Source organism: Gracilinanus agilis, chromosome 1 (genome assembly GCF_016433145.1).
Source record: "Gracilinanus agilis isolate LMUSP501 chromosome 1, AgileGrace, whole genome shotgun sequence".
Taxonomy (NCBI): Eukaryota; Metazoa; Chordata; class Mammalia; order Didelphimorphia; family Didelphidae; genus Gracilinanus; species Gracilinanus agilis.
In genome coordinates this window covers 796,825,994-796,894,368 of record NC_058130.1, presented here as the reverse complement: position 1 = coordinate 796,894,368, position 68,375 = coordinate 796,825,994, and the positions used below count along the sequence as shown (strand labels likewise).

Here is a 68,375-nt window from a genome sequence, read left to right as displayed (position 1 = left end):
GCCCTTAAAAAGGCAAATTTAAAAATTATAAGTTTTCTTTCTTTTCCCTCTGTAACTTATTTACTTTTTCAGGTTTCTCTCGATTTTTGTGGTTGGATATCAAACTTTCCATTTAGCCCTGGTCTTTTCTGTGCAAATACCTGGAATTCTTCAATTTTGTTGAATGCCCATACTTTCCCCTGGAAATATATAGTCAATTTTGATGGGTAGTTGATCCGTGGTTGCAGGCCCAGCTCTCTTGCCTTTCTGAATATTGTATTCCAAGCCTTACGGTCTTTTAGTGTGGAGGCTGCCAGATCCTGTGTGATCCTGATTGGTGCTCCTTGATATTTGAATTGTCTCTTTCTGGCTTCTTGTAAGATTTTTTCTTTTGCTTGAAAGCTTTTGAATTTGGCAATAATATTTCTAACCGATTTCTTCTCTGGGTCGAATATGGTGGGTGTTCTATGAATCCTTTCGATGTCTATATTGCCCTCTTGTTGTAGGACTTCAGGGCAATTTTGCTGAATAATTTCTTTTAGTACGGAGTCCAGGTTTTTATTAATTTCTGGTTTTTCTGGAAGACCAATTATTCTCAAATTGTCTCTTCTAGACCGGTTTTCTTGGTCTGTCACTCTCTCATTGAGATATTTCATATTTCCTTCTATTTTTTCAGTCTTTTGACTTTGTTTTATTTGTTCTTGTTGTCTTGAGAGATCGTTAGCTTCTAATTGCTCGATTCTAGCCTTTAGGGACTGGTTTTCCTTTTCAATCTGGTCATTTCTAGTGTTCAATTTGCTTATCAGTTCATTTGATTTCTGAGCCTCACTTTCCAATTGCAAGATTCTACCTTTTAAACTGTTATTTTCTTGCCAGATCTCTTCCACTTTCCTCAGAATCTCAGTTTTGAACTCTTCCATAGCTTGTGAGGAGTTTTCCTTATTTGAGGAGGGTCCGGATGCTTGTTTGTTCTCCTCCTCTGTTTGCTCGGTTGTCTGGATTTTCTCTGTGTAAAAGCTGTCGAGTGTTAAAGACTTCTTCTTTTTGTTATTATTCTTTCTCTTCTGAACTTCCTGATGCTGAGTAGCCATCATTAGCCCAGCAGCTTCTCAGCTTTATCCTCGCGCTCAGTGTCTGTTCGCAATCTATTGGCTCCTGAGGTCTGAGTTCTGGTTTTTTCCAAGGTCAAGCCCCCTGGTGGGCCCTCTTGCTTGATCCTCTGCTGGAGGTTTCTTTACAAGTCTCAGGGCGCTGCTTCCACAGTCGTATACCTGTCTGCACTGGTTCCCCACTTAGGCTTTAGTTCCTGGCTGTGTCTGCCTCCACCCACACCTCTGCTCAGCCGGCACTCTCTGCGCCCAGCGTCCTGCTCCGGCGCGCGCGCTCAGATTTCACGTGCTTTTTTTGACTTAATGGGGTCCTAAGTCTAGCTGCTCTCAGGAACAGGTCCCAGAGCTGCTGATGACTCGATGGGTGCCCCAAACTTGCCCTATTTCTTTTTAGCTGGGTTCGGAGCTATAGATGAGTGTGGAGGGGGTGGGGGTGGGGCGGTTGCTCAGCCCGCGATTGAGTAAGAGCCCTTTATAGCCTGGAAATGTCTCGATTCCACGTACCTTCCACACTGTGCCCTGTTGTGGGGTTCCTCCGTTCGTCTGGACTTGTTTTTATGTCCCCTTGAGGAGTTTTGTATGTTTTGGTCAGGAGAGGTTAAGAGCTGCTTCTTACTCTGCCGCCATCTTAACCCGGAAGCCCTGTAGCTCTCCACTAACTTTTTACTTGATTCTCTAGGATTTTTTTCCCTTGCCATTTATCTATTTATTTATTTATTTGTTCGTTCGTTCATTCATTCATCCATTTATTTATTTGTTTACCCGCCCATCCATCCACCCATCCATTTATTTATTTATTTATTTGTTTGTTTATTTGGCTGTCCATTTATTTATTTTTGAGGAAATTTTCTGTGGTTACATGTTCTTTCTTTCCCCTTCACCTCCCCCCATAGGCAACACACATTTCTACTGGTTTTAACATGTGTCATCAATTAAGACTTATTTACATATTATTGATAGTTTCATTGGTGTAGTCGTTTCAAGTCTATATCCCCAATCATGTCCACATCAACCCATATGTTCAAGCAGTTGTTTTTCTACTTCTGTAGTTCTTTCTCTGAAAGTGAATACCGTTCTTTTCCATAAATCCCTCAGAATTGTCCTACATCATTTCATTGCTACTAGTACAGAAGTCCATTATGTTCGATTTTACCACAGTGTATCAGTCTCTATGCATAATATCCTTCTGGCTCTGCTCCTTTCACTCTGCATCAATTCCTAGAAGTCTTTCCAGTTCACATGGAATTCCTCCAATTTATTATTCCTTTGGGCACAATAGTATTCCATCACCAGCATATGCCACAATTTGTTCAGCCATTCCCCAATTGAAGGGCATATCCTCGTTTTCCAGTTTTTTGCTACCACAAAGAGTGTGGCTATAAATATTTTTGTACAAGTCTTTTTATATATGATCTCTTTGGGGTACAAACACAGCAATGTTATGGCTGGATCGAAAGGCATATAGTCTTTTAAAGCCCTTTGGGCATAATTCCAAATTGCCATCCAGAATGTTTGGATCAGTTCACAACTCTACCAGCAATGCATTAATGTCCCAGTTTTGCCACATCCCCTCCAGCATTCATTACTCTCTCCTGCTATCATTTTAGCCAATCTGCTAGGTGTGAGGTGATACCTCAGAGTTGTTTTGATTTGCATTTCTCTAATTATTAGAGATTTAGAACACCTTCTCATGTGCTGTACCAATCCAGGTATATATTAATCTTGATATTATTTTAAGAGTGCTCAAAAAATGACTCTTGTATTGCTTATGATTGATTTCTGTAACCTTGAGTTGAATTGAACCTCAACCTTGCCAAATTTCTAGCCCTTCCCTAAGGCTACACTCTGGAAGACTAGTCAGTTATCTCAGTCTCCTTGCCTTACCTTCAACAATCAATCAGCATTTGTATCAAGACCTTAGGCCTCATGGATTCCTGATCTAGATGTTTGCTCTACCTGTTATTTCAGGCTCCAACAGTTTGTATCTCCTGATGATTACGTATGTATCAGACCACTTGGTTCTCCCTTCCCCCCATATACAGTTGTAACCCCAATAAAAGTAGCTATATGACAGTTGAGAAAGAAGCTCTTGACCAAAAGAGCTCTGAACCATCTAAACTCTTGACCACCTGAGCTTACTCGCTGTCTGTCTACCTTATCCTGAAACTTTCTATGTCTGCGTGGCTTTATTCTTGCCTTATGTTCTCTTTCCATTAGTCCTTAACCCGTGACCCATTTTCACTCAGTCCTTTGTTCCCCTTTCTGAGTGTCCAACCCACTAGGAATCTTCGTGGAGTTGGTGGACGGCTTCATGATCTTATTGGGAAGGCTTCTAATTTATCCCCTTTGTAGATGATGGGTGTTGATGGTTTTAGATATATACTGTTTATTATTTTTAGAAAAGGCCCTTCTATTCCTATACTTTCTAGTGTTTTCAGTAGAAATGAGTGTTGTATTTTTGTCAAAGACTTTTTCAGCATCTATTGAGATAATCATGTGGTTTTTTTTGGTTTGCTTTTTGATATGGTCAATTATGTGAATGGCTTTCCTAATAATGAACCATCCTTGCACTCCTGGAATAAATCCCACCTGATCATAATGAATAACCCTTGAGATCACTTGCTAGACTTTTTTTGCTAGTATTCTGTTTGAGATTTTTACATCTATGTTCATTAAGGAGATTGGTCTGTAGTTTTCTTTCTCTGTTTTTCTTCTACCTGGCTTTGGGATCAGTACTATATTTGTGTCATAAAAGGAATTTGGTAAGACTCCTTCTTTGCTTATTATATCAAATACTTTGTATAGTATTGGGATTAGTTGTCCTTTGAAGGTTTGATAGAATTCACTTGTGAATCCATCTGGTCCTGGGGATTTTTTCTTAGGGTGTTCTTTGATGGCTTGTTCAATTTCTTTTTCTGATATGGGATTATTTAAGTATTCTATATCTTCTATTAATATAGGCAATTTATATTTTTGTAAATATTCATCCATAATTGCTATGTTTATTGCCATATAATTTGGCAAAATAGTTTATAATGATTGCCTTGATTTTCTGTTCATTAGAGGTGAGGTCTCCCTTTTCATTTTTGATACTGTTAATTTGGTTTTCTTCTTTCCTTTTTTAAATTAAATTGACCAGTACTTTATCAATTTTATTTGTATTTTTTCAAAGAACCAGTTTCTAGTCCTTGTTGTGAGGAAGATAAGATTAGTTATTGATTAGGTATTAAGATGTATCTAGCAGGAAGGAGCTGGAGCTGGGAATTCCAGAATGGAATGAGGGAGCAGGAAGAAGTGACTTGTGCTCTGGGAAGGACTCCATTGGGGGTTAACACAAACTGTGGTTAGCCCTGGGAGCACTCAGAGTAAAAGGACAGCCTGTATCCTGATTTTCCCCTGGGATCCTGAGTGGTGGCATCTAGCAGAGAGAGATCAACAGTCCTGTGCCAAGGAAGAGGAGAAAAGTTTGAGATCTGGTGGACAGCGTTTCAAGCAAAACCCTCCCTACTTGGTACCTGAGACTACCTTGGCTCTTGGCATCCAGAGATCATCAGTGGATTGCAGTGAGAATCCCAAAGCCACAAAGCCCATAGCTGAGCTGCTCAAGCCTGGCAGGTTCCAGGTCTGAGGCAGTCACCCAGAGACTCCACTACTCCTTGGGCCCTGTCAGTTTAGATTACTAAATTAGTGTAGAAATAAGTCTTTCCTTTCCCTGTGGATTATGTCATTAGATTTAAAGTTTTAGAGTAGATATCCCTATCCCACCTTTTAGTTGTTCATAATTAAACCCAGTTATATCCTGTTACCTTGTCTGTTGGTTTCAAAGCCTCTGGCCCAGGGTGACAGTGGGACAACTGTTCCTTTTTCAGTTAGGAGCAGCTTGGCTGTTCTGATCCCCATGTCCAGGTCTAGTCTCTCATAAACCCCAGTGTGTGTACTCACAATCACCTAGTTTTATTTAATATCCTTGGTGACCCCATTATCTTTACTTATATTTCCTACATCTTATTTATTAATTCAATAGTTCTTTTACTTTCAGTTTTATTGATTTCTCCTTTAATTTTTATAATCTCTAATATACTTTTTAACTGGGGATTTTTAATTTGTTCCCTTTCTAGTTTTTTGATTTGCGTGCCCAGTTAATTGATCTTTACCCTCCCTAATTTGTTAATATATGCACACAAGGATATAAATTTCCCCTTGAGTACTGATTTAGCTGCATCCCACAGATTTTGGTATGATGTCTCATCATTGTCATTCTCTTCAATGAAATTATTAATTGTTTCTATGATTTGTTCTTTAACTGACTTTGGAGAATCATTATTTAATTTCCAATTAATTTTTTATTTGGCTGGCCATGTGCCCTTACTAATTATTATTTTTATTGCATTATGATCTGAAAAGGTTACATTTATTATTTCTGCTCTTTTTCATTTGTTTGCCATGTTTCTATGCCCTAGTACACAGTCAATCTTTGTGAATATACCATGTGCAGTTGAAAAGAAGGTGTATTCCTTTTTGTCCCAATTTATTTTTCTCCACATATCTATTAACTCTAATTTTTTAGGATTTCATTTACCTCTTATCTCTTTCTTATTTATTTTTTGGTTTGATTTATCTAGATCTAGAGGAAGATTTAGGTCTCCCACTAGTATAGATAGATATCTATTTCCTCCTTGAGCTCTGCCAGTTTCTCCTTTAGAAATAAAGATGCTATACCATTTGGTGCATACATGTTGAGTACTGTTATTTCCTCATTGTTTATACTGCCTTTTATCAGGATGTAATTACCTTCCCTATCTCTCTCTATTTTTTTAATCTTTTATTTCTAAGAGAGAGAAATGCTGATTTTATTTTATTTTTTTAACATTTAATAATACTTATTTTTTTTAGAAAAGTTAACATGGTTACATGGTTCAAGCTCTTACTTTCCCCTTCACCCCCCAACATCCCCCTCCACATAGCCAATGCACGTTTCTACTGGTTTTAACATGTGTCATTGATCAAGACCTATTTCCAAATTGTTGATAGTTGCATTGGTGTGGTAGTTTTGAGTCTACATCCCCAGTCATGTCTTCCTCAACCCATGTGTTCAAGTAGTTGTTTTTCTTCTGTGTTTCCACTCCTGCAGTTCTTCCTCTGAATGTGGGTAGCATTCTTTACCATAAGTTGCTCAGAATTGTCCTGGGTCATTGCATTGCTGCTAGTACAGAAGTCTATTACATTCTATTTTACCACAGTGTATTGGTCTCTGTGTATAATGTTCTTTTGGCTCTGCTCCTTTCACTCAGCATCAATTCCTGGAGGTCTTTTCAATTCACATGGAATTCTTCCAGTTTAGTATTCCTTTGAGCACAATAGTATTCCATCACCAGCATATACCACAATTTGTTCAGCCATTCCCCAATTGAAGGGCATACCCCCTATCTCTTTTAATCAGATGTATTTTTATTTTGGCTTTGTCAGAAATTATGATTGCAACTCCTGCTTTCTTTTTCTCAGTTGAAGCCCAATAGATTTTGCTCTGGCCTTTTATTTATTTATTTATTTATTTATTAATTATTATTATTATTATTATTATTTTACATTTTTAAACCCTTAGCTTCTGTGTATTGGCTCCTTGGTGGAAGAGTGGTAAGGGTGGGCAATGGGGGTCAAGTGACTTGCCCAGGGTCACACAGCTGGGAAATGCGGCCTTTTATTTTTACTCTATATATGTCTACTTGCCTCATGTGTTTCTTATAGATAATATATGGTAGGATTTTAGTGTCTAATCCACTCTGCTATTTGCTTCCGTTTTATGGATGAGTTCATGCAATTCACATTCAGAGTTAGAATTATCCACTGTGTATTCCTCAACATTTTGGTATCCTCTCCTAGTTCTGCCCATTTTTCTTATGGTATTTCCTTTTAAACAGTGGTTTGTTTTAAATCAGGCTCCCTTATACGTTCCCTTAGTTTATTTCCCTTTCCACCCCCTCCCTTTTTGTTCCTCTCTTATTATTTTTTAAGGCTTAATGTTTTCCCTTCCCTCTTCCCCTCCTTTTTTGAACTCCCCACTCCACTGCCCTCCTTGGTTTGCCCCTTCTGACTTTCTCTGTAGGATAAGATAGAATTCGATATCCCAATGGATATACCTACTCTTCCCTCTCAGGAGTAATTCCACTGAGGGTCACGTTCAAGTATTTCCTATTTACGTTCTCTTCTTCTTCTTATAATAGTATTCATAACCTCCCCATCTCATGCCCTTTTTGTGTGGTATAGATTATCTTATTTTTCTTATTCCTTCAAGTTTCTCTTGATGACATCTTTTATCCCCCTCACTCTTTTTTTCCCCATATCATCTTAGACCATTTAGTACCCCAACCTTTCCCTATGAATAATTCTTCTAATTACTATAATAATGAATACAATTTTTGAGAATTCCACAAAACATTTCTCCATATAGGAATACAAATAGTTTGATCTTATTGAAGTACTTAAAGAAACAAATTTAAAAATAAGAGTTTTCTTTCTTTCCCCTCTCTTATTTACCTTTTCATGTTTTTCTTGATTTTTGTGATTGGATATTGAACTTTCCATTTAGTTCTGGTCTCTTCTTTGCAAATACTTAGAAATCTTTTATCTTGTTCAATGCCCATTCTTTCCCCTGGAAGTATATAGTCAGTTTTGATGGGTAGGTGATCCTTGGTTTTAGACCCAAATCTCTTGCCTTTCTGAATATCATATCCCATGCTTTGCAGTCTTTTTGCAGTGTGGAGGCTGCCAAGTCCTGTGTAATCCTGATTGGTGTTCTTGATATCTGAATTGTCTCTTTCTGATTTATTTTAATATTTTTTTCCTTAACTTGGAAACTTGAATTTGGCAATTATATTCCTGGGGATTGACTTTTGAAGGTTTAGTGTAGAGGGTGATCTATGGATCCTTTCAATGTCTATTTTGCCTTCTTGTAGAACATCTGGACAGTTTTCTTGGATAATTTCTTGTAATATGGTGTCCAAATTTCTATTAATTTCTGATTTTTCAGGAAGACCAGTGATTCTCAAATTGTTTGTTCTAGACCTATTTTCTTTATCTGTCATTCTCTCAGTGAGTTATTTCATGTTTCCTTCTATTTTGTCATTCTTTTGACTTTGCTTTATTAGTTCTTGCTGTCTTGCAAGATCATTGGCTTCTGCTTGCCCAATTCTAGTCTTTAGAGACTGGTTTTCTGCTATAATCTTGATTTTCCTTTTCAATTTGGTCTATCTTGGTTTCCTGCTATTTAATTTGGGAATTTGCTTATCATTTGATTTGATTTGGGGGCATCTTTCTCCAATTGCTATTTCACCCCTCACCCCCCTTATAGCGTGGAAATGCCCAAATCCTATGTACCTTTAATACTGCGCCCTACTGTGAGGTCTCTTTGTTCATCTGGATTTGGTTTTTGTGTCCTTTTGAGGTATCATGTATCAGTCAGTTAGGAGAGTTAAGAGCCTTGCTTCTACTCTGCAGACATCTTTACCTGGGAGTCTCCATTACATTTTTAGTAAATGCAGAGTTGGGGAAATACAACAGTGCCATTGCACTTCACTTCATGTTAAATGGACTCTTACCTCTTATTACAAATAACTCAAAGACTGGAAAATGATCAGTCAGAGGTAGGGATGCTACTAGACATCTGAAAATCACCTCTGAATACCCCTTAAAGCCAATTTGAGGTATTTATTAGCGCATTGAATTCTCCAGAGTTTGTATATAGGTTGTAACTAGTTTGATGGAGCCCATCCATCATCATGTATATGACAATTAACAAAGGTAAAAAGGAACAAAAGACTTTTTATGGCAACATGTGACCTCAATGGATCTGGTGACAAACCTAGCATCCATAAGGACCTATGGTTTTGCCACTGAAAAGGGTTTGTGCAAGTAGACTATGGGATTTTACATTTGTATTTTCACCGGTACAATAATAGGGGAGTATAAATGTAACAGAACATATAGTTGATGGCCAAAATGCAGTAGATGAAAATGACTTAGTGAAATGGAATATTATAGATTAGATTAATATGTCAACTTAACAAACAATAAGGCCTAAAACAATGAGCAAATACAATACATGTGACAGGATACAGTCATTGAATTCAAGAGTCCTTTTCTCCAATTCCAATAAAGAGATGTTCACTATTTGGAGAGGTCCAAAACTGAAGGAATTAATATCAGTAAAACAATGGAGTCTGAAAAGGCTTAAAATTCACCTAGAGATCTCTTTAAGGTTCCTTCTCTCTAGTATCATCGTCCATTTAGATTTCTTTGGACACGCCTTGCCCGTTAACTAGACCCTGCAGCATCCTTAGTTATGTGTCGTCCCCCGACCTCTAGAACATGAGTTCCCTGAGGGTTGCACATGTCCCCAGTGCTTTGCAAAAGACCTGCTTTCGTAGGACAGGACTCTTGGGGGCACAATGGTGTCGGTATGGTTGAATGAGGACTACCAGAGATTCAGATGGTATTCACAGAAGCTGTCATATTGCCATCTGCTGACTTCTTTTATTTCTTAAGATCACATACATGGTTGGTATGGATATTCCATAATCAACATACATCTTTTCTTGGAGATGGTGAACAAGTCATACACCAACCTTGTTACCAACAACCATGTTACTAACAACTTTGTTACTAAAAACTTTTCAAGGTGTGTTTACTTGTCTCCTTGGCTATGGGGTGGAGAAAGCAGTCCAGTCAGTGGAATGGGAATGTACCAGCCTTTGAGGACAATTTCTCGATTTATCATCCATTGTAAACTACCAAATCAGGGATCAGGAGGGGGAAATTTGGCCTGTTTTTGCAGGCACCTGTGTATCTAAGTCAGTGTTTTAAAATCTTTAGCATTAACTATTTGTTGGTTTGTTATAAGGAAACTCTAGGGGAATTTCTGTATTATTATAAATAAAGATTGGGCTTTTCCTAGGAGTTGTAGGGCGCTTGTAAGGGTTCTAATAATAGCCTATAGTTCTTCTGTATATCCCTGGGGCTTAGTGGGGATACTAATCACTAATTAGGGAATATTGGTAAGAAAAGAGCCCTGGGTGGGAATCCGTCCTCCTGTAAATCTTGCCTTGCAGATTTCAGAGTCCACACATGACCTTGTCATCTGATGTGAACTCAATGGCCCTCAGCAGTGCTTGGCACAGTCCTTGGCACACAGGGAGCACTTAATAAATGTTTGTTGACTGAGTGCTCTTCCATACCCATGGTTGGATAGACACAGCCTGGCCAAAGCTGGTCCCCATGTTAGACTGCCCGTGCGTCTAATGCATTTGGACTGTAGATGTGCCTCCAGCAGGCCTAGATGGATCGGGGGCTGACAAGGCTTGGAGGTTCCTGAGCATTTGGGGGCTCATGTCCCAGACTGAGCGAGGCCCGGCCCGGCATGGAAGCAGGGTGGAATGCCTCTCCAGGCATGGGAGCTCAGCACAACCTCCCCAGCCTTCTGGCCCCCAGGATCAGTGCCCAAATGGTAGCAGACAGGGTTAGGTGCTCGTGAAGCACTGGTTCCATTTTCCTCCCCTGAACCCTTTTTGGAAGAGATAGAGCTGGTCATCATGTTCTCAACCTGAGAAAATCTCGGTCCTTCCTTTGGTTCTCCAAGAAGACCCAGGGTTTGCCAGCCTGCACTCACACCCCAGATGGAAGCCATGGCAGGAAGGCCAAGGTTCCACGTAGCCTTCCATGACCCAGTTGTGGCAGGAGGGGAAGGTCTGCCAGAGCCAAGGGGTACCAGCTTAGGTGAGGCATGCCTTGACTCAAACCCATAGTAGTTTCTGCTCTTTGGTCACTGCCTGTGGAATGCCAGCTTCTTGGTCTGGGCTCGAGCCACAGACTCAGCTGTGGGGCTGGCAGGGTGGCAGAGAAGCTCAGCTCAGGATGAGGTGAGAGCAGAGGCTGGTAATGGCTCATTGTTGGCTTTCTTGCAGAGAAGTGAGCCACCAGAAGGTGGAAAAGATGCCTTGGTCCTGGAGGCTCCACCAGGACCGGCACACTTGTGGCCTACCCTGCCGCCTGGGGCATGGCCAGCATGTGTGGATTTGTGGTTGAGACCTTGTACCTCCTCAGCCCTGGACTTGTGGCCTTTGGGAATTTCAGGCTGGCCATCAATGGCCAACAGCTCATGCCCTCAACCAGGGACCAGCATGGGGGCCTAGAAGAAGCCAGCTTGGCCTGCGATCCAGCCATGGGAGGCCAGAGTCATAGCTTGAGCCAGCTTCTAGGTGTCTGGCCAGTCAATAATACAGTCACAACCCAATTTTCCCTGGGGTTCAAAGTCTAGCCTTGGTTCCTCATCCCTGAGAGGCTGCTTTTCTGGATTGGCGGAGGCTGGGGCCTTGTATTTATAGACTCTTGACATGTCTCACCCTCCTGTACCCACCCTAGGCTACGTGCTCTTGTCCTAGAGAGCCTGGGAGACTGGGATCTGGGCATCGGGTACGTGCAGCCCCTTTTCTCAGATGCCTGGAAGCCCAGGGAAGTGTGGAGATGACAGCAATGGGCCTCAGTGTAGCCCAAAGGCAAAATCCTGATCCACAGGGATCTCAACCCTCAGGGCTCTGGCCATGACGGTCTAGATGACACCCAATTCCAGGCCATTGGTCAGTGCTCACTGGAGGTGAAGTTTAGTGGCTGGAGTAAACTGCCATCTCATCCCTCGGGCCCAAAGGCAGGGAGTCCACCAAGACCTTAGGCTCATGGCTTTGGCTGAAATCTAGTGTTAGCCCCTTTATCTGGGCCCGAAGCTGCTTCTCATTTTTGGTTCTTCTCTGGATGCTGCCCATATGACGATGACAATTTTGGCCCCAAAGGGGCATAGATTAGCAGGAACTCTCCCCACCGGCCGGGCCCACACCTGGGACTGGAGTCCCTTGTCTCCAGCTGTGGCTTGATCAATGGAGGGCATGCTTGGGCTCCTCTCCAGGGATCCCTGGAGGCCAAGTCCAGTGATGGTAGGATGATGGTATTACAGGTGTGGCCTTGGCCCCAGCATTAGCCAGAGCATGGAGAACCCACCACTTCCAGGGCAGGAGCAGCCGTGGGGCCCACTTGTTGTTCCTCCTCAGAACAGGGGCCCCATCTTTGGCATTCCAGAAGCCTGTGCTTCCTGAAGAGGAGTTGTGATGGCTTCACTGTTTTTCCTCCTGGTCAGACCATTTATGGAGTTCAGAGATTCTGTGAGACAAAGTCAGACTGAGTACCATGGTCATGTTGCCAAGGAACAGCGATGAACAGCACAGGATTTTAAGATAGCATTAACTTCCAAGGATGAAGTACCTAATTATCTCCAGCATTTTGAGATGCTATTTCTGATTTCATCAAGAACCTTCCATGAAAAGCCCAAGCCACAGCACACACAGTATTGTAGATGGTGTAACTGAGGCCAGACATGGTCATGTCTAAAGGGAATATAGGCAAAGCTTTCAAGGTAGCGTTTGGTGCACACTGCTCTAGTTCCAGCTTTTCAGATTTATCCTGGCACTGGAAAGCCATCAGCCAGAACTATACAATGTCATCAGGGGGTTTATTAGTGTTTAAGAAAAGACTTAAAACAAGGTAGGTAGGTCATACAAAAGATGTGAAAATGTAAAAGCCCCATGGAAATTGTAACTCTCAACATGGTTTGGTCCCATGATGATGTCCCAGTGAGATGTGTGAGGGAAATTGTGAATATCTCATACTCATCAATGGATCTGTATCACCATAAAGGGCAATCACCTTGGTTGAAGATTCCATATCCTGGGCATGAATTTAACTTGTGATTCTGTGTGTCATCTCTCACTGACAGGGATCTTCTCTGTGAAAGGGTACACACACACACACATCATGCCTCGCCATGCCCCTTTCATGCACCAGGAACTCTTTACCCCTGAGATCTTCAGTGGCCACCAGACCTACCCAGATACACTTAAAATGTACCATTAAGCAGACCATACCACAGTGCAAGGAGGAATCCTTGGGAGCCAACTGGTAGAGAGAAGGAAACTTGGCTTTTTCACTCAGAATTGGTTCAAATGGTCTAGAGGTAATCTGGATCATTAGGAAATATGGGAAACACTGAGTTCTATGAATTTGGTACCATGAGAGAATTATGGAAAAGTTCAAACTCTCATTAAGTCACTTTTCTTTGTGAGAATCAATGCTTTAGAGTTTATAATACATTCTCTGTGTATTCTGTATAATTCTTTGATAGAGGAGAAATGCAATCAATTCAAATTTCTATGTTTATTTCCCTTTCAGTCTCTTTATTTCTCAAGAAAGAGTTCTATGATTCTTCTGTTGATTTCTGATTCTGCCAAAGTATCTCACTCCTTCCCAAGCACATTTTTATTCTTGCCTCAGGTTCAGTTGTTAGATCACTCTTGTTATATTTTGTTATCAGTTTTATATTTTGATGGTGGATATTTCTATGAGGTCAAAAGCACTTGAATCATCTCTGTGTATGCTCATGTACATGCTTAAACATGTGTCACATCTTTAGTTAAATAGCAGGAGGAGATGGGTGTTCTATCTGGGTGCACTTCTCCAGATTCAGACACTAGAGAGTCTGCATGAACATGGTTCTTCAAAACATTCTTCCTTTTGTTCCACAGGCTACACACAAGATGGGGTCCAAGTCTCTTGGGAATACACTTGATAGTTTTCCTAGCTCCTACTACACCGCCTTCTTTGAGGTGAGCAATAAGAGGAAGATTTGGATGCCATGAATACTGATGAAAGTGTGAAGGGAGATAGAGACAGGTGTCTGGTGATACAGTGGAATGTATATTGGCCCTGGAGTAAAAAGCCTCGGTTCAAATCCTACTTCTGATTTTTAAAACCTGGCTCTCAATTTCTACATCTTTAAAATGAGAAGTAGGAACTGTCAGCCCTTGGGAAAATCTGGGACCCTCCCCTGCTCTGACCAACAGTTTCTAACTACCTCTCAATAAAAGGACCCCAAATGTCCTGGCAGTTTCTAAGCAGACCAACCATCCCTGCTCCTGGGCAGAAATAGTTTCAAGGATATCTCTGCAACCTTATACTTGTAATCCCTCAACAACTTTGACACTACCTTCCTACAGTTTGGCTATTCTGTGTAACCAGACTATATGTCCTCCTTTTATTTCCCAAGACTTTGCCCTATTCTCCCTTTTCTTCCCAGGCATTCTGACCTGAATAAGGCAGTGAATTGTCTCGAGTTGCAATTCTTTGACCTTGAATAAGCACCCCCCTTATTTATTGATCCATCACCCAGTTGCTATGAATTGTTTTACACATTGACATTATTGGCATCAGAAGTAGGATTAAAAGAAGGCCATTTAGACTCCATGTAGGGAGATGGATAAGCCATCCTCCAGTGTGAGGAGCAGGTCCTGACAAGATGGTGGACTCCTCTGGTGAGCCTGTAGAATGGAGTGAGAAGAAATTCTTGGCAATGCTGTGTTCAAGATTATTTTGAGTGTGTGGTTGTTCCTCTCATCCAAGATGGCCAAAAGTCAGATGAGGCCACCAGTTCTATGGGGGTTAAGTTGTGTAGCCACAGCTGCAGGAATCGAAATTATGTATATATCCCAGAATTTGGCCCAAAAGAGCACTTTAATTTATGCACCCAAAATTATTTTTTTAAGCTTCATTCTTTCACCTGTGTTTGGGAAGTGCTATTTGTGTAATGTGATGAGTTACTTTAAGTACTTCCTTGAAGAATCTTCTTTGTTCCACAGAGAGAGCCCCCCAGTTTCCCTAGTGGAAGGTCTTAGATTGTGTTTGAAAGCCTTAGAGGATCTTCATACTCCAAGGATAGCCAGTGGAGTATTTCCAGGAGAAGGTTCTTTCCTTAAGAAGAGTCCTGGTTAACTTTTGGGGAAGGTGAAAATGGGGAATAATTTCTTAGGCTGTGTGTGTGTGTGTGTGTGTGTGTGTGTGTGTGTGTGTGTATGTGTGTCTCTGTCTCTGTGCATGTGTCTGTCTGTGATGTGTGTTAGCACAGCCTTTGGAGACATCTAGTAAGGACCAAACTGAGAATAGAAGGATGTTTGTACAAAAAGTTACTAACTGAAAACCTCTCTAATAAAGGAATTTTGGACTCACTATCTCACAGATGCTGAATTCTGAGTATTTTTCTATGCTTGTGTTTGGGTATTTCTCAAGATCTGTGTGTCTACAACTGAGCACACAGAGCACAATTAAATTGATGTGTATTTTGAACTTAGAAATTTTACTGTAAATGATGAGATTCGTACCCAGTTTTGTAATAGAGTATGCATGTGAATCTCCCCAACTGTTTTGCTTCTTGCACATACAAGAGAATCTGATTTCAGAAATTTGAAATATGCATGAAATATATTTGGATAAATCCTTTATGTTTCTTCCATTAATAATATACCAGAACTGAATGATCATTTGAATAGATGAAGTTTCAGAAACTGTTTGAAAATTATTATGAGTTCTGAAGCACATCTCGTAAGGGAGAAAACGGTTTTTGGGTTCAAATATATTAAAGATTGGTCACTCTGGATTGAACAATTATCAATCCTCAATTAAGAATAATCTCAAGACAAAATGGACTTTTATGGAAGTTTATTTACATTTAAGAAGAGGTAAAAGAAATAAGGAAATAAGAATCTAACACAGTAGGTAAATTGCTATGATCCCCTAGTTAATCCAGGTAGATCTAATTAACCCAAGCCAAGTCAGAGGGCCGGAGAGGCTGGGGGTGCCCAGAGGTGAATGAAGCAAATGCTGACAGTTTAACCATTTTCCTGTGACAGTTATTCTCTCTGGGTATGGCAGGTTCACATTTGGTTTCACAGTTGGTCTTTGGCAGTTGACAGAGTCACACACAGGGACTTTCTCGGCTGGAGGAGGTACCAACTTTGTCCGTCTGTCCGTCTGTCTGTCTGTCTGTCTGTCTGTCTCTCTCTCTGAGGGAAAGACCAGAAGGAGCTTAGTGTTTTCTTTTTCCAACTTGGGAAACACTATTGATTATCTATTACTGTTTATAGATTGATTAAACTCTGAGAAGACCAAAGAAAATCCTGATGTTTTGTTGGACTCTTGAGTCTGTTAAGGCTCAGAGTCCTAACTTGATTCTTGTTGAGACTCAACCAGCTAGCCTTTGTTATTTTTATCACTTAAAGGCAAAGTTAAGATTTACAAGGATAATAGTGGTTAGATTTATTTAGAATAGTATAAATTTGAGTTAGATCAGGGAATATTAGTGTAGCCTGTGAAACACAGGAGAAGTGGTTCCTTGTAGAACCAGGGAGCTTTATTTGGGTGGAGTTAGAATCCCTTAGAATTAGAAATCCTTTTATCCTTATATATATTTTAAATAAATAGCTTATTTTTCTATAACAAGAGTCTCTTTAGCATTCCTCATGCCTGGCCCTGAAGGGAAGTTCATCTATGAGCTTGACTTCACTTTACCACTGAAGATAATTTTGATAATATCCATCAAAAGTATCTGTAACAGTTTGAACCTTTATTTCCATAGTTTTTGCCCTTTATTTTTGAGGCTCGCCCATAATTATTTTTATAGTTTAGCAAGCCACAAAGGACAAAGAACCAAAAACTCTGATTTTAAGGGTCAAATTTGGGCAGCTGGAACCATTATCTCAGCAGGGGCTCTGTAGAAGCAACTGGAGCTGAAATTTTCACTGTGAACACTGTAACAGTGAGCTGAACTTTAGGTGTCTAGAAAACCCATCTCCCAATCAACTTGATTCAAAGACCCTATGCTCTCCAAAAACCTGGTGAATTAGCTACATAATACCACCGAGGAATTTTTTCTGTTAGATATGAACTTCTCTCATTTTCACTATTATACTAGAATATATATAGAATTTACTTGTCTATGACTTTCTAATGCCACTACTCTCATTGACACTCCTACACTTAATCTCTTATGTCCCTGTGTTACTATTGTTTTTCATGTGTTTTTACATGATGATCAAATATTTGGCAGTTATGTTTAAACATTTAAAAGCAAGCATCAAACAATCTACTACAAAGAGTGATCTAATGTTAAAAGTGAACTATCTAGAGCAGGGATCAGCAACCTTTTTGGCCACTAGAGTCATAAACGCCACATTTTTAAAAATGTAATTTCGTGAGAGCCGTACAGTGCTCACAGCGCGCGCTCCTGTAACAGTGCCTGAAAAAAAATTGACTTTATGGCTCCTGCAGAAAGAGCCATATGTTGCCGACCCCTGATCTAGAGACTAAACTAGATAGAAGGCAAACTCAATAACAGGAATTACTCAAGGCTAAAAGGACAATGGCAGAAACTAAAGAACATGAAGCAACTAAATTAGGGGGTGCAACTAAATCAGATAAATCAATTAAATTAGCAATGGAAACTGAAGTATTAGAAAGCAAACCAGCTCATATGTTCCCTCTAAGAGAGGTACCCATAGTGTCCTCAGAGCATGGTATAATGAGACTCTTGTTCCACAAAAGGTTTTCACAAGCTGATATTGACAGTTTTAAGAAAAATACTCCAAAATATGAAGAAGAGCAAATGGGAGTTGTAAAGTAGTTCATGCGCTTAGTTAAGCTTTACAATCCTTTTCATTTGAACTTTGGCATCCTTATGGATGAATTATTGACAAAGAGGGGAAAATAGCAGATTACAGAAGACACTAATAATAACCTCCGAATTGCTGATTGGCCAGCTGAGTATCCTGGTTGGGAAGTTAACTCTGTTGTGGAGTACAGAGACTTATCTACAGCCAGGGTATAAGGGTATAATAATTGAAACTATGAGGCAAAATTCCAGACATCCAGGAACCTGGTCTAAATTTGAGCACCTAAAGCAGGAAGTGAGAGAGAGATTCCCTCCACTTTCCTCAATAGAATTATTGACTATGCAGAAAAATGGATTGAATTGAATATTTTAACAGTAAATTGTATTCACAGGCAGTTTGTGAAAAATGCATGCCCTGTGCTCTGAAATTATTTTCAGAGTAACTGTCCAAATTGGTTTGATATGGTCTTGATGAAATTCAGAGAATTGCTAACTATGTTTTCCAAGATGAGAAAGCTAGGCAGTCATAAGAGAAAATGATATAATTGATAACAACCAAAGAAATCAGAGAGCTTAAACAAAAACTGAAATCCAATGAAGTGCAGGAAAAAACAGTAGCTGCACTTAGAACTTATAGACAACCCAGAAATAACTACAACCCCAAACAAAACAGACAAACCCCAAAATGTTTTCTTTGTAAAAGACCTGGTCATCTCATGAGAGACTGCAGATTTAGGGGACAATTCTTTAGACAAAACCTCAGGGGAAACCAAGGCAATAGATTCAGTTGCTTTAATGAATTTAGGTAAAATGGATATGGAAATTATGGGTTTAACAACAGATTTAATAAAGGATTTAATAATGCATTTCAGTATGAGAGACAAAACTACCCAACTTATTTTGATACTGGATGATACCAAAACCCCAGACCTGAATACCGTGTAATAATACATCAAAGCAGATGCTCATCCAAAATATTCCCAAGTAGCTGGTTAAAATCCCCAAAAACATGATATGCAAAAAGGTGCAACTTCATTATGAAGGTGTGCCAAGAACTGTGCAGTTAAAGATCTAGTATATGGAGAAAATGGACTAGGAAGTATGATCAATAAAAGAATAACTAATGAAAATGATAAAGAGATTTTAAAAACATGGGAAGTTAATACAGGAGAAATCAGTGAAGAATTAGAGAATGAGGAACAGGAACAAATGTTGAGTTTTCCTGAGTCTAGTGTATTAGCTCTTATAATACCTGTCCATTCTCCAGAAAATAGCACAGAACACCATGTAACCCTAAAAATAGGAACACAGGTATATGATTGTCTCTCGGACACAGGTGCTACCAAATCTGTGTTGCAAAAAACCCCTGAAGAGTGCAAAGCAGTGGATTCAGTGGAAGTTGTGGGTGTGGTAGGAAAACCACAAATAGTAAAGAAATTAGAACCAAGAAAGGTTTCTTAATGCCAAATTCCCCAGTGAATCTAGTGGGTAGGGATCTTCTTTGTAAATTGAAAGCAACTATAGTGTGTACACCAACCGAGGATATTTCTTTGAAAACTCCCAGAAGAATCCCTTAACCTTTTCCCTATATTATTCCTGAATACAGTGGAATCAGAGGGGGAAGGAAATAAAATCTACCAAATACCAAATGATATTCCAAACGGTTTATGGGCTCCAGATTCTACAGATTTAGGTTTATTAAAATCAGCAACCCCTGTTAAAGTGCTGACTAAAGGAGGTACACCACCATGCATTCCACAATAACCACATAGTAAAAAGGCTATTGATGGGATCCCCCCGATAATAAATTCATTATTGCAGCAAGCATAATAATACCATGCATCTCTGAATATAACATCCCAATTTTTACTGGTTAAAAAACCCAAGATAGATGCCAAAGGATGAATAATGAATCTATTTGTTCAAGATTTAAGAGCTGGCAGTGATCATGTAGTAAAATCTTATTCAGTTGTACTAAGTCTTGCTATTATCATTTAATCTATCCCAAGTCATGCAAAATATTTTACTGAGGTTAATTCATGCTCTGCCTTTTTCTCAATACCTATACAGGAAGACTCACAAGATACTTGCACTCACATGGCAGAGAAATCAATATTTATGGTCCCATTTGCCACAGGGAGTCTGTGAAAGTCCTTCATTGTTTTCACAAATCTTAAAAGAAAGATTTGAAAAATATCCAGTTCAAGGACTTATTCACTTTGTAGATGATTTACTTTTACCATCACCATCTGCAAAAGTGTGCCTACGTGATAGTAAACCTTTTCTGTATGAGCTCTACAAGAGGGGACACAAAATATCAAAAACTAAACTTCAATGGTATCTTCCTTGCGTAGAATATTTAGGGTTAGTGCTGTCTAAGGAGTCCAGAAGCATTTCCCGAAAGAGAATAGCTGACATACAAAAGCTAAGTGCTCCTAAGTCCAAAGGGCAACTCAGAGCCATCTTAGGAACCACAGGATTTTGCAGACAATGGATACTTAATTGTGGTGAACTTACAAAACCACTGACTGCTTTAACAAAAGACACTGAGAAAGATCCACTGAAGCTAAAACCAGAGCATTTGCAAGCAATTTCAAAGTTAAAGGAAGCAATATTATCAGCTCCTGCTCTTGGTACTCCTAATTATTCTAAACCATTCTCACTCTATGTCCACAAGTGAAAGGGAATAGGTTCAGGAGTTTTGATGCAGAGCTTAGGACCAAACCAACATCCTATTGCATATTATTCTGGTCAACTAGATCTCATAGCTGCAAGAAAAACTCCTTGCTTAAGAGGGGTGGCAGCAACTGCATTTCTTGTTACCAAATCTGTAGATTTAGTGTTAGGTTTCACACTGACAATTTATTGTTCACATGAAGTTGAAGCACTTCTACAAAAGTTCAAAACACAGGCATTTTCAGATCATTGCCTGGCTAAATATGACATAGTGCTTTTCGGGAATTAACATATAACACTAAAGAAATGCAACACCTTAAATCCAGCTACATTATTACCTGATTTACCAACACCAGGGAAACCATAGCGTAATTGTGAAATTGTAGTAGAATTAATAGAAAGACCTCAAGAAAATCTGTCAGACACACCTCTTGGAAACCCTGACCTGATCTTATTCACAGTGAATCATCATATATGCAGAATGGAATAAAATTTGCAAGTGCTGGGGTAGTAAGTGAATTTGAGGCCCTATGGTTTGCTTCACTACTGCAAAAGGGAATTCTTGGTTCTCTATGAGTTCACACCTTACTTGATGCACACACTTAGAAAGGTGTGGTTCCAAAGGTGAGAACTCAGACAATTTGGAAACTGTGATTGGCCCCCATGAAAAAGGGCAGGGAAAGGAAACCACCATAAAAGCCATGAAAATCCCTGAGGAGGGAGATTGGTGAAGGAATCTGGTAAAGGAGGCTAGTAGAGAGTGAACTCCAAGAAGGAGAGAGTGAATTCCAAGAAGAGAGTCACTCCAAGAAGGAAGTTGGCTTCAAGAAGAATGTTAGTTCAAAGAAGAAAGTAGGCCTCAGGAGTCACCTTTAGCTCCAGTCATTGTCTTGGGTGAGTGGATAGCTGGTTTCCCTTCCCTTCCTGTCTTCTGAAGATAGTTTAATTCTGATTGAAGGTTAACAAGTCCTGGCTGAGCCAAGTGCTAGAACAATATTTAGATAGGCTAATGTCTTTCCTACCCTTTTGTACTTTCACTCTTTCTACCTCTTTTATAAATAAAAGATTTATAATTTTCATATATTTAGCACTTACACTACCTAGGAACCTAAGTTTTCAGGGAGCAGAATTAATTAAAGCAGAATGTTTTAAAACATGCATGCGAGCTTGCAGAAGACAAATGTGCAAATATTTACACTGATTCCAAATATGCATTTGGAGTTTGCCATGCCATTGGTTCTTTCTGGCTTCAGAGAGGATTTTTAACATCTAGTGGGAAAAGAATCGCTCATGCAGAAATAATTTGAGAATTATTGTCATCTCTCCAACTACCAAAGTAATTGGCAGTGATTCAATGCAAAGGGCATTCTTTTAGACAAGACTTCGTTGCCAGAAGAAATCATAGGGTGGATGTGGCTGAACAATATGCTGCACAAAATGCTCCAGCTTGCATTATGAATCTCTATGTGATAGATACCACAGATAAAGAAAAAATATGTAATGATAAAGAGATTCAGAAGTGGGAGAAAAAATTTGCAGCTAGAAAAGAAAATGGGATTTGGATAGTGTCAGTGGGAAAACTAATTCTTCCAAAAGCATTTTACTCTTACATTTGCCAAGCAATACACAAAAGGGTCATTTTGGGACACAAGCATTAATTGATACTGTCAAAAGAACTTGGATATTTCTGGGAATTAGCACTGTGGCAAATAAAATCTGCTCATCTTACTCTGTGTGTGCACAATATAACCAAAGCATATTTAAGCAAAAGGCTTTTGGTGGTCATCCACTAACTCACATACCATTTGAGCATTTACAAATAGATTATATCAACATGCCCAAATCAGGACAATTTAATTTTTATCTAGTAATAGTGGACCAACTAACTAGATTGTCAGAAGCTTTTCCATCTAGTAAAATCACATCAAGCTTTATAGCCAAAATCTTGTTGAAAGAGATCATTCCAAGATTTGGTATACCACTGAAAGTAGATTCTGACAAAGGGAGCCTTTTTACAGATTTGGTTCTAAAACAAGTTTATGAGAATCTGGATATCACGCCAAAATTTCATGTCCCATATCACCCACAAAGTTCTGGTCAGGTGGAGAGACTAAGCAGAAAAATCAAAAGTATGGTTGGGAAATTATGCATGGAAACTCATTTGAAGGGGCGAGAGATTTTACCTCTAGCGCTATTCTATCTGCACACTAGATCAAGAGGAGATGTGTATATCTCACTATATGAAATGTTATTTGGACATTCACCATTGCAGGCAAAAAGTTTAAAGACAGCTTATGTATCAATGCTTGGAGGAGATCTTGCACTTGCTGCTGAATACATCACAGAATTACAAAGCAGGGTTAGAAAAATTAAAAGAAATGGAAATTTCAACTCAAGGGGGTCCATTAGATTATGCACTCCATACAATAAAACCTAGGGATTCAGTTTACATCAAAAACTTTAATAGAACTAGTGCAACACAAACATTATGGGTGGGGCCTTTCCACATTATTTTGACAACTTCAGTTATTTGTGTATTAGAGAAAAAATCCTGGCTGCATTGCTCACGTGTGAAAAAAGCAAGAGCAGCAGAAGAGATTACATCAGACAACACGGCTGCAGTCAAAAAGACATCAGAAGAAGAAATTATTCAAAAAGAAGAACAATAAAATGAAGACAAAGATCAAGATTGAGACAAAGGGGAAGACAACAGAGAAGAAACAGAGAAAATGACAGTGGAAAGGACGATTGAACTGTAACAAAGACGTTGCAAAAAAAAAAATCATCACATAGAAGAGGAACACAGACTGATTATGGACATGAATTGTAAGATTTTTGCGCCATTCTAACATTACCCACTTTCACTATAGTTCCAAAACAAAGAAGGAAAAATAGAAATGAAGAAAATCTACCAATCAATTCCTGAAAAAGATCTCAAAATGAAATATCTTAGGGCTACTATAGCCAAATCCCAGAACTCCCAGACCAAGAAGAAAAGCATTATAAGCAACCAGAAGGGAACAATTCAAACATCTTAGAGGTGCAGTCAGAATTACACAGGATCTGGCAGCTTCTACCTTAAAAGAGTGGAAAGCATGGAATACGACATTCCAAAAGGGAAAGGTCCTAGGATTACAACCCAAAATTATATATCCAGCAAAATTGAGCATAGTACTCCAGGGAAAGGGGGTGGGGTGGGGTTGATGTTTAAAGAGGTAGAGGAATTTCAGACTTTTCTAACTAAAAAACAGCTGAAAAAAATTCAAAGAGCAAATTCGAACTCAAGCTTAACAAGGTAGTGTTAATATTATTTCTTTAATGAAATATAATTACTTTCTACTATTTAACTTCATACAGGGTTTTGGATATAATTAGTGTAACATGTAAAAGATGATAAGACTCTGTGTATGGTAATTTGGAAGTGTATTTCACTGACTTAAGATTATATGATTGGTAATAGTTTTTATTTCATTTTCAAATCCACAATGTATATGATATTGTAAAATCTTATAAACTTATAGAGATGTGCTGTTGGAAAAGAAAATTCTCTTATAATTTGGTTTTTATAGATCATGAACTGAACTATTAAAAGACATTGACAAAAAGGATTTGAAAGTTGTTCTGTTATTTGTATTCTGAAGTCCTGAAACTCAAGGAACTAGAAACTTCTGGATTTGCCTGTAGTACAAAGGAAGTTTTGGCAAAAAATTATTTGGTTATCACTTATGAAAATTATGAGAATGTTAATTAACTTATTAGGAGTTAAAATTTGTCAATTGTTTACATGAGTATATTTTTAAAAGGCAAAAACTGATAGTTGATTACTATATAGGAAAGGGTAAAAAAAAAAGCTTGCTGTGTTCTAGAATTTACTCATTGGGATTCCCCTTCTATCCTTGGCAAAAATGTGGCCGAAAGTTTCTAACTGGGTTATGATACAGATTAACTTTTATCTAGTTATTTATCGCTTGGTGACCTTATGAAGTTATACCTAAAATAGTATATATTGAAGCTATATCTTGAGACAACTTGACTTCAACAAACTCCAGTCTCTGTTAACTGGAGGTTTATAACACCTGGCCAAAAATTTCAACGAATTAATGAAACACTCTCATCTATTCTGACTTAGAATTTTGTCCTTTTTATTCCTCTACACTATGATACTTAAATCATTTTTTATCAGTCACTTGGATAAAGGCAAATAAGGCATACATAAATAATATAAGTTACACAAAACTGAAAGGGAAAACTAATACACTTGATGACAGATTCCTCAGGTTTCCAAAATAACTTTATTGGATAGAACATTAGGAAAAATGACTCAGCTCAAAATTAGTAGTGAAAAGGGTAAGGTGCTACACATTGGTTCAAAAAAGTAGGCCTCACAAGCACAATATGGGAGAAGTGTCACTATAACAGTTCATCTGAAAAAAGTCCTGGGGGGGGGGGGGAATAGAAAGTGGGAGGTCATTAATGGAATTATAGTTCCCTATGTGATCTAAAGCCACATTAAGAGATACATCCAAGGGGATAAATAAATGACTCAGTGGATCAAGAACAAGGCCTGTAGATGGGAGGTCTTGGGTTCAAATCGGACCTAAGAAACTTCCCACTGTGTGACCCTGAGCAAGTCGCTTAACTTCCATTCCCTAGCTCTTAGAATTGTTCTGTCTTAGAACTGAAATAAGTAACTGCTTTAACAAGTGAAACACTAGGGTGCCAAACATTATCAGGACCACACCCACAAACCCACAGTTAATAGGAATCACAAGATACACTGAAAACCTACACAAGGGATGTGGGAAATGGGTAATGACAGAGTACACACACAAGCTGGTAGTTGACAGTTGACAGTCCAGGGGAAATCAGGGTTTAAAAGTATTTTACTATGGGCTCTTTCTTGGGGTTGAGGAAGACACAGGAAGTATATAAAACAGTTTAATAGTGAGGTTAAGGGGTAGGTGATAAGGGAAAATGTCACACTAAAGCTAAATAACTCAAGGGATTGGAAGATGGGAAACAAACTACACTGACACTAACACAGGCTGTCAGGACAAGCCTGGCAGGTCAGAAGGGGAATGGATGTCTCACTACTGAGTCCTTCAGCTTCATTGATGATCTCAGCTTTTCAGGAACTCAGGTACCACAGCAAATAAATCCTCATGGAGTTGAACTAGTCTGGAATGTCCACTATCCGGAACTAAATTCACTACTCAGCCTGATCTTCCTCACAGGACAGATGGTTTCTTGTAGGAGACAATCCACTTCCCAAGACTCTCCACTTCAAACATCTAAGTCAAGCACCTAACTGCCATCAGCCACACACAGAGTCTCTCGGGAAAACTTTCCCTTTTCTTCTCACTGTTCCATACTTGGAATTTTCAGCACTTGCCTGACAGCTCTGCCTGCCAACTTATGCTTATTGCTTAAACTCTTAATTTCTTCATGACAGAACCAATATGCAGTACTGATTCTAAGATGGAAATTAAGGGTTTTATAAAAAGAGTTATATGTCCAAGGGGGTAGATAAATGATTCATTGGATAGAAAACCAGTTCTGGAGACAGGAGGTCCTGAGTTCAAATCTGGCCTCACATACTTCTTAGCTTGTGATCCTGGGCAAGTTGCCCAATCATATTAGCTATTGTAAAAAGAAAACACATATAACAAAGAAAAAGAAAGTTTTAAAAAGTATGCCCCAAACTGCATTTAGACTCCATCAGTTTTCTTTGAAGATGGATAGCATTTCTCATCATAAGGCCTTCAGAATGGTATTAAATCATTGTTTTCCTGAAAATAACTAAGTCATTCACAGTTGATCATTGTACAATATTGCTGATACCGTATACAATATTCTCCTGATTCTTCTCACTTTACATTGCAGCCCTTCATATAAATCTTTCCAAGATTTTCTCAAAGTGTCCTGCTCATCTTTTCTTATGGCACAATAGTGTTCCATCACAATCACAAGCCACAACTTGTTCAACCATTCCCCAAAAGATGAGCATCCCCTCAATTTTCAATTCTTTGCCAATACAAAAAGAGCTACTATGAATCCTCTTATGATACGTGTCCTTTTCCTTTTTTTGTTTTTGATCTCTCTGGGATACAGACTTAGTAGTGACATTGCTGGGTCAAAGGGAACACACAGTTTTATAGTCTTTTGGACCTAGTTCCAAATTGCCTACCAGAATGGCTGGATCAGTTCACAACTCTACAAAGAGAGCTTAGTGTTCCTACTCTTACACATACCCTCCAACATTTGTCATTTTCCTCTTCCATCATATTAGCCGATCTGACAGGTGTGAAGTAGTACCTCAGAGTCATTTAAATTTGCATTTCTCATCAGTAATGATTTAGATAATTTTATATGACTGGTTTTGATTTCTTTTTCCAAAAACTGTATGTTCATATTCTTTGAACATTTGTCAGTTGGGGAATGACTCATAATTTTATAAATATGACTCAATTTTCTACCCCCTTCAGTCCATCCCCATATAGTCTAGACTCAAGAATTCTTTCTTCATAAACCTATTTTGGATATTCTCTAGATTAACAATATATCTCTTAAATGAAGGTATCTAGAAATCATTAAAATAATCCCAATAAATTCGGGTGAGGGGATAATACAATGGTACAAGTAACTTCTTATTCTGAGAAGCACTGTATCTCTTAGTGTAGTCAAGATGTGATTGTTTGCTGTTGCTACAGTCAAAATTCCTGAAGACTCAGAAAGCAAAGTTCTCACCGAAATCCTTTGTACTATCCAGTTGTTCAGTACTGGAAGTTTTATTCATAGAAATTATATTTTTAAATGGGCATTATAACCTGTATTATAACTTTATTTTGCATCTGCAACTCTGTCTGGTTTGGACTCCAAGGGACAAGGTATCCCTCCCACTATACGTGCATCACTTCTTAACATTCCACCATGATGCTAACCCAAGCCTTGAGTGATTCTACCTCTCTCAGCCTCCTCTCTCCTCTGATTGGTAGACTGGAGGAAGAAGTCCCAAACTCTCCCTAATGCCTTCCTTTATGGAAAACAGAAGCTAGACTCAGCTCAACTTACTCTACTTTGCAGCTGCTACTCTGCCTGGTTTTGACTTTAATCTGTCCCTGTAAATCTACTCCCCTTTGTGAGATGTTCCTATTCTCTAGAGCTTATGAAGAACTCTGGTACCCATTTTAGACATGGGGGAAACTAGTACAGGACCATCCAGTGTGGCTTGCCTGCCTCAAAAAGGTGCTGAGCTCTATGAGCAAAGTGGAATTGCAGGAACTCAAAAGAGGCATGAGATGCACACATTTTGACAACTCTCCAACCCACATGTTCAGAAGTCCTATTTGTACTCAGCCTATGGTAGAATCCTCCCAGCTCAAATTCATCTCATCAATCACATTGACTCCAACATAGTTCTGTCATTTTGGTCCTCTTCAGAGTGATGAAGGACAGAAAACAACCAACCATTTTTCTCTAAGATCATGAGGCATTTAGGGTTCAATCAGACCAAGACTTTGTTTCACAGTTAGAGCTGGCCTCAGAAGTATTCTCCATCACATAAATAGGCTGTTATTATGACTAGAGGATATATGCCTTATTGCATTTATAGAATCATAGATCAGGAGGCCAAAGGAACCTTAGACATTATCTGTTCCCAAACCTTCATTTTACATATAGAGAAACTGAGACTTGTAAGAGTTAAGTCAGTGATACCCAAAGTGGGCGCCACCGCCCCCTGGTGGGTGCTGCAGCGATCCAGGGAGGCGGTGATGGCCACAGGTGCATTTGGGGGCGGTGAATAACTGTAAGGGGGCAGTGATAGTATGTGACAGGGGGCGCTAAGTAATATTTTTCTGGAAAGGGGGCGGTAGGCCAAAAAAGTTTGGGAACCACTGAGTTAAGTGAATGGCCCAAGGTAAAATAAGTATAAGTGGCAAATTCAGTATTTTGACTCCAGTCTTTGGATTCCAAAGCTACCATTCATTCTACTATATCATACTACTTAATACCAAAGCAGCCACAGATTAAACTATATCCTCTGTGGTTTCAGATATCTGGATTGACAGCAGCAACATGGGCCAGCTCCAAACAGCCTTGTTCTGACACAGGAACACACAAATATCCCCAGCTGAGAAGGGCTGAAAGAGATTTCAAAGTTTAACACATCCTGAAAAATCTTCTGGGAACAGGTAGGGAGAGGAGAAAACATGTTATTCACTTCTGTTTTTCCCTGGGATTCAGAGACATAGCTGGAGATACCCCAGGCAAGGATAATCCCCAGAGATCCTGATGGACCCAGATATCTCTTTGGAGGCTAGGGGAGTGGGGGGTGGGGAGGAGAGGGATCTGTCTCAGTACCGAACCATAAGGGTACCGAGAAACAGGAAAGTAAACCTTATAAATTCAGGCCTTGGTCTTGAAAAGGACCTAACTCAAGTTCCGGAAATAGATGGTGGACTCAAGACTGGATATCAGCAATATTTCAATTGCTGGACAGATCCCCATCAGCCAATGACCAGGGAGTTAACTTGCTGTGCTCCAGGCAGCTATTTGGCGTCTCTCAGGTTAGGGGCTTTGGCTGATGTTCAGGGAGATGGTGTTTCACATTCAGAGAAACACTTTCTGGCTGCTTTCTGCCCTACTCTTGACACTACTGCCAGTTTCTGTGTATAAGACAGAGGGGCCCCTCTGCTTCCCCAAAATCAGCCCTAGCTTTTCCAGAGATGGGGACCTGATGATTGGAAGTTTTCTCCCTCTGTATGCAGTGAAAGTGAACAATGTCACAGGATCAGCAATTTTTACGAGTCAGCCTAACAAGGACTGTAGGAGTTATCAGTAAGTGCCTGTCTGTATGGAAGGGTTGATTTTCTTTGAGTGGATTTTAAAATGCATACTCTTTAAAGAAGTAGCAAAGAGGGAGGCCCCAGCCACTAAGATCCACCCTGCCTTCTCCAACTTTGGTTCTTACAAATCCGTTTTCATTTCTTGGATTATCTTACAAAGCTTGAGAGGAAGTATTCTTTCTCTCTGTCTCTAGGTCTGTCTGTACCTCCGTTTCAGTATCTATCTTTCTCTGTCTCTGTTTCTTCCCATTTTATTATCTGTATTTCTTTGTCTCAATCTCATCTGTGTGTGTGTCTTGTCTCTCTCAGTCTCCATCTTTGTCTCCCTATCCATATCATTCTGCCTTTGTTTCTCCCTGGTTCTCTCTGTCTTTTTCTCTCTCTCCATTTCTATTTTTCCTCTCTCTGTCTCTTTCTTTCTGTCTCTGTCTCTGTTTCTGTCTTTACATCTCTTCTCCCTTCATCTTTATATCTATCTATCTGTCTCCTTGTCTCTGACTATCTGTATTTTTATCTTGCTCTCTCCATATCTATATCACTGTGTGTTTTTGTCTCTAACTGTATCCCTTCTTTCTTTTTCTGTCTCTGTCTCTCTGTCTTTCTCTCCTATACTTCTCCTTCCTTAAACAGAGATCATGACCCCAAGAAGAATCAGAGATGAAAGTTATTAATATTCTTTGTCATTTATCCCTCCACTTCCTATACCCTGATCCTCTGTGTCCATACTGACACTATGCCCTTACACTTTTGTATTCCCGACTAGAAAAGTCTGACAAGGCTGGCTGGTCCAACCTGGGCTGCAGCTGGGAGCCAGAGGACCATTAGCATTGAGTTTCTTGAGAGGACAGAACTATATTCAAGCACTGGTGATAGGAAACATGAATCCTTAAGGACATAAAAAACTAATGATGAAATGCCTGTCCTATTTAGGCATATCTGAAGAGTTCCCTTGAGTGATGTGTGAACATTTGGTGCTTCTTTCTCAAGGAAAGTTCTGCTGAGCTCAAAGCAGCACAGAGAAGTGGAATAGGAGCTTTCTTTGAAAACTTTACTAGACTATATGAAGACTGTGCTCATGGCCAGCCTGAGACTGCCTTTTGTCTGGGTTCTGCTCCTGTTACATATTAAGGAATAAATATAGCAGGAACCTTTTCTTTAGCAGTGCAACATCAAATGTAAGCACCTGTGAATCTGCATTTTGGGGATGAGGACTGACACACACACACACACATATACACACATACACACACATGTGTGCGCATGCATGCAAATACACACACTTCTCCTCTGGAGTATTCTGTTACAAAGAGCTTCACTTTATTGTGGCTGAGGAATTCAAAGGTGGCAGGGGATTTTGGGGGTGGGTGATGGGATATACATTATGGAAGGGCAGATGGTCCTTCTCAGAGGGTATTCTGACCTCTTCCTCTGGATGTCTCTCTGTCTGTATGTTCCTTACATCTCTCTGCCTTTCTCACTATTGAGATCCTTCTGCATTTGCACTTTGAGTCACTTCATCTTTTTCATAGTTATATCTTCATTAATTATCCAAGATAAGGAAACAGTTTGTATTAATTAGCCAGAAAGACCTCAGTTAAAATCACACCCCAGACTCTTACTAGCTTTATGACCATGGGAAAGACATGAAAACTCCCTGTGCCTCAGTTTCTTCTTCTGTAAAATAATAATAATAATAATAGGACCTATCTCCCAGAGTTGTTGTGAGGATCCGTTGGACAGGTAAGGCACTTTGCCAACCTTAAACACTATATGAATGCCTGCCATTATATCCTTAGTCACATATTCTCAAATGCTTTGAGGTATTCACTAGCCCTTCTTCTTCCTTCATTATTCTCTACCTGACAGGATTTGTGATGGTTGGCTTTAGAGGAGCAACAGTGCTCCTACTCTGTTTGTAGCCTTAGACCAAGGTGCTCCTGTAAACTAAATGTCCTTTTTGTCTCTGCACAAAGGATGGGCTTCCTTTGTGAAGAGTAAGATGGAGACAAAGAACTCATTCTGCAGTACCTTCTTCTAACTGCAGAGAATGTGAGTGACTTAGAAACAAACCAATCAATTCAGCAGGCATTTATTAACCGCCTACTGTGTCCTAGGTCCTATGCTACATATTGGGGATACAAGGATAAAAATGTGATATTCCCTGCCTTCAAGGACCTTTCATTCTAATGGGGAAGAGAATATAAGCAAATACAAATATAAACAGAATCTAGTCAAAATGAATATTGGTATTTATGAGGTGGAGGGCACTAGCAGCTGAGAGAACCAATAAAGGCTTTGTGATGGAGTGGCATGGTACACAGCTGATGAAAAAACATAGAAAGAATGAATACAGCATCTCAAATTCTCAGAGACCTGACAGGCATATTATCAGGATGGAAAATAAAGGTGCTTTCTATAGGTAAAGTTGGTTTGGATGTGAACACAAGACTAAATAAGGCGATTAAGGAATTCTGTTATCTAGCTGCTGCCTCTGAGAAAATACATCTAGTTTTCTTTAAAAATTGAATCTGCCAAAGAAAAATTCCTAGATGTAAGTAATGGTCCTGGAAAATATTGACATGAATAAGAGGTCTTTGCATAGCTCTTTGCTGGGGATTGTCTGATTAAAGGCTTGGTTGTAACAGACAGTTTTAGGTAACTTTGACTTTTTCTTCTTGATCCTTAACAGGGAAGAGAAAGTGGGGAGTATAAAAATAATATAGGGTGAACCACAAAAATAAAAGGCAAAAACAATCAAATAAAAATTCAAAATTGTTTCAGATACTTTTGATAGTATCTTCAGTGATAAAGAGAAGTGAAGCTCATAGATGAACTTCCCTTCAGGGCCAGGTACAAGGAACACTAAAGAGACTCTTGTTATAGAAAATTAAACTTTATTTAAAATATATATAAGGATAAAAGGATTTCTAATCCTAAGGGATTCTAACTCCACCCAAATAAAACTCCCTGGTTCTGCAAGGAACTGCTTCTCCTTTGTTTCACAGGCTACACTAATACTCCCTGATCTGACTAACCCAAATTTATACTATTATAAATAAGCCTCACCACTATTATCCTTATAAGTCTTAACTTTACCTTTAAGTTATAAAAATAACCAAGGCTAGCTGGTTGAGTCTCAACAAGAATCCAATTAGGACTCTGAGCCTTAATAGACTCAGAGTCCAGACCAAAGACCAGGGTTTCTTTGGTCTTCTCAGAGTTTAATCAATCTATAAACAGTAATGGATAATCAATAGTGTTTCCCAAGTTGGAAAAAAAAACACTAAGCTCCTTCAGGTCTTTAACTCAGGCAGAGAGAGAGGCAAAAATGTTATCTTCTCCATAGAGAGTAACTGTCACAGAAAAAATGGTTAAAATATCAGTATTTGAAGTTAATAATCTTTTCTCAGCTCTGTTTGAAACTCCAATTCTTTCTCCAGCCAGCTTCTCTACTTCTTATCTCTAAACTAATTTTAATATCATCCTTATAGTTTTCCCCTTTCAAGCACATGGAGAAATAAAAATTCTCTCCCTTATGCTCGCTATTCTATGTAATTCTAAAGCTATACCTAATATTATTATTATATTTCCTAAAAAACTCTTAATATTATGCTTATCTTATCCTATTCTTATTGTTACATCTATGTATGCTAACCTGTACTAGGGATATAAATTAAAGAAAAGATAATTTCAATGAAAACAAATAACCAATGAAACTATAGTTGCACAAATGCAAGTGCAAAACATACAATTACGGAAATGCAAAATGCAAACTTTTGAAAAACATTTGAAACAATAAAATACGGTTACAAAAAAAACAATTTAACTTATGTTTTACAAAAAACTAGTCTATGTAAAATAATAACTATTCAAAACTCATGCAAGCTGTATTTTACAAATCCTATTTGAATAATTCAAACGGAATTTTTTACTATGTTAAGACCTTATCCTATTGCTAATACAGAAAACTAAAACTAACTACATTAAAACTGAAAATCAACTTACTATACTAATAAAGTAAAAACTTTGTAACAATTTAACTATATACACATCTATAGAAATATACAGATATATAAAATTTCTACACCTGTGTATGTGTTATGTAGAAACTATTTACATGTTGCAGGAAGAAAATAAACTTCCCCCTTAAGATAGTCTAAGAAAACCTTAAAGACTTTCTTTTAAAAAGATGTGTATGTTTTCTTCTGATGTTATAAGATCTTATTAATTTAATGTGTACAATTATTATTTTGCCAAGGTGATTTATCTGTATTAATTTATTTCTATAAATACTCATCACCTGGTTATGTTGTTGCAGAGTTTGTGAGAAATGTATTCTATATGTGTGTGTTATTTTGTAGTGAATACTTGCCAAATCTTTAAAATCTTCTCTTCTGCTACTGTCTTCTGTCTTTCTACTGTTACTATGTAGTGTTTGTTTTCAACTATAGTGAAAGTGTGTAATGTTAGAGTGGTGCAAAAATCTTACAGTTCATGTCCATAATCAGTCTGTGTTCCTCTTCTCCATGTTTATTTTTTTCTGTAATGTCTTCGTTACAGTTCATTCATCCTTTCCACTGTCATTTTCTTTGTTTCTCTGTTGTCTTCTCCTTTGTCTAGATCTTGCTCTTTGTCTCTAAGTTCTTCTTCTTCTTGAATAATTTCTTCTTCTGATATCTTTTTGACTGCAGGCATGTTGTCTGATGAAATAATGGTTCTGTTGCACTAGTTCTATTAAAGTTTTTAATGTAAACTGAACCTCCAGTTTTTATCGTATGGAGTGCATAATCTAACGGACTCATTTTTTGTAATTCTGTGATGTATTCGGCAAGTGCAAGACCTCCTCCAAGCATAGATACATAAGCTATCTTAAAACTTTTTGCCTTCAATGGTGAATGTCCAAATAACATTTCATATGGTGAAATACCCACATCTCCTCTTGGTCTAGTGCACAGATAGAATAGCGCTAGAGATAAAATCTCTGGCCACTTCAAATGAGTTTCCATGCATAATTTCCCAACCATACTTTTGAGTTTTCTGCTTAGTCTCTCCACCTGACCAGAACTTTGTGGGTGATAAGGAACATGAAATTTTGGCATGTGTTATAATTATTGGAGGTCTCTTGATCTATTTGAGATGTTAAAATTGATGTACAGAGAGAAATAAGATGACCCTTCTCCTTTATAACAGTTGCCCAGGCAGGATCCTTCAGGTCAAAGAGGTATATCCCTTCAGGACCCAACTGGGGTTAATTGATATGTTGATTTGGGCTCTTTAGCTAGGATAACGCCTTGTATTCTGACTGCGACTTCTCCCTTCCCAAAACGAGCTTTGAAACTGCTTTAGGAAGGTACTTTAAACTTTATATTAAACAAGAAGGATATGGGTAAAGGACTATGGTATAGGAGACTCTATTCTAATGGTTACTAATGAAATCTCAACTGCTGGCAGATGAAGAATCAATGTAGCTTCTCTCTGGTTCAGCCTGGCCAAGACTAAACCAGAGTAGGTAAATTGCTGGGATATCTTTGGCTTCTTTTTCAATAGTTCTTCAGCCTTACAGTTAAGTTATGTCCACCCTTTCCACCCTCTTCTTCATCTCCTGCCCACTTCCCGGATCCCTCCCAGGCCCTGGGAAACCTAGATATCTAGATGATGAAACTCCTAATATCTAGGGGCAGTAGACACCAAGGTGGTGGTCAGGTACAGGTTGAAATGGTATCTTTCGCATGACTTCCCTGGGAATATTCCATCCAACTGACTTATTTGTCAATCAAAGGTGAACTTCAAGCTCCCAGAGATTCAATATAACACATGATATTGTAAAAGGGTATTCTTGGTTCTCTTTGAGTTCACACTTGTGAAAAGGGAATCCTTGGTTCTCTTTGCTTAGTTAGCACTTTTGTTGGCAATAACTTTGAATCAACACAAGCTTGAACTAGATGGGAGAAGCTTGAAAACCACTTAGTGAGTTTACACCTTACTTGATGCTAGGTGAGAACAAGCCAGAAATGTAAGAGTTCACACACTCAGAGAGGTGTGGTTCCAAAGGTGAGAACTCAGACAATATGGAAGCTGTGATAGACCAGTGTGAAAGGGGCAGGGACAGGAAACCACCATAAAAGGCTGGTGAAGGAAGTCTGGTGAAGGATTCTGATGAAGAAGGCTAGTAGAGAGTGAACTCCAAGAAAAGTCAGTCACTCCAAGAAGGAGAGAGTGAACTCCAAGAAGGATGTCAGCTTCAGGAAGAAGGTTGGCTCAAAGAAGAAAGTACGCCTCAGGAGTCACCTTCAGCTCCAGTCATTGTTCTGGGTGAGTGGATAGCTGGTTTCCCCTTCCTGTCTTCTGAAGATAGTTTAATTCTGACTGAGGGTTAACAAGTCCTGGCTGAGATTTGGTTAGATAGGCTAATGTCTTTTCTACCCTTTTGTATTTCTCTACTTTATAAATAAAAGATTTATAATTTTCACATATTTAGCCAAACCATTAATTTTAACACTTACAATACCCAGATTCTAATAAACTTGTTTTAGAACCGAATCTGTAAAATGGCTCCTTTTGTCAAAATCTACTCTCAGTGGTATACCAGATCTTAGAATGGTCTCTTTCAACAAGATTTTGGCTACAAAGATTAATGCAGTTTTGCTAGATGGAAAAGCTTTTGGCCATCTAGTTAGTTAGTCCACTATTACCAGACAAAATTTAAATTGTCCTGATTTGGGCATGTTGATATAATCTATTTGTAAATGCTCAAATGGTATGTGAGTTAGTGGATGACCACCAAAAGCCTTTTGCTTAAATATGCTTTGGTTATATTGTGCACACACAGAGTAAGATGAGCAGATTTTATTTGCCACAGTGCTAATTCCCAGAAATATCCAAGTTCTTTTGACAGTATCAATTAATGCTTGTGTCCCAAAATGACCCTTTTGTGTATTGCTTGGCAAATGTAAGAGTAAAATGCTTTTGGAAGAATTAGTTTTCCCACTGACACTATCCAAATCCCATTTTCTTTTCTAGCTGCAAATTTTTTCTCCCACTTCTGAATCTCTTTATCATTACATGTTTTTTCTTTATCTGTGGTATCTATCACATAGAGATTCATAATGCAAGCTGGAGCATTTTGTGCAGCATATTGTTCAGCCATATCCACCCTACGATTTCCTCTGGCAACTCAGTCTTGTCCTAAAGAATACCATTTGCAGTGATTCACTGCCAACTCCTTTCATAGTTGGAGAGATGACAATAATTCTCAAATTATTTCTGCATGAGCAATTCTTTTCCCATTGAACCCACTGCTTTTCACTCTTCAGGGAATTTTTGCTATACATATTTGTGTGTTAGTGAAAATTTGGGGTTCATTTGAGCCTTAAATATTTAGATATGTGACATAAACTTCCTGTGGACTTTTAGGGGTCTTGGAAACTACATTTCCCTTGATTCCTCTTGTAATACAGGTAGACAGGAAGTGTGATTATGTAGATGAACAGTATAAGTATTCCTGATGTCATTGGGGGAGGTCTTTTTGGTATGAGGCAGCCAGGTGGGCAGAAGGTATGGTGGGCGATTTCAATTAGATATTAGCAGGCGTGTGGTCTTCTTTATTTTACCAACATGGCTTTAATTAAAATATTAATACTTCTATTTACATCCGTCTATATCCATTTTAATTGTAACATTTGGCAGCACCTGTGTCCAAGAGATAATGATATACTTGTGTTCCTATTTTTAGGGTTATATAGGGTTCTGTGCTATTTTCTAGAGAATGGACAGGTATTATAGGAGCTAATACACTAGGATCAGGAAAACTCAACACTTGTTCCTGTTCCTCATTCTCTAATTCTTCACTGATTTCTCCTATACTCATTTCCCATGTTTTTAAAATCTCTTTGTCATTTTCATTAGTTATTATTTCATTGCCCATACTTCCTAGTCCATTTTCAACATATACTAGATCTTTAACTGCACAGTTCTTGGCACACCTTTATAATGAAGTTTTTGCAAATCGTATTTTTGGGGATTTTCACCAGCTACTTGGGAATATTTTGGATGAGCATCTGCTTTGATGTATTATTACAGGTTTTCAGGTCTGGGGTTTGTTGTGAATTATGGTAGTATCCAGTATCAAAATAAATTGGGTAGTTTGGTCTCCCATACTGGAATGCATTATTAAATCCATTATTACATCTTTTGTTAAATGCATAATTTCTATATCCATTTTGCTTGAATCCATTAAAGCAATTAAATCTTTTGCCTCAGTTTCCCCTGAAGTTTTGTCCAAAGAATTGTCCCCTAAATCTGCAGTCTCTCATGAGATGACCAGGTCTGTCACAAAGAAAACATCTTGGGGTTTGTCTGTTTTGTCTGGGGTTGTAGTTATTTCTGGGTTGTCTATAAGTTCTTAGTGCAGCTATTGTGTTTTCCTGCATTTCATTGGATTTCAGTTTTTGTTTAAGCTCTGTGATTTCTTTGGTTAAGTTATCAATTATATCATTTTCTCTTCTGAGTGCCTATCTTCTCATCTTGGAAAACATAGTTAGCAATTCTCTGAATTTCATCAAGACCCGTATCAAACAAATTTGGACAGTTACTCTGAAAATAATTTTGGATCACGGGGCATGATTTACGTTTTCATCTGTTAAAATATCCAACTCAATTCATTTTTCTGCATAGTCAACAATTCTATCAAGGAAATTGGAGGGAGTCTCTCTCACTTCCTGCTTTAGACGCTCAAATTTAGACCAGTGTCCTGGGCACCTGCCTTATAGTTTTAATTATTGCCTCCCTGGCTGTAGATAAGTTTCTGTACCCTGCAACCAGGACCCTCAGTTGGCCAATCAGTAATTAGGGGGTTATTATTAGCGTCTCCTGTAATCTGCTGTTTTCCCCTCTTTGTCAATAATTCATCCATAAGGATGTCAAAGCCGAAATAAGGATTGTAAAGCTTGACTAAGTGCTTGAATTGCTTTACAACTCCCATTGGTTCTTCTTCATATTTCAGGGTATTTTTTCTTAGAACTGTCAATATCAGTTTGTGAAAACATTTTGTGGCATATGAGATCTGTATACCATGCTCTGGGGACTCTACAGGTGCCTCCCTTAGAGGGAACATATGAGCTGATTTGCTTTCTAATGCTTTAGTTTCCTTTGCTGATTTAGTTGGTTTATCTAATTTAGTTGTACCCACTAATTTAATTGCTTCATGTTCTTTAGTTTTTGACATTGTCCCTTTAGCTTTGAGTAATTCCTCATATAGAGTTTGCATTCTACCTTTTTCAGTCTCTAGATAGTTAGTTCACTTTTAACATTAGATCATTCTTTGCAGTAGCTTGTTTGATACTTGCTTTTAAATGTTTAAACACAACTGCCAAAGATTCGATCATCACGTAAAAGCACATGAAGAACAATAGTAGCACAGGGACATAAGAGATTAGTTGTAGGAATGTCGATGAAAGTAGTGGCATTAGAAAATCGTAGGCAAGTAAATTCTGTGTATATTCAGGTATAATAGTGAAAATGAGAGAAGCCATATCTAACAGAAAAAATTCCATAGTGATTTTATGCAGCTAATTCACCAGGTTTTCTGAGAGCTCAAAGTCTTTGTATCAAGTTGACTGAAAGATGGATTTTGGAGCCACCTAAAGTTCAGCTCACTATTACTACCATTCACAATGAAATTGTCAGCTCTGGCTGCTTCAACAGACCTCCTGCTAAAATAACGGTTCCAACTGCCTCAGTTGGACCCTAAAAATCAGAGTTTCTGGTTCTTTGTCCTTTGTGTCTCACCAAACTGTAAAAAAATTAATGGCAAGCACAAAAGTAAAGGACAAAAACTATCAAATAAAGGTCCAAAAGTGTTTCAGATACTTTTGATAGATGCAATCAAAAGTATCTTCAGTGATAAAGTGAAGTGAATCTCATAGATGAACTTCCCTTCAGGGCCAGGTACAAGGAACATTAAAGAGACTTTCTATAGAAAATTAAATAATTTATTTAAAATATATATAAGGATAAAGAGGATTTCTAATTCTAAGGGATTCTAACTCCACCCAAATAAAACTCCCTGGTTCTGCAAGGAACTGCTTCTCCTTTGTTTCACAGGCTACACTAATACTCCCTGATCTGACTAACCCAAATTTATACTAATCTAAATAAGCCTCACCAATAATATCCTTATAATTCTTAACTTTGCCTTTAAGTTATAAAAATAACGAAGGCTAGCTGGTTGAGTGTCAATGAGAATCAAGTTAGGACTCTGGGCCTTAACAGACTCAGAGTCCAAACCAAAGATCAGGGTTTCTTTGGTCTTCTCAGAGATTAATCCATCTATAAACATTAGTAATGGATAATCAATAGTGTTTCCCAAGCTGGAAAAGAAAACACTAAGCTCCTTCAGGTCTTTCTCTCAGATACAGAGAGACAGGCAAAGATGTCACCTCTCCATCCCTGAGAGAAAAAATTCCTGTGTGTGACTCTGCCAACTGCCAGAAGCCAACTGTCAAGCAGCCACACCCAGAAAGAGTAACTGTCATAGAAAAATGGTTAAACTGTCAGCATTTGAAATTAATACTCTCTCAGCTCTGTTTGAAACTCCAATTCTTTCTCAAGCCAGCTTTTCTACTTCTTATCTCCAAACTGATAAAACAATACTTATTTTCTAATATCATCCTTATAGGAGGGAGGAAGGGAAGGCCAGATAGGGCTTTGGTCATAAAATCAGGACACATTGACAAGACCCAACTGCAAATGCTTTGTGTATAAATTTGTCAGGCTTCTTGTTTCCCAACCTACATTTATTTTTGTTCACATTGTTCCCTCTTCAAGAAAAGAAGATAATAATATTAATAGTCACCCTGACATAGTGCCTTCTATATAGCAGATGTTCTGATCAGTGTTTTATCATTATTCTCTCATTTCATCCTCACAACAACCTGGGGGAGAGGTGCCATTTTCATCTCCATTTTATATGAGAGGAAGAGAGATTAGGTAGCTTGTCCAGGATCACACAACCCAGTAAGAGTTTAAGGCTAGATATGAATCCCAGCCAATAGCTATATGCACTCTGCCAATTAGCTGTCTTCTCCCTTCTACCCATCTCCACAAGCTCCTTGAGGGCAAAAAGGAAAGCAACAAGCATTTATTAAGTGCCAATGTGTATTGGGTGCTGCATAAGCTTGTTATTTTCCATCAATTACTCACATCTTCTCCATGACACCATTTGAGGTTTTCATTGAAAAGAGATCAGAGTAATTTGTCATGTCCTTCTCCAGCTTGTTTTATAGATGAAGAAAGTGAAGCAAACAGGATTAAGTGATTTGCCCAGAGTCATGCCACTAGTATGTGTGAGGCTAGATTAGATTAGATTAGCACAATTCCTCCTGACTCTAGGTTTGGCACTCTATCCCCTTTTGCCATCTAGCTGTTCTTGCAATATACTACACACTTCAAATATTACAAGATTGTTTTCTACAATAATTCTGGGAGCTATATCCTATTATTTCCCCCATTTTTAGATGAGGCAGATCAAGGTGTTTTTGTTGTTGATGCTTTTAAGTATCTTTCTAGGATCTGAGCCTGGATTTGAACTCAGTAGCCCAGGATCAGCAATCTATTCCCTGAGGTCCCATGATCTGTTTCAGTCTTTTCTTCCCATTCCCAGTATCTAGCACCATATGTGTTAGCTAAATGCTTGGTGATTGATTAATGCCCATCCTTTAATAGGTGTAACCAAATCCAGGCAGCCTTCTCTTCTGGATTCACTTGAAACTGAACCCCTTTGTACTCCTCATTCTCTATATATTTCTGTGTCATGCATGTGTGTATGGTCCCTACTACCTTGTGTTAAAGGAATGAGGACATTTCTTGCTTCTTTTGCTTTATTAAAGACCTGCCTGGAAACAAGGATGATCTGGATCACTGATGGTATCTGGTGAATCATATTTGCTCAATATTTATTTGTTGAATAAGTGAGTGAGGCCGAAAGGCATGCTCAAATTAGAAAGTCAAGTGAAATATTCTTAGACATCATAAGAATCACATGGAGGGAGCAGTACAGGAATGAGGGAGCTCCTTAATAATAATCAGCATGGGGCAGCAAGTACCACAGAGGAAAGAGGGCTGGGCCTCAAGTCAGAAAGGCTTGCATTTAAATCTGGACTCAAACACATTCTGGCTATGAGACTTTGGAGAGATCATTAAGCCTCTGTTTCTCTCAGTATTCCACTTGTGAAATGGAGATAATAATATATCTTCCACGGTTGTTCTGTGGATTAAATGTGAACATAGTTGTAAAGAGGTGAGAACAGTACATAGCACTGTATAAATGTTGGTAGTTTTTATTGTTATGTAAGCACCAAATGAGCTGGAGTCCTGATATGTGACTCTTAAATGGCCAAGGAACCCTTCCTTCTAAAATGGATTCTCATCAGAATGCTATCCACAGCAAGAGAAAGAACTGTGGGAGTAGAAACACAGAAGAAAAACCTATGACTTGTCACTTAGCACTTGTTTATATGGGCATATGATGGGGTTTTAGTTTTAAAAGATTGCTCTGTCGCAAAAAAGAATAATATGGAAATAGGTATCAAGTGATAACATTTGTAACCCAGTGGAATTGGTTGTTGACTCTGAGAGGGGGGAGGGAAGAGGGAAGGAAAGAAAATAAATCATGTAAACATGGAAAAATATTTTTAAATAAAAATTTAAATTAAAAAAAGAATTCTCTTTGAAGACTTTGTCAGTGGTTTCCAATCCTGTCTCCCACAGGTGGCTCCACAAAAACTTCCAACAGGCCATGACCATGAGGTTTGCTATGCAGGAGATCAATAGGGACCCTGTTCTATTGCCTAACATTTCCCTGGGATTCCAAGTCTATAATGCCTACCACAGTGATGAGAGGACCTTGGAGAGCTCCCTGCAGTGGTTGACAGGAGAAAGTCAGCTAGTCCCTAACTATAGCTGCAGAAAGCAGGAAAAATCTGTGGCTGTCATAGGAGGAGCTACATCAGCTCTGTCTGTCCAGATGGGAACCCTCCTTGAACTCTACAACTTCCCACAGGTGGGTGATGTTGAGCTTGATGCCTCCTAAACCTTTTTCACTCAAGCTTAGGAGAGGGGAGATGGTTGTCCCATTGTGCATCATCCAGATTATACACAAAAGATAGAACTAGTATGAGATGGGTAAGAAATAAGCAGTTAGAGGGGGTTCAGTGAGTGCCAGGCATTGTTTTAAGCACTCTTATGAATATTATCTTATTTGATCCTTACAACAACCTTGTGAGGAAGGTAAAGCTATTAATCCTAGCTGAAGTACACAGAAATGAAGTGATTTTTCCATGGTCACACTATCAATAAGAGTCTAAAGACAGATTTCTATTCAAATCTTCCTGATTTCAAATTCAATGCTCTTTCCACTGCATTCATACTCCCTACAGAGGGCCCAGGATGGACCCTTGGAGGACACTAAAACCTGGAGAGTATAATCTCCTGGATGTGTAGCAAATGAGATTAGGAAGAATCAGTCCTGCCGATAGCTAGAGAACCAGAGGGAAATAGCATCACAAATATGGAGAGAAGACACAATATGAAGGAGAAGAGCAGAATCTGCACTATCAGAAGCTTCCCTGAAATCCATTTGGATGAAGATTTGGGCATCAACTGGACAATTAAGGAATAAGAGGTGCCTTTGGAGAGAACAACTGCAGTCAAAGATTTTAAGTGCTATATTGCAGAGGGCTTAGAAGAAAGCAAGAGGAAAGGAACTGGAGGTATTGAATATAGATGAATTTGGCAAGGAATTAAGCTGTGAAGTGGAGTTGATGTTTGGGACAATAACTACTAGGGTTGGTAGGAGCAAATGAAAATTGTTTTTAGATTGAGAGGAGAAAGACATGGACATATGTGTAAGCAATGAGAAACAGACATTAATAGAGAGACATTGCAGATTAATGAGAGTAGAAATGACAACCAGGGCAATCTAGTGAAAAAGGTGGAATGAGATGGCATCAAGGGTTCATTTAGAAAAGTTTGCCTTTACAGTGAGAGAGGCTATCTCTTCACAGAGCAGTTAGGTAGCAAAGTGGATAGAGCACTGGGCTTCGAATCAGGAAGACTCATCTGCATAAGTTCAAATCCAACCTTCTTTACTTAGACACTTACTGTTATCAAGAAGTGAGTAATATTTTAATCTTTAGGTTAAAGGAAGGGATAAAGGAGAGGTAGGTATTAGGAGGAGGAATGAAAGGGATGGCTGAGTTTAAGGAAGGAAAGAATGAGGTGGTATATTGGATGGTGAGGGAATAGATGGGGTATTCAGGAGAGGCAGCTTAAAACAGGCTAATCACAGGAGGCTAGTGTCAGAGGATATTGGGGAAATAGGCTGGGCCCTTCAAGCAGAGAAGGTATCCCTATGATGTAAAGGAGTTTAGGCCACTCAGAAATGTTTAGGTTTGGATGGAGGATTTTCTCTTGTTAATTTCTAAAGTCCCTCAGGGAGGAGTTAAAGGGCTCCTCCCTGCCAGTCAAACTGATTGCTGCAGGAAGTCTTGGGTAAGTACTTCCTCCCAAGATAGATGCCTGCAGTTCCCCTCAAGAAATTCAAAAAAAATGATTCTTTCTCTCTTTAGCCCTTGCCTTAGTCCTCAATATAATGATTCACCAGAGACTTTGAGTAGGTAACAAGGGGATTTATTAATCTCAGGTTAATCAGAGGGAAAGAGGTTCAGGATTTTCTAACTGCTGCTAGGGAGAAGGGTGATGGTGGGGGATGTGTCATGGAGAGGGTTAAACTGAGAGAGTCTGGCTCTCCCAGTCAGGAAGATTTGATTGCCTTTTAAGTAAAGTCTTTATCAAATCACTAAAACTAGGGGTAACTTATTTGAAGATACTCTACTTGTCTATAGAAACTAAACCCACAACGTCCAATCACCAAGCCCTCCCTTCCACCCAGGGCCCAAAGGAAATTTAGGGGAAAGGGAGGGATGTAGATGGAGAGATCAGGGAGAGGTCCAGAGAAATGAGATAAGTCTAAATTTCCCCAAGACAAATAAGCACAGGCCAAGGCCGAAGCAATTAGGCCAAAGCCAAGCCAAAAGGGTTGAAGCTAACAGGCTAAGCCAAAGCAAAAGCCTCCAGCCACAGTGAAAACCAAAAGGCAAAAGCCCCATCAGTTGGAACTCCACCTCTATTTATAGCTTCATGTTCTAACTGACTTTCTGAAGATTCTAAAATCTTTAACTGACTTTTTGTGACTGTTTGAAATTACAGAAGCAAAAGGTTTCTGTTAGCCACCTCGCATTACAATCTGCTTATTTGTCTTTTGGAAAATTTGCACCTTGCAACATTTTCTGGTTGCTAAGATCTAAAGGGTTACTACTCTTATTCTAAGCTAAAATATAACTATGCTCTTATCCCTGTCTAAGTTTTGTAAAATAATAAAAAAGGGTTGCTTACTCCTAAACTATGCTAAGACTAGTCTAAGTTAAAATTAAGATGGATTATGGGAAAGGCATAAGAAAGGAATGGGGTTTTTTGTTTTGCAAAAATTTTGAACAGAAAGGAAAAGGAGATTAAATGCAAACATTCACAAACAGTCTCAAAGCTAACATTTGTTAACTAAAACAATGTAATAAATTCTATCTATGTACTTACCTAATTTCATGAACTAACAACAAAAGTATCAAGAAAAATTTCTGCCATCTAAGTTTCTAAATTCTAATTCACTTTCTAAAGTTAGTATATGAATATGTTAGTACACTTATGCCTATGTTAGAAATGTTAGGAAGAATAAGTAGACTAATATTCTTTGTAAGTCTTTTGGTTAAACTATAGACTTAAGCTATGTACAGTATTTACAAAGAGAATTTAGAAAATCCTGTCCCTGTTCTAACTTATCAAACTAACTAACCGTCCCTGTGTGTTAGTAAAACTTATTGCTAAGGATTAGTAGGCAAACATTTACATATATACATTATTTACAAGAAATGTCAGGTGATTTGAGTAGAAGGTGTCTGAACCAAAGTAAGAGGAAAACTCTGCTAAGACATACAAACTTCTCTCTTAAGTGTAAGTTAGTGTTTTACATGTGAATGTGAAATCAGAAAATGTTCTATGTGTTGTCTAGTGTGACCTTTCCTGTGTAATGAAGTGTTACATACTTCCTCCACTGGAATTCTTCTGCAAAGTATATGTACTGTGTGGATGGAATCTAAAGTGTTGGATGCAGTGAGAATTCTGTTGGGTGTAAGTTATGTTTTTCAAATGCATGGGTCCAATCCTGCTCCAATGCTCCTCTTCACAGTGTAGTTTGTTGTCCCATACACCGATTGTGTATTCAATCATAGATGGTTTTTGTAGTCCTTAGGTTTGCTGTCCTTATGATGATCTGTGAAGTCAGTAACAGCTCACTTGTGTCATTTGATGTTACCCACGCGCTTGTCAAGTTGCACTGGAACTGATGTTCTGTTGTGTTGACTTGTGTCATTTGATGTACCTGCACTTGTCATCTTGCACTGGAACTGATGTTCTGCTATGTTGACTTGTTTCAGGAACAAAGTTCAAAATGTCTATGAAACGTGATTAATCTTTTGTTTCCTTTTTTTTGGTTTAATAAAGATGATTACAGGTAACAAGAGTTCATGATAAAGTCTTTTGTGTTTTCATTTATTCATCAATGTCAGTGTCTAGGTCTTGGACTGGTTGCAAATCAAATGTTGTGTCTTCTGCTGTTGATTCTTTTTCATTGTCATAATGGTTTATGGGTGATTCTTTTAAGATGTAATTGGGATTGTGATAATCATTTGGGTGTAAAATTTGATGTAATGTCTGATTACTCACTGGTTCTTGATCTAATTCTGGTTCTAATTCATGCTCTGATTCTATGGTCTTATGTATATATAGATATATAAATCTAAGGATTTATTTGATTGATTTGTTGGTACTAATTTATCTTTGTGCTGTATAATAACTGGGTCTTGTGGTTGTTATTGGGACATGTCTTTTGCTGGCTTGACATGAGTGACATGGAACCAAGGATACCTTCCTTTAACTTTTATTGCACTCGGAGTTGTTAAAATTACCAGGGATGGTCCTTGCCACTTGGGTTCTAACACAGACTTCCTAGTGAAGTTTCTGATATAAACATAATCTCCAGGTTGGAAATTGTGTAGACTAAAATCAAAGGGTACTCTTTGATGTATCAAGCCAATTTTATGAAGTTGGTTTAAGCGTTGCTTGAGTAATTTAATGTACTCATAGAGTTTGCATTCCATACCCAAATATGATAATTTGTGAATGCTTTGAGGTGATTTTCCATGGAAAGGTGGATGGCCATACAGCATTTCGAATGGTGATAAGTGTGTAATGCTGTTGGATTGGCGTCTGAGATGGAATAGTGCCAACGGTAAAGCATCAGGCCATTTCATGTGAGATTCTGCACAGATTTTGGCTATAAGAGTCTTCAAAGATCTATTTACACGTTCAATTTGTCCGTTGGACTGGGGTCTGTATATTGAGTGAAGATGTTGTTTGACTCCTAAGGTCTCATATACCATAGCTAAAATCTTATTAGTGAAATGGGAACCAGAATCAGAAGCAATATGTAAAGGAATAGAGAATCTGGGTATTAATTCTCTCAGTAAGACTTTCACAACAAACGCTGATGTGTTACATTTTGCTGGGAAAGCTTCTGGCCACTTAATCTATCCACTATCACTAATGCATATCTGTAACCTTGACTCCTTAGCATAGTTATGTAGTCAATTTGTAGGCATTCGAATGGTGTATAGGCTAGTGGTTTGCCTCCCAGACTGTGGACTTTTGTAATTGTCTGGTTATATTTCATACAAATTCTGCACCTCTGTGAAACTCTCATAGCAACTTCATATATGCCCCTTGCATTCTAATACCTAGTTATGGAATCTGCCATGCCCAGACTTCCATAATGACCTTTTTAGTGTAGTGCATTGCAGAAGGTGAAATATAGGGATCTAGGCAACATAGGTTTTCCATTTGTCCCCAGCCAAACTCCTTTAGTTAAATATACACCATGATGTTTCTTCCAATTTCTTCACTTCCTTTGGGGAGTATGCGTTTTTGAGATCATCTTCCTCCACCAAAGATAAGTTCAGAATTGTACTTGGTCCATACCTCACTGTAAATTTGGCTATGATATCAGCACGTTTGTTCCCTAATTCCACTGGCCCTTGGATTTTAGTATGAGCCTTGCAATGAATAACTGACACGTGGGCTGGTAATTGGATTGCATCCAACAACTGATTAATTAAATTCCCATATGCTATCTGTTTGCCATTGGACATAATGAAGCCTCGATTTTTCCAGATTTCACCAGAATGATGTACTACTGTGAAAGCATAACGAGAATTGGTAAAAATGTTCGCTTTGCGATTTTTGGCAAGCATTAGAGCATGAATCAATCCAACTAATTCTGCTCCTTGAGCACTCATAGTGGATGGCAAAGATGAGTACCAAAGAGTCTCAGAGGTTGTCACTACAGCTGCTCCGGTATATCTCTGTCTACTATGTATGAAGATCCATCTGTGAATAAGGTCAAATCAGGGTTTTCCATGGGCTTATTAACTAAATCTGCCCTTGTTTTATGCACGATGTTAAGTGCATCTTCATAGATGTGTAGACTTTCTCCCTCCAGAGGTAAATCTGGGATCAGAGTTGCAGGATTTAAGTTTCTGCACGGGTGAAAAGTTATGTTTTCATTAGCCAACAAGATTGCTTGGTATTGTGATAGTCTTTGGGAGGTGGATGCTTGTAGTGTGGTATTTCTTAAAATAGATTCCACCTCGTGTGGGGAAAATACTTTTAGTTCACCCCCTAATACCAAGGATGATGCTTTTCTAATCATGATGGCTACAGCAGCAATAGCTCTTAAACAGCATGCCACAGATTACTAAATCTAATTTTGAGCTATAATAGGCAACTGGTCTTAGGGTATTTCTGAATGATTGAGTGAGAACACTAGAGGCTATCCCTTTATCCTTGTGGACATAAAGGAGGAAAGGTTTGTCATGATCAGGGATACCTAGGGTTGGAGCTAATAGAGTAATTTTAATTTCTCTATAGCATGGACATGGTCTTTTGATAGTTTTAATGATTTTGGAACTTCCTTCTTGGTTAGCTCTATCAGAGGTTTAGCGATGAGAGCATAAACCTGGAATCCAGTTTCTACAGAAACTCGTTACTCCTATGATTGCCCTGAGCTGCCTCTTGGTCTTAGGCAAACTCAAATTCTGTATATCTTGTGTTCTCTTTTGGGAAATTCTTCTGGAGCCTTTTTCTAGGATGAATCCTAAATAATTTACTTTTTCCATCATGAATTGAAGTTTCGATTTGGAAATTTTATGGCCCCTTTTGCCTAGCTCTTTAATTAAGTGCACGCTGTCTGTATAGCAGACTTCAGCAGATGGTGACATTAGCAGTATGTCATCAACATAATGTACCATTTTGCTGTCTTGGAAAGTTATCGACTCAAGTTCTCTCTGCAGGATTTGACAGAAGACCGAAGCTGAATCTGAAAAACCCTGGGGCAAATGGGTCCATTAGATGGATTTGCCTTCCCACGTGAAAGTGAACAGCTTCTGGCTGTCTCTGTGCATGGGAACAGAGAAGTATGCAGATTTCAGGTCCAGAACAGTAAACCAAGCAGCTTAGGTGGTATTGTTGCTATGATTTGTGATGGACTCGGTACCATGGCATAGGTCTTTTGCACATGGTCGTTGATTGCTCTGAAGTCTTGTACTAAATGCCATTGAGTCTTCCCATCAGGAGATAATTTGGCTTTCTTTACAGGCATGATTGGTGTATTATATTGTGAAAAGCCATATCTTAATATACCCTGCTTTAATAAACTTTCTTTAATGGGTTTCACTCCCTCTATCACCTCTTGGCTAAGTCTGAACTGAGGAATTCTTGGAGATAAGCCTTCTTTTACCTCTATTTTTGCTGGTTCTGCAGATAAAATCCTGCCTACCTCATTAGAATTTTTAGCCCACACGTAACCAGGAATATTGTTAGGAACCTCATAGATGTTGTCATTTGATTGGTAATTGGGTTCCTCATTACATTGGGTCTAAAAATAAAATGGGATGGTGTTTTAGAGATCTCTTGGGTAGGTGTAGATAAATTTGTCCATCCAGTTGACATTGGATGGTGGCAGCCAATTTGCATAGGAGATCTCATCCCACAAGGTTCGAAGGACATGATGGCATTAATAAAAAGGTGTATTTGAGAGTTAGAGGGCCGAATTTTATCATTTTAACTTTTAGCTTTGGGACTTGTTGGGCTATCCCAGAAGCTCCTCTTACTCTCAAACTACCCTGATATTGGCATCCTTTGGGTGCCTCGCATAAAATGGGACAAGTTGCACCAGTGTCTAGTAGTCCTTCATAGTGTACCCCCCCCAATTTCTAAGGTAACTAGTGGTTCCCCACTGTCATTGGACTTCACTGGTACTAGGGGTAGTAAAGAATCCTCAGTTTTGTGTGTACGCTTATTATCGATCCAGTATTGCATATGGTCGTTTGTATCTAAACTAGAACTTTCTGTAGCACCATCAGATATGTCGAGTTTAGAATCAGAAGAACAACAGAAAGCAGAGAATATTCTCTCTCATTGAGAGCTGGAGAGTCATTATCAGTTATGCAAACTTCATGCTGGCTTTTGCTAAGGGCTGCAGAAGTGGAGGTTTGATCTAATTCACTGTCCACTCTAACATCTAAAGAATTGTCAAGCTCCAAATCAGAAGTTTTTTCATTGGTTGTATCCGGGAATGTTTGGTAGATAGTTTGTGTTCCCTTCAACACCTCTTGTATGACTACTGACTTAAAAGCTGACTGATGTTCCCTTTCTTGCCCTGAACTTTGTGTGGCTGAAGTCAGATGCTTTGTGTCTTCAAACAATGAACAAGCTTCATTGCTGATGTTATTATTAGCAAGCTCACTGGCTACTGGGGATGACAACTGTTCCCTTTCCCTTCCCCAAGCTTCAGGTTGGAATTTTTCAGCTAAGGGGTTGAGAAAGGTAGATGTAGAATTTCTTAAATAGCTGCCAGCACCCTGCAACTCAGTGAGTTGCACTTTCAAAGTTAAGTCTTTGCCAACGTACTGATTTGTTTGCTCTCTAACCTCTTTCTGTGACATTGTGTCTAAAGCAAGTGAATGAGATTGAACTTTGGCACTTAACTCCCCAAAAGTTACTAAATGCATTCCTTTCTGGCTACATTGTAAATCCTTGTCATAATGTTCTTTATCCAAGTTGCCCCATTGTTTTAGACTGGAATAAAGAGAAGAGTTTGAGGTTTTGATGACTTTGAACAAGATTGCAAAGCTTTTTGATGCAAGCTGTTGCAAGTGCTTGTATGATCCTTATGCTTCTCATCCAATGTTTTTGTGATGGAATGAGAAAGCTAATCTCTTATATCAGTGGTCAGCAACCTTTTTGGCCATGAGAGCCATAAACACCACATTTTTTAAAATATGATTTCGTGAGAGCCATACAGGGCTCACAGTGCCGCTCCTGTAACAGTGCCTGAAAAAAAATTGACTTTATGGCTCCTGCAGAAAGAGCCATATCTGGCCCTCAAAAGAGCCAGATATGGCTTGAGAGCCATACGTTGCCGACCCCTGTCTTATATAGTCATCCTTACCATTGCCATATATTTCTTTGCGCATCTGCATTATTTCTTCCCATTGTTGGTTATCTACCACAGACATATCTTGATATTCTGTATATCTTGCTTTAGACACCTGTTTTGTTTTGCCCAGTATTTCGATATTATTTTTCCCACTCAGGCTACACACTCTCACACCCAAATTATAACGATTAGACCTTTTTAAACTAACTGTGTGACCTTAAGCAAGCGACATAATTCTGTTCACATCATCTATAAAATAAGCTGGAGAAGGAAATGGTAACCCAATCCAGTGTCTATGCCAAGAAAACACCAAAATGGGGTCATGAAGAGTAAGACAGGATTGAAGTGACGTAACAATGAGCACTGCACATTATATAGTGGTGAAGGAGATAGTAAGGGAAGATGGAACTCATTTTAAATGGCAGGTTTTGTGAAGTATCAGACAAGATCACCCATTAAGAGAGTAGGAAAAAGGAATGCTGTAAGAGATTTCAAGAAGTACAATAATAATAGTGGCTAGCATTTATAGAATAGCTCAAAGTTATGATTAAACTATTTGTGTAGAAAATGCCTTTTTATAAGAAGTGCTATGTAACTTGGTTATTATTTTTTTACATATGCTATCTCATCAGATACAACAAATCTGGAAGATTTGTGCCAATGTTATACTCATTTTGGAGATGAACAAACTAAGGTATAAAAAGTAGAAATGACTTACTGGGGACTTTAATTCAGGTATCCCTGACTCTAGAACCAATGCATTATTTCCTGTGCTATAATGACCATCAGATGAGAAATTTTAGTAGCATTTCTACAATAAGTTTGGTAGAGAATCTATTAGAAAGTGAAAAAGAATTGTACTACTGCAATGAAGTCCCAAGTGAGATGATCCAATAAGAGGAAATTTATAGCAAAATCAGGGAGCATAGACTCCTGATATCTTCCAACTACATTCAAGAGCCTGCAAATAGAAAACAAAGCTGTGAATAGTGCAAGCAATCCATGGTTGGAGTTTCCAAGGCAAAATCAGCAATAAGGGAAGGGGTAGAGGAGATGAAGAGTGGAACATACTATAGATTTTAATTGATTCACCAAGGAAATGAAATAGAGCAGAGGAAAGCCAAAGTGGGGTTGAAGCTGGGGAACAATCATTTCCAGATTATCAGTTTCATGCCTAAAATAAGGTGTTTGGGGTGTCCAGAGAGAACTAGCACCTCTGTTGCAAGGGCTTAAGGAGCCCTTTTCAGGGCTGCACATACACTCTTGGTTTTTCCTTGCCACCCAGCTCTCATCTGGGGCTCCAAAAACTGTAGCTTGCACACTGACCACACCCCAGGGGTGAATCATCTTGGCAGGCAGGCTTAACCAGGCTGAGGGTAACTGATAGACCTGAGACCATTCAGTGAGTTAAGGAAGTGCTTAAACCTAGCACATGAAGACTTCCCTCCTGGTTAAATGTGCAGATGAGAACAATTTGTTCCAACAGCCATGAAGGGAGCTGATGCAGCTACTGTGAAGCACTGAGAACATTGTGAGACATGGAAGATGCCAAGGCCATCCATTGCATCCTGGGCCATTGCCAGTCATCCTGATTTTTGTCTTGCCACTAGGCTTTGATGACTCTGTAAGAGAGAAAGAGGCTGATGATTTTATGCGGCTCTGCCTCACTTCAATTCACAAGCAAGTCAAGATATCACACTGTGACTATGTCATAATGCAGAATTATTTATTAACTAAATTAAAAGGTCAGGTCAGAGAAAGAAAAAGTTCCAGATACATGATATTTGAAGAATCCAAATAATAGCATGCATATACACCATGAGACTTTAAAATATAAAATTATTATTTCCAAGTGTTTTAGAACAAAATACATATTCTAGTGTCAAAGAAGAAATAATTAGATTGATTTTAAACTCAAATTTTACATATATAAAATGGCATAAGTGGAAAACTTTTGGCCTCAATAACCAAGTGTACCACACAGACACATGATTCAAGTGTTTTTTTTTTCATAAAAATATTGCTAACATGACCACAAGATAACACTTTAACATAACAACCAATTCTGAGTGAAGAATAAACATATCATAGTATAGTGGTGAAGGAGAGAGAAGACCTTTTAGTTGAAGCAGTGATAATTGAACAATCAGAGAATTCTTTCTTTATGGAGGAAGTGGGGAAGTGAAAGGGATGAAAATGGAGATTGGGATTTGTTAAAATTACCCTGCTAAAGGGACCTTATTCTAAAATCTGCAGCAAAAAAGAATAATGATGAGAACTTGTAACTTTCCACAATATGCTCTCATTAATACCATTTTCATAGAATTTAATATTTCCCATGTTTCTCTTTTATCCAGATCAGCTTTGGCCCTTTTGATCCCATCCTGACTGATAAGGTCCAGTTTCCTTCTCTCTATCAGATGTCTCCCAAGGATATCTCCCTGCACCAAGGTGTGGTCAGATTACTGGCATATTTTAAATGGACCTGGGTAGGTCTGGTGACCACAGATGATCTAAGGGGGGAGGAATTCCTTTGTGAAATGACAGGAAAGATGGAAAAGTATGACATCTGTGCTGCCTTCACAGAGAAGATCCCTGTCAGTGAGAGAAGGCATGAAGAATCAAAGGTAGATTTCATGCCCAGAATCATGGAGTCTTCAGCCAAGGTAGTTGTTATTCATGGTGATACAGATTCATTAATGGTTCTGAGATATTCACAAGTACCACTTTTTCCATATAAGATATGGATCACCACATCTCACTGGGACATCACCATGAGACCCTGCTATGTTGATAATTACAATTTCTATGGATCTCTTACATTTACTTACCTGACTAATGAAGTTCCTGGTTTTAAGTCTTTTCTCAGGACGGTCAGCCCTAATAAAGACCCAAAGGACATTGTACTTAAGGATTTCTGGTTGTCAGCTTTCCAGTGCCAGGGTGAACATAAAAGCCTGGAGCTAGAACAGTGTGCCCCAAATGCTACCTTGGAGTCTTTGCCTATATACCTTTTTGACATGACCATATCTGGCCTGAGTTACACCATCTACAATGGTGTGTATGCTGTGGCTTGGGCGCTTCATGAAGAGCTTCTGAGGAAATCAGAGATATCACCTGAGGAAGCTGGAGAGAGCTGGGTGCCTCGTCCTTGGCAAGTAAGGTTCTCTTAAGAATTGGTACTGTCCATTGCTGATCCTTGGTATTTTGACCAGAGTAAATGAGGTAATAATGCCACATAAGATCATGTATGAAAGTGCATTGTAGTTCTAAAAGTGTTATAAAATGGTAGCTATTGTTCTTAATCATCATTACATTACTGTATTACTCATGAAACCCAAAAGGGTGCAGCACAGTTAGAAAAGGAAGGGAGGAAAGCAATGGAAAGGAGAGAAAGACTATCAGCACTGAATTCTTTCCTTAGGAAGAAAGAAATATTTTCCCTAGATCAAGAGGTGAGAAGGAAAATTTGGGGTGGATAACAAATGGGAATATGATAAAGGTAAGAGTAAAAGTTACATAGTGAAGGTAGTTGATGGAGGATCTAGAAGTGCTCATGGGGAACAAAGAGGATTCTGACTCTCCCACTAGTAGATCAGAAGATGTGGGAGTATTGGAAAGGGTAGCAAAAGAAGCAGCGCTTTCAGGAGGGATGCATTTTTTCAGTGAAGGCTAGAAGATGAAATGAATGAGAGAGAAGTAAGTTTAAGGTGGTAAGAAATTTGATAATTATGTGGTAGACTTTCCATAGTGCACAATGGGAAATGATTTTAGTTGCTGTTCAGAGTTTTAACTTTCAAATTCTGTGGACAGTGAAGACCAGGCAAAGATATCAGGATCCAACACAGTTCAAGTTAATTATGTATAATTGGAAATATTAATGATGCTCAGCCTTGTTCCTTTTGAATAAAGTATTTTTCCAAAGGACATTTACTCGCCATGAGCCAGATACCACCAAGGGCATGGCAAATCAAAAAGCACCTCATTTCTCTGGACACAGATTTCCCCACAAACAAACAAACATATAGTTAATAAGTCAACAAGGCAGAATTCCAACTCTCATGTATCATTTATCTAAATGGAACACACACTTCATTGTGTAAGCCTCTATCTCTGGCTCTGTCCACAGTTCTTACTTCTGGGAAAGTCTTGACCTCATATATCAAAGAATTAGAGAGATTTCTCTTCCCTTTCAGCTGCACTCCGTTCTGAAAGACATTCAATTTCACAATAGTGCTGGTGACCAGGTGTTTATGGATGAGAAAAGAAGATCTGAGGCTCAATATGACATTAGGAATTATGTGATCTTTCTTAATGATACTGAATTCCTGGTGAAAGTGGGCCAGTTTCTCCCCAACACTCAACCTGGTCAAGATTTCACCATTTTTGAGGAAGCCATCAACTGGGGATGGTTAAATTCAAAGGTCAGAGATTATTTCATATGGATTTTCATATTTACTCATAAGATCAAGTCTCACACTACTTACCTCACTAAACAGCTCTTATTTATGGATATAAAATCTTGCCTAGTTCCTTCTGTCTTTTACCTTTGCAGAAAACAATTGCATGAAAAATTGGAGAAATAATGCATCAGGTAGATATTTCAAAACACTATATTAGGGGGCAGCTGGGTAGCTCAGTGGACTGAGAGTCAGCCTAGAGATGGGAGGTCCTAGGTTCAAATCCTGCCTCAGATACTTCCCAGCTGTGTGACCCTGGGCAAGTCACTTGACCCCCATTGTCCACCCTTACCACTCTTCCACCTAAAAGCCAATACAAAGAAGTTAAGGGTTTAAAAAATAAAAAAAAACAACACTATATTAGTTAGATCACAGACAACTGAACATTAAGCAGCTTTAAAGATTACCTTCTCTACCACTTTAGTTGACTGATAAGGAAACTAAGGTCCAGAAAGCTTTCCACTGACCCAAAAGCCAGTGTTTTTATCCATTTCTCTTCATCTTCATTTATGATGGTGAAACTTGTACTCATTTCAACTGAGTTAAAATAAAATTTCATTCATCCCCTGGGCAAAGTTTTCATCCTATTGAAAGGAAAATTAATATGATCAATGTTTTCCCAAAATGGCCAAAATTATGTCTCAATAGAACTCTAACTCGTTTAAATCTCTGAAGCTTCTCGTTCTAACTCATTCTCACACTAATGTCAGGGTCCTTAGTACAAGGCTACAATTTCCCCTTGTGGATTAAAGGAGTAACCTTAAGGGGCCATGGCAATGTCCTCACTACTAACAGTTGCTTCAAGTTCCAATTTTGACATGTTTTCCTTAATATACATTGTAAGAGATTAGTGCCTCAATATTAGTTGATTAACTAAAACCATTTCCCTTTTACAAAGACTTAGAAGTGAGAAAATATAGGAAGAATAAAAGTACAAACATACAAACATTTCTTCCCACCCAACTTTTGAGGACACACTCCCTAATGCCACCTGGAGATAGGAAATCCCAACTTAAAATAATTCCCAAAAGAATTTGGGGCACCAAGTAGATTTCCAAATTCCAAATCACTACTGGAGAAATCACTGCCTCGACAACTGCTGACTTTGGTCCTGATGCACAAGGCAATGTTGGCTCCAGGACTGGTTCCAAATTCTTGATTTATAATGACTTACTTTCCTAACCTTGTGAAGCTCACAATTTCCAAGACCCTCTGGCCCCAAATCAGGACAGAACAAATACAGAGACAAGGGCCTATTGTCACCGGCCATGTACTGACCTAATGTGGGGAAGGCCTGAGGCATTTAACTACCCAGAGGGTTTCAGCATGTCCCTGACTCAGACAGAAATGTGAAAAAGCCTTGACTAGGGCTCTTTGAAGACATTCTCAATTTTGGTTCAGAAGCCAATCAAATAGCATCTCTTTTTCACATAAGAAGGGGACAGTAAGCAGTAAGAATGTCAAGGGGTGCCTGTAATGGGGAATAAGACCTTTCCTTGCATGATATCAACCCTTTCTGAAGCAAGTAGCCTTTTCCACACAGACTGGCAACAGGCAGAGCACAGTACTTATCCTCTGGGGAGGTGGGTCTTGCTGATTTACTGAAAGCCAATTTTCTCCCATCTTACAAGCTTCTGGTCTTTGCACAATAAATAGAGAAAAATTAAATATAATTTTGGAGTGTCACCAATCTTCCATTCAGCAACTTGGGTCACTACCACTAGAATGATTCGGGTTATGTTTAGGAATTCAGAATGTGTCAGATCATCCAGCCCAAAGTTCTCATTTTTCAAATGACAAAATTCAATTCCCAGAGGCAGACAGTTTCAAAGTTCTACATTTTGGTGACTGAGGTAGCACGAGAAATGAAATCCCCAGAACATTCCACTACTGATGACTGTTGGCACATGAATCAGGTATAATGGTCAGAGCTGAGTTAGAGGATATATTTTCTTGGCCTGCACCATCCAGCAGAAATATCTCTCTCTATAATGGTATACTTTCCCCTTTTCTATTAATGGCTTAGATCCCTCGTTCTGTGTGCAGTGATAGCTGTCACCCAGGATACAGGAAGACACCTAAAGAAGGAGAGCCTATCTGCTGCTTCACTTGTTCCCAGTGCCCAGAGGGGGAGATATCCAAACAAATTGGTAAGTGCCTGCAAGAAGCTTCCCTTGTGAGCCCTTGGGTACAGAACAATGTGGAGTTGGGTTCCTGGAGTCATGTAGAACACAAAGTAAAGACATTGTTCAAGGAACAAGATATATACATACCAAGGAGTGTCAGGTATATGTCTGAGATAAGGCAACTTAGTGGAAAATATTGATATACAACCAAAGAATGGTACCAGGCATGACAACCAGAGAGAAAGAAAGAAAAAGGGAGGTGAAGGGGGAGGGAGGGAGGGAGAGAGAGAGGGAGAGAGAGAGAGAGAGAGAGAGAGAGAGAGAGAGAGAGAGAGAGAGAGAGAGAGAAAATAAGAATGTGCTGAACCAGCTCACACCCACCTCTCATAAACAAATATTAAATTTTCAATGTGAGCATTTACACAGAGAAAATCCACTAATGTTATAGATGTGTTTGATTTCTTCATTTATTATCTAGACATAAGAAAATGATGCAGAAGCTGTTAATAATGCCTACTAAGCCTACAATTGGGTTCTGCATAGTTTTCTTTTCAAAAAACCAGTTGTTAAAAATTTGACCAACACAAGTCACTTGACCCCCATTGCCCACCCTTACCACTCTTCCACCTAGGAGCCAATACACAGAAGTTAAGGGTTTAAAAAAATCTAAAATAAAAAAATTGACCAACACATCCCTTAGTGAAGGCAACTAGCATCTAGATATAGTGGTAGATGCATATGTGTGATGTGGAAGATCTGAAGCTGGAGAAAGACTGTCAGGTTTCTTTTGGAAGGAAAGTTCAGGAGAGGAGTTTTATCAGGTAGGGCTAGAGAAGGCAATCCCAAGTGAAAGGGGGTCAGTTGGGCAGAAAGGCTAAAGTGGCTATTAGGATCCAGAAGGGGTGCATCCTAGCTAGAAGTTTGAGGTTGGAGTATGATTTGGAGATGGAGTAATTTAAGATGAAGTTTTCTACCTGATAAGAAAATTATCAGGAAGAAAGGAATTTGAGAGAGAGGTCTAATGAGGTACTTTGTGAGTAAAAAATGGAGAATGAGAAATGGTACTGGGCTTTTAATGAAGTGATTTCAAATGTAAATTCCTCTGGGTGAAAGGGGAAATGCTTAAAGTATTTTATTCATTCTCTTCTGGAAAGCATTATTTGCTTTCCAGAGAACACCTGCTCACTAAAACCAATATCACAAAATATGTCAGCTAAGGGCAACTAGTAGAGGACTAATTATAGAATCTCAAAAGTAAAAGGGACCTTAGTCATTATCTTTTTCAAATGCCTCATTTTGTTTCTGCAACCTAGAGGGTTCCATATCTCTTGAGATCTATCATCTCTGATAATCTGATAAGGACAGTTTAGTTAGTAAGGAAATAATGGACACTGGAGTTGTCTTGTAGCTCATGCTTCCAGCTCTGTCTCCAGGAGCATGGAGTTTATTATTTACTATTTTCACACAAAGAACACAAAGAAAAATTTACAAGTACTAAAGGTTACAAATCACACAAAACAAAATCCTTGAAGGTTTCAAAGTAAAGATAGAACAGGGTCCAAGGCCAAATTCTAGCCGCCTGGATATCAGCAAGCAAATTCCAAGAATCATAACTATATTCTATAGATATAATAAATGAATTGAGTCTTGTATTTTTTATCGGGAGAACTGCACCTGGTTGGATAAAGTTTTGTCTAGCTCTGACCTTGGCTGACTTAGGAATATTCTTAGAGTTTAGGGATCTTAATTTTCTTGTAGAGAATTTGTTGTTTTTAAAATAAATAGATATGGATATTATAAGAAGGAGTAATATTTTAATTAAGGCCATGTTGGTAAAATAAAGAATTGACCAGGCGCCTCCTAAGATCTATTTCAAATTTCCCCGCCAGACCTTCTCTCCCATAGCCCACACGCCTGACTCCTTCTGTGCCAAAAAGGACGCCCCGCTCTCCAAGAGCTCAAGTAACCAAAGAGAGCCTCCAATGACCTCAGGAGTCTTATATCATTCTCTTACGTAATCACACTTCCAGTCTACCTCCATTTTACAAGAGGAATTATGGGAAATGTAGTTTCCAAGCCCCCTAAACGTCCACAGGAAGTTTGTCATATATCTAAATATTTAAAACTCAAATGAGCCCCAAATACCTCTCAATGGAACCTCCAAAATTCCAAATAACACATTTCCCCCCTGAGATCCGGTGAAAAAGACTGGTCTTTTTCAGTGGATCTTATAAACATAGTCAACTTCTAAATTACAGGAAATTGGGGATAAAAACTCACCGCATTGACAAAAAACCAATTTGGGGCAGTCCCCTATTGGCATAAGAGTGTACATTCAAAAACAAATGCATTCAACTCATCCAACTCCCCATAGTTCAATCAACTGCACCCCAAAGTTCATTTTGGATTGTCTTGATTCAGTGTAGATTTATGCAGGCATCTTTTCTGGATCATCTTAATTTGGTGTAGGTTTTTGCAGGTAAATAGTCCAATTTCTGGTTTCAAAGCATTAGCAGACTTCTTTTTCTGAAAAAATTTTCTCAAACAAAATTTTAAGGCTTAGATTTTTATAAAAATACAATCCGCCCTGAAGAGGGTGTTTAAAAAGGAAACACCCAGATCAGCTCAGAATACATTGTTGAGTTATGGGGTGTATAAGTCAATTATCAAAAGAAAAACCAAAAACACAAGAAAATTAAATTTTGGGAGAGATAAAAATTCAAAATAAGAATCAAAATATCAAAAATCTACATATGTAAAATTTTTAAGTAAACAAGAATAAATTCATAACAGACCCTTGTATTAGGGTCCAATTAAAGTAAATTCTGTACCATAAATATGTAAAACAAAATGCAGTAATATTGCACTTACCCATTGGAAGCCAAGACTACAGCAAGTTGACATATCATAAGAGAAAAGAGGAACTAGATTTTTATGTAAAAGGGAAGTGTACATTCCCTGGTCTAATTTCCTTTCATTCTCAGGGATAGGAGAGCCAGAATGATGATGACCAAACTTTGGTACTCAACTGGTAGTGTAGTACAAAGAGTCCTACGACTTAACATATGTTAAACGTCGCAACTTCAAGACTCACATTAGGTTCAAGTCCTTTAGTATTGGCATAAAAGTTCAACAATCCACACAAAGGTGAGAGCACCTTCCAATTCTGGAAGGTCCTAACCCACCTGTAGACTTAATATAATTATCACAAATTGTTAACCCAGTGCTGGTTTGTTTAAAGCTTTCCAATGGACTTATAATGTTATTAAGAAAAGGTGTGGATCTGAAAAGTAGTCAAAAGAGGAGTCTCAGATTTTCATTTATTCTCTTATTGGCTTCCCACACATATCTATCTCAGTATCCAAACTGGTTGTGCATTATGCTGACACTGACTGTCTTGCCTCTTGGTTTGGGTATAAGATTGCCTTCAATTAAGTCATTTTGTCCAGTCCACACATCAAGTTAGAGATACAGAATAAGGCATCTCCACATTCACTCTTAAGGAAAAGAATAAAAAGAGCCCATCACAATCATCAGCCTGAAGTCCAGAAGACCTCAGGTCAGACCTGTCTCCAAATACTCACTTTGTGCCCTGGGAGAAGTCAATTCATCACTCTGTGACCCATGAAACTTCCTAAGGCAGGAAATCTCAATCATTTTGTGTCACTGCATTCTGTGAAGATGATGAACCACTTCTCAAAAGTTTTGCCAGTGAAATGTGGTGCATTATTTAGAGACCATGCAGGAGGCAATAGGGTTTCTTAAGCACCTACTATGTGCCAGGCAAGGTGCTAAGCACTAGAGGTACAAAAATGGAAAAATACTTCCTGCACTAGAGAAATCCACTAAGGTAACTCCAAGATATATTCAGAATAGATAAAAGATGTTCTCAGAGAGGAGATCACTAACAGCAGTCAAATTCCTAATGGACCATTGCAGAAGACAGGAGCAAAAGAATATATTTTTATTTTCAGACGTGAACCAGTGTGTGAAGTGCCCAGAAGATGAATATCCCAATAAGGACAGAGACCGCTGCTTCCCCAAGGTTGTGACCTTCCTGGATTTTACAGGATCTTTGGGAATAGCTCTGACATTGATAGCTGTTTCCTTCTCTCTCCTGACAGCCCTGGTTCTCGGAGTGTTTGTGAAGTTTCGAGACACCCCCATAGTCAAGGCCAATAACAGGGCTCTCAGCTACACTCTGCTCATCTCCCTCACCTTCTGCTTCCTCTGCTCCCTACTCTTCATTGGCCGTCCCACTGCAGCCACCTGCCTCCTCCGACAAACAACATTTGGAGTTGTCTTCACTGTGGCTGTGGCTTCCATTTTGGCTAAAACCATTATGGTGGTTCTGGCTTTCAGGGTTACAAGACCAGGGAGTATAATCAGGATGTGGGTACAATCAAGGGTGTCCAAGTGTATTGTCCTCGTGTGCTCTGGGATTCAAGTGATTCTCTGTGGCATCTGGCTGGGCACTTCTCCCCCCTTCCCAGACATGGACCTGCACTCTGAACCTGGACACATCATCATTCAGTGTAATGAGGGCTCTGATATTGCCTTCTATTGTGTTCTGGGATACATGGGCTTTCTAGCCTTTGGGAGCTTCACGGTGGCTTTCCTGGCCAGGAGCCTTCCTGATACTTTCAATGAAGCCAAGTTCATCACCTTCAGCATGCTGATGTTCTGCAGTGTGTGGGTCTCCTTCCTGCCCACATACCAGAGCACCAAAGGCCAGGACATGGTGGTTGTAGAGATCTTCTCCATCCTGGCCTCTAGTGCTGGGTTGTTGGGCTGCATTTTTCTTCCCAAGTGTTATATGATCCTCCTGAGACCAGACAGGAACATCCAAGAAGGGATAAAGAGAAAAGTGAATTCCTAGGGCACAAATTATTCCAGGACATTGCCTTATAACTCCTGCCAGAGGCATAAAAGTTTTAAATAATAATGCCCATCATGGAAAAATATCTATATTTAGCTATTTCACTGATACATAAATTACAACTGCTGCTTTTCCAACCCCTGATCTATAGTTAAGAGACAGCCAATGGTATGCTAGTATATTTTTTTAAAGAACTCTCTGAAATACACCCCCCAAATTTTTATTTACATTATCAAAAATTTTCTCTATCATTTCCTTAAGTCTAGACAATAAATAAAACAGGAAATCAAGCCCCTTTGGTAGTAGTTTACAATTTCCAAGATATAATTGCTCACACTGAAAAGCTTAACAATCAATTCTCTGGAGCTGGGTATGAACTAATTCTGGCTCAATTCTAGTGGTACTACAACCTTTTAGGGTGTCTCATTTTCTAAAAGCCACAATTGAGAATTTCAATTCTTCTGAAATGAAGCCAATGACAACATTGCCTTTTCCATACTATCTTGTTTTTAAAGCTCTGTCTTTATCCAGAACCCTCTGCCTGGATCAGTAAAACACCCTCCTATATCTTCACTTAAAGTCCACTGCTTTATCTTATACACTGGATTCGTTAGAACATTTTTTATAACTGACTTAGATAAATTCAAAGAAGGTATTTTTATGAATTTTTCAAATAACACAAGCTTGAGCAAGATAACTAATATACTGAATGACAGAGTCCTCAGGTTTCCAGAATATCTTTATTGAATAGAACAGTAGGCAAAATTGAGTCAGAACAGAAAAAGCCCATTTGGCTGTAATGGAGAACAGACCAAGTAGGAATAATGGCCAATGAGGCTATAAAAATGGGCGAGTTGAATATAGGTTGTGAAAGGCTTAAAAAAGGCAGATACATTTATATTTGATCCTACAGACAATTGAAAGCCTCTGTAGATGATGAGAAGAAGAGTGACATGTCCAGTGGCAAGACAAAAGTCAAGACAATACAACAGACAAAGAAAGGAGCATGGGCATAAACTCTGGTGAGGTATTGTCTGGCCACAAGTGATGTAGGATTTAGGAATTATAGTTCTTATCAGCACGGGAAGAGTGGAAAATATTGGGCCTTTGGATCAAAGGATGATTTGTCTTTAAGTTTTCCCTGGATCACTTCTACTTAATTTAATGTTTATACTATTAAAAATACATTAGATAGTTTGCCCTTTAATCCAACCATACCACTGTGGAGTTTATACCCCAAAGAGATTATAGGGAAAAAGATTTGTACAAAAATATTTATAGCTGAAGTCTTTGTGGTGGCAAAAAATTGAAAAATGAGGGGATGCCCTTTGATTGGGGAATGACTGAACACATTCTGGTATCTGCTGGTGATGGAATACTACTGTGCTCAAAGGAATAATGAACTGGAGGAATCCCATGTGAACTGGAAAGACCTCCAGGAAGTGATGTAGAGTGAAAGGAGCAGAACCAGGAGAACATTGTACACAGAGATGGATACATTGTAGCACAATCAAATGTAATGGACTTCTGTACCAGCAGCAATGCAATGATCCAGGACAATTCTGAGGGACTTGTAGTAAAGATGCTACCCACACTCAGAGGAAGGACTGAAGGAGAGGAAACACAGAAGAAAAACAACTTCTTGAACACATGGGTTGAGGCGGACATGATTGGGGATGTAGACTCTAAACAACCACCCCAGTGGTCATTTGTGAGGACACCATCCACTGGAGCTAGTTGTCTTCAATAGTCAGTCAGAGATATAGACAAAACTCTCTTGGGTGATGACATATCAATAATATGGAAATAGGTCTTGATCAATAATACCTGTAAAACCCAGTGGAATTGCACATTGGCTATAGGGAGGATGGGGGTGGGAGGAGGAGGCAGTGTAAAACTATTTCCTGCCTTCAAGTAGATCACAAACTAATGTGGAAGACAGCATGCAAACAACTTGCACAAATGAGTCAGATGCAGAATAAATTGGTGATATCCATAGAGAAGGTACGCACACTAAAAGGGATCAGGAAAGTTCTTGTAAAATAAATGATTTTAACTATGATTCAAAGGAAGCTAGGAATCAGAGATGAAGATGGAGAGAATACCAAGAATGAGACCAATCAAAATGCTGGGAATCATGAGATGGAATGTCCAGTGTAATGAACAGCAAGGAGGCCAGTGTCATTGGTTCTGAAAATGTGCAAAGAGTGGGGAATCTAAGATAGTAGAATAGAGGAAGCTCTCAGCCAAGCTCTCCTAACATCTTCCCCCAAATTACTTTAAAATAACAGTTCAAGGGGCAGCTGGGTAGCTCAATGGATGAGAGCCAGGCCTAGAGACGGGAGGTCCTAGGTTCAAATCTGTCTCAGACACTTCCTAGCTGTGTGACCTTGGGCAAGTCACTTGACCCCCATTGCCTACCCTTACCACTCTTCTGCCTTGGAGCCAATATACGGTATTGACTCCAAGACGGAAGGTAAGGGTTTAAAAAAAAATAACAGTTCAAATTGAATTCTGGAGTGGCAGAGGAAGTGAAAGGTCAGGATGAGACATTCTTCCAGCCCAAGACAACTGAGAAAGTCAGAGAGATCTGTGACATGGGGATGGAGACTGACTCAGAACCCACATGGATGAAACTGGGTGATGGAACTAGGTAGAAGTAACAGAAGTAATTGGAGGTTCAAGGGTTCTCAAGACAGTGTTATGATTAAAAATGATGAGGGCCGAGATTAGAAGGGAGAATAGTATTTTAATAAAAGCCATGGCCATGCTGGTAAAATCATTAGACCACACGCTTGTAAGAATTCAAAACTGCCGCCTCCACCATTATTGTTACCTCTCCTCTCTTCCCGCGCCTGCTAGCCAAGAGAGAGTGACTTCCTCCTCACCCCGGAGATTTAACGCCTCTCTTACATCATCATACTTCCTGTTTGCCATGAGGAATCATGGGAAATGTAGTTTCAAAGTCTCTCACGTGTCCATAAAAATATATATATATATACTTTTAGATGGCATCTCCCAAATTCCAATTTTACAACAGAAACAGTAAAGAAACCTGGCAACTGGTCAGAAAGTAATTACAGTGTGATAACACTAAATGCAGGACCAGATGCTATTTGGTAATTCTATTGGATACATCCATTTCTATGTCACAACTGAAAGGCATAGAGGAAACCTTTTGATGAAGATGGAATTGGGGTCATGAGGATAAGCATAGCTCCCAGTTTTAAGTGTGCAGGGGTTGTAAGAAAAATTATCCATTGCAATCCCAAGAAATCTGGGACCCTTCCTATTTAAGGACCAGAGAGCAATGACCAAACATATCCCCAGATCCCACTGCCTTCTTAACACTTAAAACTTCCAAATATCCAAAAGTAGTCCTGAAAAAAATTAGTAGAAAAAAGTCTGAAGCTTGAGACAGTGCACACACACACACACACATACACACACATACACACACATACACACACACACACACACACACACACACACATGAATCAGAGCCCAACTTTAACATAAATTTCAAAATCAAGTTATACAGTGGAAAAAATGAACAACAAAAAAAGAACCTGACCAAAAATCTACTATGCTTAAGTGGAAGATCAAGACACAAATTCAGAAGAAGAAAATGAAGTAAAAACAGGTATAATCTCAAAGAAAAATGTAAATTGGATATAATTCCAATAAGAATTCTTGCCTGATCTGAATATTATTTTCAAAATAAACAAAATTGGCCATGTGGAAAAAGAGTAACAAAATTTATTGAGGAAAATAGTATTTTAAAAATTAGAATTAGGCAAGTGAAAATTAATGACTTCATGAGACATCAAGAAACTATAGTCAAAAGGGTGAAGAATTAAAGAAAATATGAAATATCTCATCAGAAAAAGAACTAGCCTAGAAAATAGATTTATGATAATTTAAGATTCATTGGACAACTTGATAAATGCAGAAAGATAATATTAATTCATACCCCATTTGCCCTCCCCCCAAAGAAAAGCCTTTTGGTTTTAAAAATCAGTTTGGTTTCAGGACTGAAGGTCAAGCTGTATCTCCCTGAGGCTATGTTGGGTCCTCCCTTCTTTTGAACATAAAAACTGGCAGACTAGAGACTTGATCCTTGTTCTAATGCAGACAAAAACTCTCTTGGGTGATGACTTAATCTATCAGGTAGGCAGATACCATGTTGGAAGCCTCAGGCACATGTGAGAGTGACTTGTTATCTAGAAGACTCACCACTTCCTGAAAGGGAGTCAGGTTATTCTAGTATCTTTTCAGATATAGAGTCCAGAATCTAGTTTAGAAATCTTGAGTAGTTCTTTAAATAAAATGATATTAGAAAATGTGAAATACATCCTCCAGAAAATTTCATTTGTCATAGAACCATTATCAAAAAAGAGTTTACATATCATATTTCAAGAAATCATCAAAGAAAATCACACCAATATCCTAAAATCCAAAAGCAAAATAGAAATAGAAAGAAACCACCAATCAGGAGCTGAAAGAGAACCAAAATGAAAAATCACGGGAATATTATGACAAAATTTCAGAGCCCCTCAGTCATAGAGAAAATTCTTCAAATAGTTGAAAAAAATCATAGAGCCACAATAGTTAATCTAATTGTTAATTTTGTTTGCAGTTCTACTTTCTGTCAGTAGATGGCACTATTTAACATGAAGGATCAACAATTGTAACAGAATTAACTACTAGGAACTTGACTTAGGGATAGTTTCAGTAAAAAATAAGGAAAATGATCAGAAGGTTGTGGATGGAGATTCCCTTCATAGTCACTAACTAAATGTAAAGGTTAAAATCGGGGTTTTGACAAAATAAAGAGCAATTTTTAATAATTTAAGTTTTAATGAGAATATAGTAGAGTTGCAAGTTAATATTATCCCTTTAAGCCAGAGAAAAGAAAACTTCTAGCAACTTTTAACAATTGACAATTTAGTTTAATTAAAATAGAGATAGTAAAAGAATAAAGTAAAAGGAGGAAAAGATAGAAAAGAGGAAAGAGAGATTACTAATCTTATATCCTATAAATATATCTAAAATTCCTAATAACTACCTCTGTCTTCTGAGGATAGCTTCTTCTTGCCTGGCAAACACTAGGCCTAATCTAACCTACACTATCTATAAATGATTCACTAACTACCTAACTCCCTAAAATAATAGACAGCCAAACTCCAAGTCTTTGTTAATAGATGTCTACGCTACATCTTGAACATCAGATGGCCTGAAAAGATCTCCAATGCTAGTCTCTGGGAAAGAACAATTCAGTATCCCATTAGTCAGGACATAAAGAAATGTAAGTCGAGATGGATAGGACATACACTACGAAAACCAGAAGACAACGTAGCCAGACAAGCATTGAGCTGGAACCCTTCAGGGAGGAGGAAAGTCGGAAGACCAAAACAGACCTGATGAAGATCTGCCGAAAATGAAACAAAAACCGTCGGAATGAGATGGGCCCAGCTGGGGGAAGTTGCCCAGAACAGAGTCTGCTGGCGTGAGATGGTTGCGGCCCTATGCTCCTAAGGAGTCAACAGGAATAATAATAATAATAAATAATAAACCACTCACTCACTCCTTCAATCAGTTTTCTATAGCAGACCAACTTGTCAGTAGCCAACTGACAGCAGATCATCACCTATGAGACAAACCTCCTGCTCTCTAGAGATCCCAGAGGCAAAAAGCTCTTTCAAGGCTAAAGCCAAAAACCCTCCCAGTAAATTCAGGCCTTTATTACAACCTTTATAATCCTGCAACTAAACACCAACCCCCAATGACCAACTTACACCCAGCAGCCAACTTCCCTGCAACTGCCAGTCTTAACTGTCAGCAACTGACCCACCAACTGTCAGCAACTGATGCTGGCTCAGCAGGGGGCTCCCAGGTTCCTACTTCCTACTGTCACTGTGGGCTGGTTAATCCCTATACATCTCTATGGTAAGAGGACCTCCAGGTCCCCAGTTAAACTAAAAAATTCCTTTTTATGAAAGAGAGAAAGGGAGGGAGGGAAAAGAAGGAAGGAAGGAAGGAAGGAAGGAAGGAAGGAAGGAAGGAAGGAAGGAAGGAAGGAAGGAAGGAAGGAAGGAAGGAAGG

General features: G+C 38.8%; 1 protein-coding gene across 1 annotated transcript; it reads left to right on the top strand.

Annotated features, from left to right (window-relative positions):
- The first annotated feature begins 28,837 nt into the window (after positions 1-28,837).
- Positions 28,838-62,270, top strand: LOC123246191 (vomeronasal type-2 receptor 26-like). The gene is made up of 6 exons (XM_044675132.1): positions 28,838-29,136; positions 41,910-42,201; positions 53,163-53,963; positions 55,002-55,229; positions 57,292-57,415; positions 61,366-62,270. The coding sequence occupies exons 1-6, from the start codon at positions 28,883-28,885 to the stop codon at positions 62,268-62,270; spliced, it is 2,604 nt and encodes an 867-aa protein (XP_044531067.1). The 5' UTR covers positions 28,838-28,882.
- Positions 62,271-68,375: the final 6,105 nt, after the last annotated feature.

What these genes read in the sequence shown, in the direction of transcription:
- LOC123246191 (XM_044675132.1), top strand. Translation starts at nt 28,883, where the DNA reads ATGTTCAGGGAGATGGTGTTTCACATTCAGAGAAACACTTTCTGGCTG. An exon ending in AACTCTACAACTTCCCACAG is followed by an intron (nt 42,202 to 53,162) that starts GTGGGTGATGTT and finishes TCTTTTATCCAG; the next exon opens with ATCAGCTTTGGCCCTTTTGA. An exon ending in GGAGATATCCAAACAAATTG is followed by an intron (nt 57,416 to 61,365) that starts GTAAGTGCCTGC and finishes TTTTATTTTCAG; the next exon opens with ACGTGAACCAGTGTGTGAAG.